The 67407-nt window shown below is 48.8% G+C and overlaps 1 protein-coding gene and 2 long non-coding RNA genes across 3 annotated transcripts in view; 2 read left to right on the forward strand and 1 right to left on the reverse strand.

Annotated features, from left to right (window-relative positions):
* The window catches only part of LOC135313476 (uncharacterized), a 6049-nt gene extending 1682 nt beyond the window's left edge, over positions 1-4367 (forward strand). The window contains exons 1-2 of the long non-coding RNA XR_010373109.1: positions 1-1202; positions 2228-4367. The exon at positions 1-1202 is cut by the window's left edge and continues 1682 nt beyond it. This is a non-coding gene — a long non-coding RNA (uncharacterized LOC135313476). The remainder of the gene's footprint in view (positions 1203-2227) is intronic.
* Positions 4368-32562: 28195 nt separating this feature from the next.
* On the reverse strand, positions 32563-51189 carry IGF2 (insulin like growth factor 2). The gene is made up of 4 exons (XM_064452517.1): positions 50716-51189; positions 42775-42937; positions 35628-35794; positions 32563-35176 (listed from the first exon to the last, which is right to left on the reverse strand). The coding sequence occupies exons 1-4, from the start codon at positions 50818-50820 to the stop codon at positions 34934-34936; spliced, it is 678 nt and encodes a 225-aa protein (XP_064308587.1). The 5' UTR covers positions 50821-51189; the 3' UTR covers positions 32563-34933.
* A 115-nt stretch (positions 51190-51304) lies between these two features.
* On the forward strand, positions 51305-53405 carry LOC135313477 (uncharacterized). The gene is made up of 3 exons (XR_010373110.1): positions 51305-51487; positions 51904-51996; positions 52515-53405. It is a non-coding gene; the product is annotated as an uncharacterized LOC135313477 (long non-coding RNA).
* The last annotated feature ends 14002 nt before the right edge of the window (positions 53406-67407 follow it).

A 67407-nucleotide genomic window follows, 5' to 3' on the forward strand; every position in this document is an offset into this window, starting at 1 on the left:
GCACTTTTGCGGGGTGGAAGCCTAGACCACCCAGTGTTGCAGTGGGATCCCTAACATGGTAGGGGGAGAAAACCTTTAATAGTGGGATGTCAGCATATTACAGCGAGCAGCCAAGGAGCTCATAGTGACGCAAGCACTTACACCAAGGACAGGTCCAGAAGTATGAACTCCTGCATGCCCCCCAGACACCATCCCTACAGTACAAACTCCCTAACTTCTAAATGCCAGGATGTCTATTTTGCTTTCTTTTGAAGTCCTGAGATGCTGGTAGAGCCAGTGGTGATTTGTGAGCTTGTGTCTCTGCAACCAGTCACCTGCTGAACCCTGGGGACACTGTGCATCCTTTGGGTACCAACAGTTGCATCCCTTCTGGCATGATGCAGTGCTGGCTCCCGTGCCAGGGAGCTGCAGCCACAGGGAAGCCACGACCGCTCAGATGAGCACCTTTGATAAATGTCCACCCTCCCACTTTCCTGCTGTATGGACCAGATAGCTGCAAGCCAAGGCCATTACTCAGCGTATCATCAGGTGTGTAAATGTGTCCTGTGCACTCCAAATTGGCAGGGAGATGACTATTTGAAGGAAGCTGAAGCCAAAAGGGCTGTGGCATCTGGCCAAATCTGCTGTCGATTTTAAAGCCGATTCCGCTGTTCCTCCTGTGGAGCAAAACAACCATATTTTTCATTTTGCAAAGGACAAAGCTCAACAGAGCTTTGATTTTTTTTCTTTTTTTTGGCTTTTTTTTTTTGGTTGTGTTTGCTAGGAATTTATTGAATGCTGTTACATTATTCTTCTTGCTGTCAGGAAACAGGCTGATTCCCCTCCCAAGTAGCAAAGTTTGGCTACTGAGCAACTAGGCTGCATGGGGCTTTTTGGCCACTGGTGAGGCTACTGTCTTAGGCGGTGGCCTATGAATGTCCTCCAAACACTTGGCATCAAAAAGCTTTGCCATCAGCCTCGGGAAGGTCCCCTATCAATGGGCGGTGAGTGGGTAGCACAGCTCTTGGGCCTGAAGAAAGCAAAATCCCACTGCCGTAAAAGCTGTAACACAACATCTGGTTTGCTTTATATTCTAAGTGCTGCATTTCGTCCCAGGAGAGTGGCCCCAAGCCATTTGGTGTGGTCCAGGTCTGTTGGGGAAGGTGCCCCACTCCCCAGCATCCACAGCTGGTCCTGCATGCTGAGGAATGCACAGTCCCATGGTAAGACATTTGTAAACCTGAATCCTCCTTCCCTGTTCCTTCAGTGGAAAGTACGGGAGGAAAAAGCCTGCAGTATTTTTTTGTTAAGGGGCTGAGCAGCAGGAATGGGTCAGGAGAAGACAGTAGCATGAACAGAATAGAATTGGCACTTTTCTTATGCCCCCCTCCTCCCAGTTATCCATTGTAATTATGCACCTGACCCGTCCACCTCCATCTACACAAAAAATCTGTTGTTTGACCACCTGCCAACCATCCTCTTTCTGTGCTGGAGCAGGTCTCGTTCAGGGGAAATTTCCCCAGCCGTGGAGAAACTGGAGCGAGAAGCATTTTCCATGGGTTCATTCCATTATTCATCGTTATCTTGCCCTCAGGCCACCCCAAACAATTTCCTTCCCCTCCATGTACACCCTTCAAATGGTTTTAGAATAAGACACTGAAAAATAAAGTTAAAGAAACTCAAAAACCAAAAGCATTGAAAACACTCAAATATACTGCTCGGCTCTTTCCTCCCTGCACCATTGTCTTAGGAGGGCTGGCGCGGGACCAGACTTCTTTCTTATTACCAATCTTAACTACTCCACTGGGCATCGAAAAATAAAGCCCTATAAAAGTCACTAATTAAATAAGTTCTCCCATCTGACCTAATACAAGCGACATGGGAGGTTGCATGATTTTTATTTTTTTTAGGGTGTGGAGTTTTTTCCCCCCTCTCTTTTGTAGAGCCCACGTTTCTGACAGGGATTAGTTGTTTTTCTGGTAAGGGAGAGGGATTTCAAGGTCATGGAATGAATAAATGATGATAATGCGCGGCCGCGGGGGAAAGCGAGCACAGTGAGCGCGCAGCAAGCAAGCACGGCATCAGCCAAGGTGCTTGCTGCCTCCTCAGTCCCCTCTGAGGGGGACAGGGCTTGGGTCGTCCCTCCCCGTGGTAGCTGTGTGGGTGCTTAGCCTCCCCACTATTGTTTGCCAGGGCAGCCGCTTCTTTTTTGTAATTATCATTATTATTTTCTTCTCTCACAACTCAGGAGCGTGTGGTTATCTCGTCTGCGCATCCCCTGCCCCGAGGCTCTACGGGGCTCTCTGGCTCCGGGCCTTGTGGGGTGCACGCCTGCCCCAAAGCAAGTGAGATGGAAAATTAGCGGCTGGATTTCCTGTTATTCTTGGGAATTTTGGATGGGTTTGTGCAGCTAGATATTCACCACACTCAGCCGCAGTGCTTGAGCACTGTGCAGCCACTCACTGTCTTCTCCCCGGCTCCTCGGACATGATCCGACAAGTGAGATGAGCTGGGCAGTTTCAGCCCCCTGCCCCACTGCTGGGGCTGTGCAGGGCAATGCTTTTTTCTCCTGACTCATTCACTAATAAGCTCGCTTCTTGTGAGAGCGTCCCAAGGTTTTCTAACAACAGGAAGCAGTGCGCTGCCTGCCCCGGGGTCCAGCCGCATGTGGGAAGAGGTGTGGCTGCCTCCAATTTCGAGGAACACCAGTGTTATGAGCAGCCCTGTTCTCAGCATGCTTTCTCCTCGGTCTCCTCCTCACTGGCTCCAGCTCGATTCCCCTTTTTTTCACTTCCTACCCTAATAACCAAGGGATTGCAACTGGGATTGGCCCTTCAGAGACAGGTGTGTCGGGAGAGGGTTGTAGCTCCTGAAAGGTAGCAGGTAGGGGGTAGGGATGCTGAGCCCAGGGAAATGTGCATGTCTGTTGTGGCTGCCCTGTTTTGGCTTGCTAGAGGTCCCAAAGTCAGTCCTGCAGTGAAGCAGATGCCAAAGGGTTTGAGCACACACCACCAGCAGATTTCCCAAATCTCTTTCTCTTTTTTGACACAGAACCTCTGGCAGTGAAGGGTCTTGCCCTTTAATGCAGAGATGGATGGGACCTGTCAAGCTAGACAAGCTTTTCAGTTGCTGCTCCTGCCTCTCTTCACGCCTGGAGAGCCAGGCAGTGCAGACCCCCCGGGGACGCCTCCCGGCGGCCCTGATTTAGCTTATTCTAGGCCATGCTGAGAATTATTAGCTGCAGGAGTCTGCCTCTCTTCCCTCCTCGTGGAGACTAGTTTTCTTATTTTAGCTTGGTGCTTTGCTTTCCCCCTACGCAGGCTATTTGTTCTATAGCTTTTACACTACAGCTAGGATAAATAAACAGCAGCTGAGAGGGGGCCACCATTATCAGGGAGGGCAAGGATGGGTGCAGGGGGCTGGGAGAGGGTGGTGGAAGCCTTGCCCAGAGCTGGGCACTTTCTTAATGCAACCTCCTGGAGTACAGTCCCTGGAGCCAGGGCCACGGGGAAGCTGTGCAGCATTTGCCTGGCTTTATTCCTGTGGCTGTCATGGTTGAGGACAGCTGTCAGTTTCAAGCGCAAGGTGCTTCCAGGCACTGCAATCTCTCTGCAAACCTGCACCATAGCAAAGCAAACTGGAGCAGCTGTGTGGAGCCATCAGTCTCATTGCTTAACCCATGGAAAGACTTCACATGATGTTTCTGTGACCAGTTGCTTCAAATCTTCCAGCAAATGCCCTCTGGCTATTAATGTTACACGAATATTCCTGCATACTCATTTATTAATGAGAGGCCCGTGGAAATGACAAACCCTAAACAAACACAGGATACTGTTTGTGGAACAATTACATTTGCTTTGCACCAGCTTGTGGCCTAGAAATAACATCCCTGAATTGGGCTCATGTCAATCTAGTCATGAGAGAAATATGTTGTGTGACTTGGCTTAAATGACAGGGCTCTCCACTGGCTTTCCAAGCAGTGGTGAGCACTTTTGGTTAGTGACCAGGACTCAGCAAGTTTCAATGCAGTCAATGCTTCACGCAAGTTGCATTATTTTTCTGTGCGCCATCTATAATCTCGAAAGGCTTCACGCCTCATGGGTCTTGTGCTGAATGCATGGTGGAAAGTATCAGATATGCCTGCACAGTCCTCTTAGGAGCTGATTTCCAGAAATGAAGACCAAATAAGATGCAGACCAAGAGGCGGGATGAGAAGGGCATGAGCACAGCCTTGATGGAGCAAGCTCATCTCCAAGCTTCATCAGACACCCTGACCAAGGCATTAGCAGGACCTAACTGGCTTCTTACCCTGCAACTCAAGGAGGAAACCCTTTAAATATCTATGTTCTTTGTATATTAAAAATATGAGACATATGCACTGTCACTGATTTACTGTCTGAGCAAATTTATTTAGGAGAGAGTCCAGGTCTTGAGTGAAGAGAGAAGCTGTCCTCCAGCAATAGAAATGATCGCTGAATATTTAATATGATGTTGAGCATCATAGTGCACCTCAAATGGGAAGATCTGGGGACTTGGCCCTCTCTCGGGTGACTTTGGACCGTTCAGGTCTTTTGTGGCCATCCTATGTTGCAAACATCCTTTGCGATGCCTACGATCCTGCAGGCTACCGAGTGGGAATGACTTTCATTTTTCCACAAGTAAAGGCTGACAGCAATTACAGGTGTTTGGGGGCTGCTCTGAGAATAGCAGGAGATGAGTCACATGCTTCTCTGACCAAGAAGGGCCATGGATAAAAGATCATAATTTAGTTTTCGGCAGGTGCTTTCATTAGGAGGCATTGCCTGGCTCCTGCAACCTCTTGTACTTTACAGTCAATGCAGTTCAAGCTAAAAGCATTTTTAGTGGGGAACCTGGCACTGGACAGGGTGGTCAGAATTAGCGTGCTGCAAGGCAGGAGAGGGCTGTGGGGCTTGGGGTAAGTAGATAAACTATTTGTTATTGAGCAGCAAGAAAATGTTACTTGCCACAAAGCTTTTTCTGCAGGAAATCGTTGGCTCATGATGGATGGCCAGGTTTAAGGCGGCAGGAAAACAAAATGGATCATAAACAGATTCTACCTTAGCCTCTAACAACAAACCTCCAGAAACAGCTTTTGGTTGGTTGGTGCTTAGGGACTTTAAAAGACAAAATAACTGAGATCTCCCCTACAGAAGGCACACGTATGGATCACAGAATAATACAGTCATATTTAAAGACATTCATATAGACTACAGAATATGGGGGGATTGCCTGGTATTCACGCATAGCTTAAATACATCAGTTCAGCTGTATATTTGCATCAGAATAAATCTATAACTGAAGGCTTGGTAAAAGGGGCTTATCTTCCTCTTTCTTCCTTTTTTTTTTTTTTTTTTATTTAATGCTTCAATGGAAATATCCCCCTGTTTCTAACTTCTTAGGACACAGTCAAGAAGGGAATAACCCATTACATACTTCATTATTTTCCAGATAGCAGAGGAAATCTCCTAGGAATATTTGAAATGTAAAGGGTATTATAATATCTAAAATCAAATGACATGAATTTTGATGATGTGTCAGGATTTGCAAGTGGTAATGCTAATGCTGATTTTTGGGGAGCCATTACTCAGTCTGCACCTGAATAGCAAATGAGATGAGGATTGCCTTACCAGCAGTTGTTCTGTTCATTTTCTTAGTACCACAAAATAAGGCATAGATAGAACCCTCTTTTTTACCTTTCTTTTGTTATTTGAAAACCAAAGCTTCAGAATTACCCCTGATATTTTGTAACACCAGCCTCTGAGACAGAGAAATGTTGAAGCAAAACCCTACATGTTCAGAAATGCAAGCAGTATGCAATGAGCTAAAATATTCTTTATGATAGTCTTAAAATCAGAATTACCCAGTCTAGTACATGCTGAAATTTACAGTGGTGCATTAAAGCTATGACAAACAACCTCTGACAGATAATTTGGTCATAACTCTTATTTCAGCACACATCATGGCAAAGCAGTGCAAGTGGAAAGGGATGCTGTTGGGCAGCAGCAGATGCTAGTTTTCAGTGCCAGACTCCAGCTTTCAATTTCAACAAGCAAAATTATCTTAACCTACTTTATCTTTTTTTCTCTTGAAAAAAAAAAAAAAAAAGCTATTGTTTTTCCAGAAACTCTCTTGATTTTATAAAATATTCGAAACTTGATAAGAGACTGGATATGCTTTGTCTCTGTGAGAGCTTCTTCTTCATCCTGATAGATTTAGTGGAGAATCTGTCCTCCATGAATCTTTCCCTAAGAAGCAGACGAATGTATTGTTTCCAAATACTAATTCTCTCAACTTCTTAAAATCCCTTGGCACTTATTATTTTCATTCCTCGCAAGCAGTAGTGAAAACAAATGTTCTTTGTGTAAACAGATTTTGACAGAATGTGGGAACTTAAATAAATATGGTTATAATATGGTATAAAAATCAACTACAAATCTGAAGTAAACTGAAAGTGCATGGGTAAAGAGTCTTGTGCCCCCCCCCCCAAAAAAAAACCCAAATGTATACTGTGATGTATTAAAACAGGTAAATATCAGCTCCGAGGCTCCTAACTGTATCGTATGTTTGAAGACACTAGAACTCTGTAAATATGCAATGTTAAGTAAAACAGTTGTTCCAAAACATCCTTTTGCATAAAAGATGTTCTTGTGTCTGTTATTCCGCTCCAAGAAAAATGAGCATCCCACTGGCGCTGTTTTCCTCAGCCATCCAGAGATGCGGGGCATAGCTCCTCTTTAGGGTAGGCAATGATGTCGTAGGACTGATGGAAACCAAGGATATTTTGAAACATTTACGTAGCTTATGTAAGCTAGGAGAAAAAAGCAAAGAAAAAGTACTTACTCCAGAAAGCACAACTGGCCACAAAGCCTTTCTATGAGACTGGATACCCTGGGTGGTTTTCTGAGGCATGAGGCCAAAGGCCAAAAGAGCAAAACCACCCAAAAAGTGTAATAATTACCCTTTGGGGCAATGGTTGCATGAAGTGGAACTTATGAATAAAGACAAGGAAAACCCATTAAGTAATATTATTGACATGCGTCTGACGTCGCCAATAGCCAACCAGAACTCGCCACTTGTGCTCCGGATTTCTGAAATCATTTCTTAACGGAATAAGGGGGGTTTAATTCACGTCTTTCTACAGATGCTAGAGGATGCAGGTTTGCCAGCCATTCACGTTTCCAGCCTGTGTGCTGTTAATAAATCCAAGGTTTAGTTGAAGCACAGTAGTAGTCCTCTGTTATATCAGCATTGCAAACAAGTTTCAGCTTCACGCAATAACATGAAATTGCCATATATCAGCATTTCTTAAGCACCTGTCCCTGACAGTGCCAAGCCACTCTGAGAATTACAGGGGGAAGAAATGAGAGAGACCATTTTCCATGCAAGATGTAGCGCCGTGGCAAAAAATATACCTTTTGATTACATAGTGCAAACAGACTTCAGTGCCAATTTCAGAGGCAAAATAAAGGAAAACAGGGTTCAGACGATGCTACAAGCCTGAAAAATGTGTCTGGACCACATAAGAAAGGCATAAATGGAAGACTTGTGACTCTTGAGGTTTTTAAGTTTTAAGGTCCAAATGGTTGCTTTACTTCCATGGCTTAATAGCAAAGCAGTTTTAAGGAGAAATTAAATCAGAGCTGAGAGAGGATCAGCTGAATAATGCAGTTGTAGGACCAAAGCTGGATGCCCACTTACCGGAGGGTGATATGGTGGTCATGAAGATGTCCTGAAGTCAGGCAATATCTCCCCTCCAAAACCCCATACCCCTTCTCCTCACCTGTGTCATGACATGGGCACAGTTTCTGTTGGGCTGGATATGAAGAAAACATTTTTCTAGAGGAAGGCATATCAGCAAGGTTCACTCCCACTGCCTGAGCTTAGGGGGAAAATGGACTGCTCTGTCTGTGTAGGTACAGTGAGGTGTGAAGATACTGAAGGCTCTAGAGAGTTGATCTTTTTACTGGATTTCTTTTTTATTTTAAAACATTACAGCTCTGCAACTTTAAAAATGTTTCTTGTCACCACTCAGGGCAAAATTGCATTTGAACAATTTAAGGAAGTCGACCCTGCTTTTGAGAAGCAACATACCATTTTGACAGGTGAAGAACAGGTCAATAGTAACTCCAAAATTCAAATATTAAGCACAGCTAAAAAAAGCCACTTTAGAAAGTGCATGGGTGTTAAACTTTCAGAGGTGTTTTGAATGTAGAAGTAATTGTACAGCTGCTGGGTGCGTTGTACTTGAGTACAACTGTATGTTGGGATGGACAGTCAGTCACAGATGCTACTTCTGAGACTTCAAGGGCCCCCAAATGTTTTTATTTAGCCTTCCTTGTACATACGCTATACCAGGATACATCTTCGCATGTGTCCTGGTGGTATTTCTGTGTCCCTTTGCTCACTGAACCAGGCTGCATGTTGCAATGATGCCTTATGCACCAAGAGCAGCCAAAGCACAACCTTTCTGTCTTACCTGTGCAGTTGTGGTTAGTCAAATGGCTGCAGATGGAGTCGGACAAGGTCTGGCATGCTTCGTGGGAGTTTCTGCTCTGTTCTGTACAAGCAAGATTAGCTTAGGTCTCCTCTCTGTAGTCAGGCATGCAAGGCACCTAGGAGGGGCACAGCACTGCAGATCAAAGCGGACAGGGATGTGAGGCCCCCCATTTCCTCCATGGGGATGCCCAAGCAGACACCAACCCCAGCTTTTCATGCCAAGACCCTTCTCTAGCCTGCAGGGACTGCGCAGTGAAGGGCAGCAGCTGCTTGCCCATCAGTATCCCAAAGACATGCTTCTCCGGGGTTTCATGGGTGGGAAGGGTCCACTGAGGGAGGAGGCTGGGACTGCCTGGCGAGGTGAGGAAAGCCAGCTCTTGGACCACCCCACGGTGGGAGGTGGACTTGTTTATCAGCACAGCTTCCCTGGTGCCACCCCTTTTCATTTTAGACTGAGAAAACCCTCCAGACAGCAATGAATGTGCTCTTGTAAACAAACACCATGGGTTGTTCTTTTTTTGTTGTTGCTGCTGCTGCTGCTGTTGGGTGTTTTTCTTTCTTTTCCAGCTAAAACTGCTTTGCCTTCAGAAAGCAAGGCAACATAACCTTTGCAGGCTCTTGAGCAACTTTTAAATGGTCCCTGTTGGGATGGAAGCCTTTGCTTTCCTGGTGAAAGAGTCATGACCACAGGCAGTAAACAGCTCCAGGACAGTGGAGAGGGCATGGTGCAGGCAGGAGGGCTGCCCAGGGCTGCACACCAGTCCTGCTGTCCCAAACCATGGCATTGCTGAGCCTAGTTCAGGGGTGCACCCAATGAGGGTTCTTACTGCAGCATTGTATGGTGTGTTGGCATTGACAGCTCTCAGAGGAAGGCAAAGGTTTCACCAAGGGCAGGAGCCCACCAGGGACATTGAAAATACAAAGAGAGGCTAAAAACTCTTCCTTGACCTCACCATCCTTGGTGGCATGTGGGAAGAGATGCAGCAGGGATGGCCAGTGAATTCCATAGTGGCTTGTCTGTTTCTTTAGGGTTTCTGCTCTCTTTTCCTCTTTGTTAAGTGATTTTTTAAAAAAAAATTCTGTTTTTTTCATGCTTGTATAGTCCTGGTCACACTGGTGGCTTCCCCTTGCCCTGGCTGAACATTACTGGTTGACAGCACAGCATGTCCCACCAGCTGGCATCTTGTTAGTCCTGGAACCTACCAATGGCTGTTGAGGGACGCAGTGCCCCCTTCTCTGCTACCAGAGGGGATAGGATGCCTCTGGCAGCAATGCTGATATAAGTCTTTGGTTGTCCCATTTTTCTCCTTTCCTGCCCCCTCTGTCAGGTCTGGTGGCCCAGGAAAAGCGGCTACCTGCTGGCTCATCCCCACCTGTTGCTCAGGTGCTGAATGCTGCTCTGCTCCACGTGGGGAGGAACTTGTCTCTCTTTCCCAAAAATACCTGCAAATGCCCTTTGTTTGCCTGGTCATAGCAGCAAATTCAAAGTGTTGAGGTCATCCCAGAAAAAAGAGGGGATTCTGCCTCTGCACATCGCAGTTTAGAGGTTGAATGTTATGAAACGGAAGATGACTAAACTGATCTCATTGGGATATTTCCTAAGGACACTGTCTTCCCTTGGGTGAACACACTCCAAAGGGTTTGTTTCATTCATGCATTAAGCTGAGTAACTTCAATGTTATTAACTGTAAAACAGCTTTTCTGTGCTTACTACAATAGCCCAGCTACAAACTGGAGTTTTGGTAAAGAAGATATTACACTTCACTTTAGGGTCAGCCAGCAAAGTTTCTTTGCTACCAGCTTCTCTCTCTTCTTTTTAGTTTTCCCCTTGAAGCCATTGGAGACCAGTAACTGCAGTTCACACAGTGCTTTTGACATCAGTGTACTATTTGCCATGCATTGAGCAAGCTTGCAGCAGCATGGCAGCTCTGCATCCCCACACACCCATGTGTGAAGACATAGGGACACCAAGAAAAGCAAGCTGTGTGTTTCTCCCTCTGGCCTGACCTCTCCTACCACTGCAAGATGTAGAAGTTGAAAGTTAAACTTTTCAGTTACCAGTAATTTCCACTTTGGTGCATTATTGGCTTTCCTGCAGCACTTTTATAAGCCTGTTTATAAGACAATAGACAATGGGAGAAGTTACTGAGGCTCCCAGTGGACACATGTTGACAATAAACCCCTGTAACAGAGGTCAAATCTGTGTTCCCAGAATAGCAGAGGGTAACTTACTGCCTGAGGAGTGTAACACTGCAAATGAACTGATACAGAAGGGATGTCTTATTGTCCATGCCACTGAGTCAGCTTGGCCCAAGACAACTAGTTTTCCAGAAGATCTGATCTCTTTACTTACTGCAAGGATATGACAACATGTCTATTCCATTGGTAATGCTTATGTCTATGCGAAGGTCCCTGTAGTAATAGATGTAAAGCTGCTTAAAATTATTCAATGTGTAAAGTGGCAACACCACCCTGAATGTCATGTTCTTGACCAGGTGCCCCCGTTGGTGGAAAGCCTTTCTCTCCAAGCGAGGCACAGGAGTGAGTCAGATGGCAGTTTCATGTGGGTGGGGTGGCTCTGCACAGCAATGGGGGGAGGGGAGGAATTATAAAACACTATGTCCTATTTTTAAGAAGTTGTAAGTTAGCTTTACTTTTCCCTCATATGAAGTTTCCTTGGGCAGGAAAGCATTTTTAGCACATGGTTTGCAAAAAGAAAAAAAAAAATACTGACCAAGTGGAGTTTTCTTCTTTTGCTGGTCACTTTTCAGCTTTTTGTGGGTGCAAAAAAGAATTACAGGTTCCTTTTTTTCATGTGTGGTTGCGGATACATTAATTGTGCTCTGATAGGCAGAGGATGACAGGATGAGTGACTGAATAGGACAACCCATGGTCGTTTCTGTCAAAGATTAATTGCTGGCAGACAGACTGCTCATGATGGGTTTAATGTTTGAAAGCCTGGCACAACAAGCTCTCCTTGGTGCTGCTGGAGCTGGGTTGACTGCAAGGTGGTATGGATAGCAATGTGAGCAGGTATGGGAGCACTTGGGTTGACAGGAAGGTTTGCACAGGCTCCAGAAGCATTTTGGCAAACAAAAACTCTCCCCTTGAAAAAGCATGTGTATCACTCCACAAAAAAAAAATATATCCCCCTACAAAGTGATCCAAGAAAGTCTGTGGGACAGCTGAAGTCTCCTCCATGCACCAGCTCCACAGCAGCAGGGAGGCAAGTTTGCCATCATGAAATGACAACAATTGTCTTATGTTTAATGCCTATTTTTACTCTTCTTGCCTCCATTTTCCTGGCACGCGAAGGCTGGAAGCAAAGTCACCGCACCCTGGAGTGGTAGGGGATATTACAGCTGGAGCACAGTGCCAAGGCTATGGTTAGATCCTAGGCTCCCCTTGATTGGCATTGCAACAATTTTATGACCGACTTTGTCTTACGAATACCCAAAGCTCTGGGCCAAGAGACAGGCTTTGGTTTTTTTATTTTTAATTTCAGAGCGCATTAGTGAGCAGCTAGCGGTAGAGACAGGAAGCAGCTGCTCTGCAAAGGTCAGGTTGGTGGGCTAAATACATTTTCTTTTGCAGAATACCATGCCACCAAACCCAGTGGAGTCATTTAAAGACCCCAAGACACGCAAACGGTGACTGCATGGCCAAGTTATCAGAGGACTCTCCACCCTGGCCAACCCACCATGCTGTTGCACAGCTGTGCCCCATCCAACTTGCAAACTGGGCCTCCCATTCAAATGGGTGTAGACTAGGGTGTGGAGGGTGACAGTGTTAATGGCACCTAGCAGAAAAACTGGATGTCTAATGTTTCCAACCAAACCAGAGACTTGAATATTTCCCAACCAAAATATTGATTCTTCTTGGTTACTGAACTTCTGCAGCCAAATTCACAGCTCACCCATCCAGCCCAGTTCATTGACGTCTTTGCAGTGACTGGCTCATTTTGAGCAAAGTTCCTTGAGGGTTTGTTTTTTATTATTTTCAACTGTCTGGCATAGAATACATAGGAGGTAAGATAATTAATGGGTATCCCTGGAAAGTTACATGTGTTCCTGGAAATCCTCTTCTACCTTCATGTATTCCATTGCTAGCAGTAAGTTTTACCTGAGGAAAGGAAGCTAGCAGTGACAATCATGACCTAAACACTGCTTTGCTAGTAACAAACAAATCTTTGCTTGTATAGTAACACCCTTGGAGGTCTTGCTCAAGGAACTATTTATTTTGCTTTCTTAAATTATGTGTAAGTTGGTTTGATGGGGACATTCACTTTCTTGAAGGCTTCACTGTCCAGCCGCATAAGCCCCTTCTCCACTTCTGCACAAACCATGGGAGAAGAAAAGTCTTATAATACCATGCAGTCTACTACTACTGGGTTATTGGTAAGTCTTCATATCCTTCCTAGTTTCTGTGTCAAAACCTTCATGGGTAAAATTCTAGGAGGAATGGGAAAAAATACTTGTTAGGAGCTCAAATGTATATGTATATGTATATGTATATGTATATGTATATGTATATGTATATGTATATGTATATGTATATGTATATGTATATGTATATGTATATGTATATGTATATGTATATGTATATGTATATGTATATGTATATGTATATGTATATGTATATGTATATGTATATGTATATGTATATGTATATGTATGTGTATGTGTATATGTATGTGTATATGTATGTGTACGTGTATATGTATGTGTACGTGTATATGTATGTGTACGTGTATGTAATATATGTGTAAAGTAAATACATCTGAAGGCCCAACTAAAACACTGTTGTCTATAGGGGATACCCAAATTCATACTGTCTGAGTTGGAAATGATTTTGGGATATTTATTCTCCATTTCCTGGTAAACAGGTAGCAATGAAAATGTTTGGTAGGTATCTAGACATTAATAACCCCAGGAGTTTGGAATTTCTTTGCAACCATCTTGGAAGGGAGAGGAGAATGAAGAAACAACTATCAGTACTGCACTCACAACTCTCTCTTCCCACTTCCAAAATGGACTCCAGAGATATTTTTATTTCAGAGACACTGCTAAGGGCAGCAGGTGTCCCATCAAAGCTACTGATTCAGTTGCCTCATTGGCTAAACTGTTCTGTAAATAAGAAAAGAAAAATCTTCTTCTACTGCACCAATGCTTTACAAAGTTGCTCAGGAAAATTTGTAATGAATAAGGCAGCAGCAGTCCTATACTAACTCAGAGTCCAGACATTATGCAACCTGAGGCTTTCCTAATGCTGTCCTCAACGATTCCTGCTTACACTCACATGTCCACACACTCTTACAAGTGTGTGCAAAATTCAGGGTGATTTAACCTTTACTTTATCAAAACAGCATGTTTGATTTGCAGTCAGCTAGGAAAAAATTAATAGTTCCTGACCTTAGCAAGGCAATTCCTTCAAACCCAGATCATGGGACTTTGACATTCAGCACTCGAAGAAGAGGCACAGGGTCCTGGTGTTGGTGGGTACCTTGCTGAAAGCCACCTTTGCCCACCACTGGACAAGAATCAAGATAAGGATGCCACTCAGCAGTGACCAGCAACCACACCTTCATCTGTCTATTTGAATTTTGCTGCTCAAGAAAACACAATCCTTGGCTTGCTCAGCTTGGATGCTCCCATTGCAAGTGCTGTAACTGTGTGAACTAAAATGGTTGTCTCCTGATTCAGTCTGGTGAAAATTACTTTATTTTTAATGTAGCTTAGCTGATTTGCACCCATCTATGGCATATTATTGTCCCAAAGACTCTGTGGCTGGTCCTGATAAGATGATGCCCCAACTGATTAGACCATGCTGTTCCTATTTCCTTTTCCTCTATTAATTGTATAGAAAGTGAGGAGGAGCATGGGTAAAGCTTTCTTGCACTGATCAAGCAAATATGAAGTACTATTTCTTAAGAATTTTTTACAGTTGCTTTGAGCCTCCTAAGTTCTGACCTAAGCTGGTTCTGCACTGCCTGTCATGTGAGTAGCTAAACCATGGTTTAAGCCGATTCTCCTTCCAGGAAACTGAGCTGGCAGCAGGGTTTCCACAGATGGAAACTGGAATGCTTCATGGTCCATGAGCTGTGAGATATTTGGGTGAACTGGTTCCTACTGGTTCTGCTGCTGCTGCCTCAAAATCTTCTAGTTGCCTGCTGTGTTACTCACCTTTTGGCTGAAGGCATCAGCCCCTCTATTCTGTCCTTACCTGCATCTCACCATCTCTGTTGGAAGTTATCTTTTTTGATATGCTGTCTGAACTGCCTGGGCGGTTGCTTTCTAAGCTTCTTTCAGTTCGTTGCCAACCAATCTGGAGGGGCAGCATCCTGCAGCAGGAGAGTGGTTGAAGATAGTAAGTTGTCCAGCTGGCTCAGTTGCTTTTGGAAGATGTGTGATCAAGCTGTAAATAGAACCATTTCCTGTGCTTTTCTTCCCAGGCTTTATCTTGTTTATTCATGTGAACAGTACCTGGGGAATAGCTGCGCCTGGCCTTGGTTTTAATTTGTCTGCATTTCAGCACTGTCATGTCATTACACTGGTGCAGTACCAGATTTGGAGGAAATTCATGTGGATGACCTGTTCTTGATAGGCCTTTAACTATGGCCAGATGGAGCTTGAGCCACTTGTGGCCACATTGAATGGTGAGGAGCACATGTCAGTGTGCACGGCCGGGAAGATGTCAGAGCTCTCATCGCAGCTTGCTTGAAAGATGGTTTTACTCTGTGAAGCATAAGCCAAAGCAACCAGCTAAAAAGGTGCAGGGTGTTTCTTGGAGGTCTGCAGTGCCCTGGACAGGTGAGGAACTGCTCTCTGCCTCCTTCCTTCCAAAGACTTTTTAAGGGGAGGGGGGCAGAACACCAAGAAGCCTTAGGTTAAGCAGATAAGGTGCAAGCCTGACGTTGTACAGCAGTGGGTGCATCGTGCCTGCATGTTCACTGGATTTCCACTCTACTGTCTTGTCCCCACTCATTGTGGCTTTGGAAAACTGCATTTTATTGTGCTGGTTGCCCACGCGTCACCCTTAACACTTGTAACATGAAGTAACTCTTAATAGCTAAGCCATCCGCTTTGTTAGCATCTTTCCTGCAAGGATCTCAAAACACAGGGAAATGTTTCTCTCAGTTTTTACCAAAGGGCTACCTAGAGCCAAAGAATAAAGTGATCTTCGCAGGAAAGCTTTCAAACCAAGCTTCCTGACTGCTTTTCCAGGAGCTGCTAAAGAAGAGTGCTTTCATCCATCAGCCCAGTCCAGTTCTGATTCTTGTGGCCACTAAGGTTTTTTTCAGCTTCCCTCTCAGTGCATCATTGAGGGCCCTCCACTTTAGGACTCAGGAGGACACTTAACTCGTTACTTCTTCCATAATTTAATCCCTTTGTATCACCATTAGCCTTAGGCTGAACAGGGAGAAAGTGGTCTGAGTCACTCAAAGGTGAGGGTGAAGTTTCACTGAATATTTAGCTGGGGCAATCCAAAGAGCTGAAGGACGGCCGCCACCTGCTTTGGGAGGCAGAAGTGGGGTAGTGAGATGCTCAGTGCTGCTGAAGGGTGCGCCAGTGTTGAGGCACACAGGGATGCCTTCACCCAAAGGTGGAGACTCAGGGTTGGAAGCAGACTGGTTGGTGTTCTTGTTAGGTACAAGGTAGCCTCTGGGCATTGTTTCCCATTTCATTACCATATGATATAAAATGTTTTTAAAGAAAATCTTGCTTTTTCACTGCCATTTAATAAAGCTGTAGAAAGGAAGAGCAAGTACTACCGTATGTTGGTGAGATGGGGTTTGCTGATTCTCAGTTACTACAGCAATGCACTTGGCTCAACACCCCTCACAGCTTTACATGATCTCCAGGGCCTAAAGGTCTCCTGCAGCTGGGCCTATCACAGCGATACATCCCAGGTGATTGTAGTGAAACAAAACTTCACTTTCTAGGATTAAACTCCAGGATTTCCTTGGTCTTGAGCAAGTTCCAGCTCTCTGGAGTCAACAGCAACTTGACCAGATCCTGCATTCAATTACATACAGATGTAAAATGAAGGGTAAAGTGGTGCTCTGCTATTCCCCCCTAGGCTGAGCTGCTCTGTTGGATGCTGTACCTTCCCCCACCCATTGGGAGGCCGGAGGGATCCCCCCAAAAGAGCACAGTGCCCCACTCCCCAGTGTTGCATTGGGACATCACGCCTCCATGCTGTCTGGCTCCTCCACAGCTTGGAAAGGGTTTGGATGCAATTCATTCATTGCAATCAAAACCCAACAAGTACTGGAAGAAAGTTCAAATGTATGTGAAATAACTTGTCCAAAACGCTGGCAAAGGCCGCTTATTTTTCCTGTCTTACAAGAAGTTATGCAATCAAGTGATTAATTACCCATGGCACGGTCTGAGGGGTGAAAGATTAATATTCCTGGAGACTGCTGCTGTTGACCTTGTGTTATACCCCGGATGGGAATAGCCCAAGCTTCCCAGCAGAATAAACCTTGCCCAATGGCGGCACTGTCTTCTCCATAGTTGAGTGAAGAGGTTAAAGTTGGGGTTTTTTTTCTTGATTCTGTCCCTCCAGCAGGAAATAGTACCATCAAAAGACTCCCACCCATCTCCCAGATAAAAAGGAAGGTCAAGTCTTTTATAATTCAAGGGCTCTGCCTCACCCAGCTTCAGCAGTCGAGTGGGAGCCCAGCCTTCGACATGGGCGCTGTTGGGAAATGGCTTAGCAGCATTGCATGCGTTAACCCGTGGGCATGAGCTGCGATCCAGCGCCCACTGCAGACAACACAGGAAACCGTTAGCTGCGGGAGGGGTGAACCTCAATTTCAATCGCAATTTTAAACAACGGTTCTTCCCTGCACTGAATGCTCATTAATGCACATTGTAATATTATTTCTTTCCTAGGGAAAGAACCATTTCCTGGGACGTGGCAGAAATTAATTCTGCATGCAGCTGCAGTACTCATTCATTCATGCTGCTCATCATGTGCAGCTGAAGGGTGCCATGTTTCTGTGGCGTAGGAGGACATGCCTTCTCAAGTGCATTGCTCACCCTACCTTTCTTTCTCTACACAAGTCCATGTGCAGCAATCCCTTTCTGCTGAAAATCCTGCACCAGCTTGCTGTCAGCAATGTTAGCTTAGACCAAAAGTTATCTGGTACTTTTGCTAAAAGGTTGCTTTTCAGTAGTTTTTAACTTTGCCAAACTAAGTGTTCACTTCAGGGTGAAGTTGTGCAGCAAACCTTCAGTCATTTTACTCATTGGATGTGCAAGGAATAACGTGTAGCTTTCCCTATATATAAAACCTTGCCCACGTTTTTATTAAGCCTTTACAACCCCATTCTTTGGAGTATATCTTAGCATATCCTACCTCTCATGGATGAATTTGCAGTGATAAATACTCTTTTAAGGAAACAAATACTCATTATTCAAACTTAAGCTATAATCAGTGTAGGAAGAGGAAGTAGAAGAAAGGGCTTGTACAATTTTTCAGTCTCAAGTAGTGGTATCCATCAAAGCAACTAGGCATCTGAAAGCTCCTAGTGAAGGAGAGAACCAAACATAAGAAAGAAACCAGGAAAAACAGGGCAGCTGGGCAGGGAACAGGGGGTTACTTCATATGCAATAAATAAAACCTCCCATAATCTTTGGTTTCATGAAACAGTCCATAGTACTGGTGCCAGATAACTCCTCACAGCAGGAAGACTGGACAGCAATGAGGCTGTCAGGGCCAGTGGGTGCCTCTCAGCTGAAATGAATGGAAAGGATGAGGCTGTCAAAATAGTGAGATGTTGAATGGGGCCTGAGTGGAGGGCTTGGAAGTGGATGGTGTTCATAGCTTTCAAAAATGCTGTAACAGACCTGGCTGCAAGCAAGGTGGAGCTCGCAGCAACTCACACAGTCAGTGATGGCATCGGCAGTATGACTCATGTCTCACCGCCAGTCTGGAAGAGCTTTGGTCCCTCATTTGCTCCGGGTTCTCTTGTTGCAGTCTTGGGTTCACAAGATCACAGAGTAGCTCAGTTTGGAATGCACCTCATGAGATCATATACTCTAACTCCCTAGCTCAGGCAGGATCAGATAGAGGGGGTCCAAAACCCTGACCATTTGGGGCTTGAGTATCTCCAAGAATGGAGACTCCACGACCTCTCTGGACAACCTGTGCCAGTGTACAACCATCCTCCCAGCTTAAAAATATTATGGTTTTATGTTTAAATGGAATTTCATTTCTTTCCTCTTGTGCCATGTCCTCTCATCCTGTCACTGGGGACCTCTGAGAAAAGCCTGGCTCCAGCTTTCCTCCCCACCATCAGGTATTTATACATAGTGATAAGACCCTCCCTGAGCCTCCTCTTCTCCAGGCTGAGCAGTCCCAGCTCTCTCAGCCCCTCCTCATATGACAGATGCTTTTCTAGACTCATTCTAGCACATCCATGTTTTGTACTAGGGCACCCAGAACTGGACCCAGCTCTCCGGTATTGGATCACCTCCCTCTTCCTACTTGCAATGCTCTTCCTAATGCAGCCCATTGGTGGCATCTTTGCCATGAGATGCTGGTTCATGGTCAGCTTGTTGTGCACCAGGACCTTGAGGTCCTTTTCTTCAGAGCTGCTTTCCAGGTAGCTGGTCAGCCCCTGGTTTGTATTGGTGTTTGAGTTTATTCCTCCTCACTTGCAGAACATCATATTTCCCTTTAAACATTATGACATTCCTGTTGACCCATACCTCCGGCCTTCTGAAGTCCCTCTGAATGACACCACAACCATCTGCTCTATCAATAATTCCTCCCGTTTTTGTATCACCTGCAGTTTTGTCAAGGGTGTCCTCAGTCCTATCATCCAAGTCATTAATGAAGCCATTAAAAACTGCCGGGGTGCAGCACTAGTGACTGGCCTCCAGATGGGCTTCATGCCACTGACCACAACCCTTTGATCCTAGCAGTTCAGCCAGCTTTCAAGCCACCTCACTGTCCATTTATGTCATCCATATTTCATCAGTTTGTCTGTAAGTATGTTATAGGAGACAGTGTCGAAAGCCTAGTTACAACTGGCATAAACAACAACCACTGTGCACTCCTCACCCACTGAGCCACTCATCTCCTTGTAGAAGGCTATCACGATGGCCAAGCATGATTTCAGCATATAAAATTCACCAGAGTGCGAGCTTTTGAGAAACTGGAGAAAGGGGACCGTACCTTGTCTCCCTCCAGCCTTGGTTTTCATAATAGTTGGAGGGAAATTGATGTGTTAGCTTTTGTTTTAACTAAGAATGCCTGTCTCCCTTCTGGGGAGTTATGTAGGAAAAGCAGAATTTACTGTAAAAGCTTAGTTACATGTGCTAGAATTTTAGTCTCTGCTTTGGCATGGACTTAGAAAAATAATAATCATTTAAAAATAAACCTAGCTATTGTATTTAACCTTGGCCCATGCAGCCAGTGATATTCTGTGAGACGTTCCAGCTATCCACAGATTCTTTTCACCGAAGCTTCCCTTCAGGAAACAAAATAAATTAATGATACAAACAGGAAGCAGCTGTCTTTTCCTAAATAATAATTAAAATGGGGTCCCTTTAGCAGAGGGGGGAATAAAGGGGAGGGGAAAGACCTGAAATATTGTCGGTTTAACTTTGACCAGCCTTCAGAGGACAGGCTTAGAATAGCGACACAAGCAGTGAGGACTTATTTTCTTATGAGCCATTTTTTGATTTAAAAAACAGAGAAAGGTCTGCACAAGGAGCAGATGAAAAAGACAGAGGAGTGCTGCTCTCTCAAGGCACACAAGCTTCCTTCAGTAGTATTCACATGGAAAGAAACATTAATCATCGTAATCATTGATGCTGTCCTTCAGCAGCTTTCATCTACTCTCAGCAATCACTAGGAATTTCCAGGTTCCTAATGGTTTTTTTGTTGGTTATTTTTTTGCCTTTGTCCCAGACTGTTGACTTGACACAGTTCCTTGAAATTCCACTTCAAGAAGGAAGGACAAGAGATCTGGAAAATCTTGGCTCCTTCCAGCCACTGGGAGGAGGAGGTGGTGGCAGTGTGTGTGTGGTACCATGCAGGGACTCCTGCTGTGGCCCCAGGGCTTGGTCTGCTCAGGGTTTCCAGAGCCGAGCCTGTGGGTCACCACAAAATCGTATTGGTCAAAGGCAAGGAAACCAGGAGAGATAACCACAGCCATCAAAAGCCACAAGCAGCACAAAAGCTAGGACTTTTTAACTTTTATTACAATTGGGTGAAGCAGTAGGTTGATAAGAGCATGGTAGTGCATTGGGGAAGGTACATTTCTTAACAGCATGAAATAACACTGTATTAAAAATGAGATTTGAGTTTGCTCCATCCCAGGAGATAATGTTAATATATAACCATATGACATGGCCCTGAGAGACGACTTGGGATATACCCTCAGATGGTGCTCTTCCATTTGCTTGAGTAGGCAGTACGGGATGACTGGTAGCACTGATCGTAACAGGAGTAGCTTAGCAGAAGTTTTTGACTGTAACCAGAGAACCAATGTAGAAAAACCTGTGCCATAAACCCAGTGAGTTAGCCACTGACACCTCCCGATATGTAGAGCAGGTAGTATAAATGTAAGATTTTGAGACTCTGCTTGGCAGGAAAAGAGCCTTCCGTCTACTCCCAGATATATCACTGAGTTTCTGACCTTGGCAGGGATTTACAGGTGAAAAAGAGGAAGGCAGAAGAATTGGTGACAAGCCTTATGACTCCTTCTGGTATCTGAAGGTATCATCAAACTACCACAGATACCAGTTTCTATATCCTTGGAGGTACGGAAACTCCAGAAGAACCTCATGTCATAGACTCTTGTCCATGAATCAGAGTTGGCACCAATTTTGACTTAATATTTTCTAGAACTGGTTGCTTTTGAGATGAGAAGGCAATAAGGTATCTGGACCTGAAGAAGATTCTGACATGATCCCCCTACTCTGCACTCAGTGACCCTATTATCTATACAACCTTTCTTCCATCCTTTTCTCATATCTTGTCCTAAAAGCTTGAGTTAGTATACCCTGAGTGAAGCAAGCAGTAATACCTGTTAGTTTTTAACTGGGCACAGTAGTCTCCTGCCAGTCCTTTATTGGTAATGCTAAAGGGACAGAGCTAATCTTGTGGTAAAACTGCAAATGGTTCTTTAGGCAGCACAGAGCTTAAAAGTGTAAGAGAGTTCAGTCAGGACTGTTTGAGATGCTTAGCACCCTTCACCAGGTCACACAGAAAACTCTTCCATTTAAAAGTTTATCCTGAGTTACCTTCAGATAAAGATGGTGTCTTCACAGTCACCATGGAAATACCCATCTGTGACCGCACTTTGAGAGGGAAGCTTCTTATGGGTCTCTGAAGGAAAGCTTAACATTTCAACATGAGGATTTTGCGATCCCCTACTGGAAGTACAGTTTTGTCCCTGGTTTCATTTGCCTGTTCTCACCCAGAATCTCTGCTGTAATATCCATTAATAGATTAGATGTAGAGTCTGCATCTTTCCTGCCATGAGGCACCCTGGAAGGGTAACATGAGCCAAGGGGTTCTCCTTCAGATGATCAGGAGGAAGTCTGAGCTGATGTATTCTGGGCAAGCACAGTTATTAAGATAGAAAACTTCAAGGACAGCAAAAGAAGGAGTTCATATCTCTCCAGTGGTACAGAAATGCCTCCATGGGGTCCCAAGAAGCCAAGCAGATGGCAGTATGGACATCACCTTTCGTTTTGTGTGCACTTGCATGCGATCAGTGGGGTTGCTTGCAGTGGTAAACTTTTAAAATTTTGGAGAAATTTTACAGCAAACACATTTTACTTGATGTTTAGACTCACCAAGCACACAAAGAAAAGAATTAAAAGGGAGACATCATGTCATTTGAGGCCTCTTGACTCCCAACAGTACATGTGCCCTCATTTTTAGTTCAAACTAAATTAATCTATTAAGGTACAGGAAACCTAATTTCACATCTGACTCTTCTCAGGCTGACGCTGGAATACCAAAAAAGGCAGCTAAGTCTTTATCACAATGTACAATTCAAGGGAAGTGAGAGGTATTATTCATGTGGGTGTGACCTGATGGCTGTGCTGATTCACTCTTCCACTCCAAAGCCCTCCCTGCCCTTCCTAAGCCTTGCAGCACTCAGGACCGCCTTTACAAGGGTCCTTATTTGGTGAAGAAGGCTACATATTTTGGACCACCCTCTTTCCTCCCTGCTACAAGTTATTGTTGTGGAAATAGCTCACAGAGGGGTGGGTTGGTTTGTTTTTTTTTTTAAAGATTAGGCTCCCCGATGCTAAGAATAGCTACTGCCATTACGGGAGCAGCAGCAAAAAGTAAAAAGAGTATCAACAATGTGAATGTCACCAGAGGCAAAAATGCCACTCCACCCATCGCGACAGCAGTCCACTTTTGGAGGTCTCCGGGTGGTACTTGGCTAATTTTGAAGCTTCCTCAGTGGGATCCACAGTTGGTGTGACAAAAGGGATAGTAAAGTTAGGGCAGTCATTCTGCATCAAGTAATCCCTGCAGTACTGCAAACATGCTGATAATCAGATATAATCAACCCCATCGAGTTTTGAACTGTGACAGAGCTAGGTGTTTTGTTTCCACAACAGATGGCTTGCGATGAAGTCCCCAAAATCTTGAACTGATATATTTATCTCAGAATATAGCTCTTGGTGTAGCCATGCATGCTTTGCCTGCTAACTGTTTGGGAGAGAGAACAGGATCAATGGGCTCCAGGCATACATCTTTTCTCCCTTTTTTCTGTCTTTTGCACACCATTTTTTCCTCATTCCCCTTCAGGGGTCACTGTCATCCTGATCACTTTTGCTTTACAGCAGTTTCTCAAAGTCATAGTGAGAGACTCAGGACAGGAGACCTCAAAGGAGCAGCTGGGAAGATGTGAAGGGAAGGCTAACAAGGCTGCTTGGTTGTTATTCAGAAACTGATCTTTCAAATACTATTTTCCAGGGAAAAGAGGGGTGAGAAAATCTCTGACTGTTATGGCTACAAATAAACCCTTTAAAACATAGCGCAAGTAGGATGAATAAACTCCCAAAGCGGTTCATCTGAGATATGTGCTGTCTCGGCAGCTTCAGCACTTTTTAACACAGATGCCAATAAGAATCCAATTTCCATAGCCAAACCCTGAACCAAGTGGGCAAACTGGTGAAGAGGGCAGAATTATAACTTACTGCAAACAGCTGGGTCCACAACAGTTTCAACACTGTTTGCTGAGGTGGGAACAAATGGGACAACAAGGAGGCGAGAGAGGCAGCAGTGTCTGGCAACAATATTATTGCCAAAAACGTGGTAACATCAAACCCTGAGAGTAATGGACTATGTGGGATGAAGTATAAGGCAGGCATCATAAACCTTAAGTTGTTCAACAAATTTGTCTACCAGCAGTCAGGATCCTAAGCTGCTCAGTCAACTACAGCCTGGAAAAAGGTGTGTGTGGTGCCTGAGCTGCAGTGAACACAGAGTGGGTGAAGATGCTTGAAGATGGTGGTGTTTGGGAAGTAACCATGCAAGAACAGGATAAAGCCATCCCTCGTGAATATGAAGGTACATAAGGACAAAAAAACAGCTCCACTGGGTCAGACCAAAAACATCCGGACCCCAACAAAGCCCATGAGTGGAAGCCTAAGGAGAAGTGAGAACAAGGGCAAACATATACAATACTTCCCCTCAGTGGTCTCGCAGCCTCCAACTATTTTCAGCTCAGGAACTTCCTGAGCCAGATACAGTTTCTATGTATTTAGTAACTCTCAGTGGATTTCTCTTCCGTGAACTCTCCTTGAATCCATGTAAACTTCTCACATCCACAACATCCTTTGGTAAGAAGATCCACAGATCTGCTACCTGTTGCATGAAGAGCCATCTCCTTCTGTTTGTTTTTCAGCCCAGCTCCTACTAATTTCATGTAATGCTGCCTGCCCTTGTATAGGAAGAGAGAGCAAAGCCTGCCCCGTCCCTGCTCCCATGCCACTAACAAGCTCAGAAACCTCTCTCAGATACCTCCCAGTCATTTATTTTCCAACCTGAAGACACCTGGTTCAGTTAGTGTGGAAACTAAGCCATAAGGTGGAACTTGGGCTATTTTTATGTACGGCCTCACTTGCCCTCAGTCTCCAAAGGGTCTTGTTTCATCTTGCAGTTGTGAATGAAAGCCTCTAGCTTGCTCAGAGCTTGAGTTCCAGTTCTAATGATGCAAGCGTCACACATTGGCAGAGCTATGGGGATATAAACAATAAATAACCTGCACTCAAATCCCAGGGAGGAACAGTTCCTAACCATGCCATACGGGTGCACAAGCCATTCCTGGAAGCCTCTTCATGATCCCATCCTCCCTTACACCTCCCCAACTTTGCCAGTAACCCATACTCCCAGTTTCACTTCCAGGGGTCTTGTGACGTTCTTCATGTCTACAAGCTGCACTTTGTAGGCAAACTCATGGAGTTTCTGGCAGTGACCAGCAGCTTAGCCTTTTCTCTCATTGTGCTGGCATGTAAATCCATTGTGAGTTCCCAGGGAAACGGAGAGCCTGCCACCTGCATAAATGTTGCTGAGTACCTACCCAAAGCATAGAATGCTCTGTGTGTTTGTGCGTGTGTGTGTGTGTGTCAGTGACCTCTGAGCACACCATCTAAAATAGCCTCATGCATGGAACCAGGAATAGAAAGAAAGGAAGGATGCATTTTATGTAAATGTAGTCAGAAAGTCTGCAAGACAAATTGCTTAAAGTGGTTCGAAAGATGAAGAAATATGACTCACTTCCAGAGATCTCTGGAACTCACTGTTTTAGCTGGGCTGGGCTGAGTGTAGTATTGTGTCATAGGCAAGTACATGGTTGCTAATAGGGCTTTACTGACATCTGCGTGGATGGGTTGGACAACCAGTAAACTGTATGAAGGGCATGCAGAGCAGGTGTACTTCATGAACACCGAGGTTGCTCTGCAAGCAGAGGATGCACCTGTTTAGCTGCAGTGCAGATTTACACATAGCTTTTGCAACCAGTATCACTAACATAAGGGTGCTTGCCATGCTCTCAACAGAAAAAAGTCTACAAGGCACCTTTGTCCAGACAAGTAGGAACCTCCCAAATGGTTCAGAGCAGTGGTGTATTAAATTAAACACTCAGCTTCCCTTGAAGCCAGTGGCAACACTGCAGAGGATGAGGTAAAAGTGCTCAGTGTGGGCAGCCATGCCCTAGCAAGCTGCCAGCAGAAGAGTCCTCTGCCCCACGGACTATCAGCACTCAGCTTCTATGAAGCACAAGGGTTTAGTGATGTTTATCAGCACTTCCCCTGTGAAATGCAGCTATGTGTATCCTTATCACAGAGATAGCATCCTTGTCCCAGTGTTTTTCTTTCACTAACTCCTTGCAGCAACAAGCAATTTCACTGAATTAATCTGGCTGTTGACGACATTGTGTATTTTACCTCAGACCATCTTTGCTCTCCATGGATCATTGCCTGCTAAAACCAGGGCCACTGTTGCATGTAGGAGAGCTGGGAGATGCTCTTCACATGCAGCTCCATGGCATGCCCCATCCCCATCATGCCAAGGAGACAGCAGTGGCAGGTCCATCCCCCTAACATAACCCTCCTAACAACATGTCACGGCCCAGGAGCATTTCTGAGCAGGACCCAGCTATTGTTCATCACAGGTTGCATTGCAGCAGTCCAGACTCTGAATTTTCCGAAGCCTTGCTCCCATCTGCATTCACTGAGGGCAGGAATGCAAGTTCACCCGGAAACCACCTTTCCCTTTTAAGTGAGCGCATTTCTGAGGGGGTTTGGTATTTCCCATCTCTAGATACCACATTTTTTCCACTGACTCTGCAGGCAGTGCCAGGAGTTTCAGCAAGAGCCTAAATCCATCAGCACACGAGGAAGTGCAGGAAGCCAAACACTGAAATTTCCCATCCTATTTTCAGTGGAGGGGTCAGATCTGTCTCTGCCCTGCGGCGCGACGACCAATTTACCAATCATCCTTTCACTGATGGGACAGGAAAGTGCTTGCAGACAGGCTCCATCCCTGGCACCCCCAGCCCTCAGAGGCAATCCTCGCTCCAGTGCCAGCACACCCACCAAGGTGCAAGCACTGCCTCTCTGTGGCCACGGGCTTTTCCATTCCACCTCTTCCTCCAAAGATGATGGGTGAGCCGGGCTCACTCACACATGCCGGGGCTGATGGCGGGGTGGCACAAAGCCTGCATTGTGTGCGCTCGCCGCCCTGAGAGGCGATCTAATTGTCTTCCCCAGCTTGAAGCAACAATTTGCTGGCAGCCAGGCTTGTGTCATTATATAACTGGAGATAGTCTGACTTGTAAACAGATCTCCAGAACATGTCTCTCTTCCCTTATTTTGGAGAAACAATAAGCTAGGGGCTGGCTGATACCTTGATGCTGTTTGCAAGGAGACGAACCAAGCCTTTGCAGGGAGGGATTCATCCAGGGCATTGCCTCCTCTTTGTGCGTGGCAATGGGAAGTCAGCAGGGGAATCCCAGGAAAGACAGGGGCTTTAACAACAAACCTGGGGACATGCAGGGCACCTTCAGCTGCACCTTGTGCTATGCAGCAGGCTTCCCTCAGGCTGGGAGAAGAGCTGTGCAGAAAAGGCTTTCCAGCAATAGGCCTGGAAGGCCCTAGAAGGCTAGAGAGAAGGAATTTGGTTTTCATGCTCACTTTCCCTTCTCCTCCTGCTCAGCCCTATACTATGCTAGCCAGCTGGTGAGGGAAAGGCAAAAGCCTTCCTCCTCTACTTCCATCCCTGAGGGAGCGCATCTCTATGCATGACTTCCAGGCTGGTAAGGGATGCCCAAAGGCATCTTCTCCCAACCCTTGTCAGACTTGAAAGTGAAGGCACCATGTTGGCAAGGTCATCTGTGTTCCTCAGGCTCCTTGGACTTTCCTCCCCATGGAGGATGCTCTGCAGGCGGGCTTGCATCCTCCTTGGGAAAGAAAATACTGCCCCTTTCTGAGTTTCATCTTTCTATGCTTCTGCACATGGTAACATCAATGGAAAAAATTTCTCTCGAAAACTGTTTCTCATTGACTGCAAGGGAAAACTTAATCTTCACTTTAACTTCAGTGCTGGGCTTCCCAGACAGCCTTTTTGCTGCTTGAGACTAGAACAGGGAGTGAGTATGGGCATCGAAAAGAGAAATTATTTCTTGGGCTGGAATTTCCCTCTGATTTTAATATGTAAAGACCAAAGAGGTTGAAAGGAAAGGGCTGCTAGAACCTGGTCAGAGCCTGCCTGAAGGCAAGTGTCTGCAGTGCTACCCTTGCTGCATAAGGACTGAACCTGAACATCCCAGCACCAGAAACTGGCTATTTACCTTGTTTAGGTCCTCCCCTTACCTTGCCCTTCCTTTGCTCTCAGTGCTAAGCCTGCCTTTTCCGTTTCTTGCTTCCATCTCACTTTCCCTGGGCCTCCAAAGGTCTGGGCACTGCATGCCTCCCCCAGAAAGACGGTAGGAAAATACTGGGAGGTTGCTGCTCTATTACAACTTGGCAGCTGCTAGCTCTGTGCGTCCATCTTCCTCCGCTCCTCTCTCCCCCACTGTTAGATTCAATTTCATAAATAAATACCCTGCTTATTGACGTCAGTGTAGGCCTTGAGAAATAATACTCCTGCCGCTTTCTTTGCTAAGCATGGGGAATGGAGGGGAGAGGGAGGAGGAACAGAAGCAACATCATCTTGGAAGATGAAGTCTTAATATTCTCTTAATTGCCTCCCTCCCTTTGCAGCTATGCCCCAGCTGTGACGAAAACAAAGATTACCATTATCAGTGTGCCCTTCTGGTTTCAGACATGAAAATCTAGTATCCAAAATTCCTGTTCCTGGTAATTTTTTTTTAGTGAGGGGGGATGATAGGGAGACACTCTGTCCTAGAAGTTGGAGGGTTACTGTCAGAGGTCCCTGTGCTCCTCACATGGAGCTTAAGAAAATTGTATCCAAAATGGTGGCAGACCTTGGATTAGCAACTTGGTGAAATGAAGGAGTTGGTTCCTCCATCCAGGGAGAGAAGGCAGAAGGCAGGGCTGTCATTAGAACAGATGTCATCATGGGTGGCTTCATCTGGTCATTAGGAGATCGTTTCTAGTCACCAGAAGTGATAAGACACCATTGGCCTGCCACTAGAGGCAATAAGACAAGAAACCTGGGTGCTTAGGGGGAAGGTCTTTATTAATAAATGATTTAAATTTTTAGTAATGTTTCTTTGCAATAAGAAGCTTTGTAACAAGACCCCTAGGTCCTGACTGCCTTCTGAACCAGTTCATTTTGAGTTTGACACAGCTGAAGGATGTAGTCTTGTAGAGAAGAAGCATGGCTTTCATCTAAACAAACTGGTGGGAGGACAGGGAGGCAAAGACATTGTCCCAGCAGTTCTCCCATGGAAGAGCATGCAAATACCTTGCTTTACATTATAATTGTTGGTATTATTTCATCTCATTGTCCTAAAATTGTGAGCTATGCTCTTTCTAAAGCTGGCCAACAAAGAGGCACAAATGTGTCCATGAAATAGATGAGGGAGCTTTTAAAAGTCAGTACAAGGTGAATTTATCTCTAGTAATTTTGAGAAGTGAAGGAGGTATTTCAGTGCTGGTGACTGGATGCGAGTTCTGCACTTGTCTCTGCTACTGCTACCTGTGAATTACTCAGATATTTGGATAGTGTCTTTTTTCCATCCAACACTGTGCTATGCTTAATGCTTTCCAGCCAATGCTGCTTGCCATGTTGCTCTTTGGAGAACACACACAGAGATGAATTCTCTACTGTGGTGCTTACCTCTGACCACTGCTGCATGCTGTGCCTGCCCTGGAAACCCAAACCCAGAGCTGCGAGCAGCCAGCTTAAGACCAGAAGAGCACATTTTGAGTGTCAAATTTGACCTCCCACACTGTCCAAGCCAAAAAATGCCCTAGTCCAGAAATTTCCTGCCTCCAGGCTATTGCTGGTTGCTGAGCCAGAGCCTGGCAGGTTGGAAGCCTCCGCTTTCAGTCCACTCTTGGCAGATACAAGGAGTAGGCAGGGAAGAGGCTCTAGCAGGGCTCTCTGCAAACACTGACATGATTTTAATGAGCAAGGGCATTCTTTGGGATGTGCGCAGCAGTGAAGCGGGCCAAGATTCCTGCAAGGACCTGTGCCTTTCTGGTTGAAGGTCGAAGCCATGTCTGCCGCAGCATGCTACCCACTGACAGCCAGAGCATCCTTCAAGCCCTGGGGGAGTGAGAGTCACCCCCAGCCCCTCAGTGGCAATGACAGACCCTTCCTAGGACATGGGGTCTGTTTGTCTTTGCAAACTGGGGTTCGCCCTTCACCTGCACTGGGAGCTATGGAATTGCTGTGCTACCCCAGCCTTGGGGTGTTTTACGGCTCACCTGCTCTTTAAAAAATAAAGCTGGGGGGGAAAATACAGCAGATGCCAGGAGGTTGTTATAACTGCTTTGCTGTATTGATTCTGCATTACAAATGAGAAGTGCAATGGGTGCAGAAACTGTCTGAGTCTTGCCTACTGCTGAGTGCATTCAAGTGAAATAATCCATGATACACCAACACCTTTCCCAGGCCTTCCCACAGCCATGTAAAACATAAGTAGACAATAATACATGCAAAAAGGAAATCAGGTATATTTTTAAAAACAACAAACACGGTTCTTCCCTTCTTTAAGTGCAGCTAGGTGCATCACTGAAAGACCGAGCATTTGAGAGCAGGCAGAATGAAAGAGATGAAGCTGGTATGAGATACAGAGGCAGAGGAACCAGTCTGGAGGCTCAGTCCATCCCGATGGCACTAGTATGACTCCCTGAAAGCTAGGAAAATAGCTCAGCTACTTTCTGGATTAGAAAAAAAAACCTAAGAAACAATGTAGAAGGGGGGGAAAAGGGAAAAGTATGTGTTGGTTAGTGGGGTTTTTTTCCCCTGTATCTCCCCCTATCCAGACAAAGCCAGAGACGTGGATTTATATACCTTGCAAAGATGGTGGCCACTTCTATACAGCAAGTTGCACCTTCCCTCTTTCCCAGTGTCCCTGTGCGTGTCACACTGGGAAAATGCCCTCTGAAGAGATGCTTTATGCAAAAACCATTTGCCCTTTGCTTCCTGCAGAGCTACATGATAATGCTGAGCCCCAATGGCCAGAGCTGGGGATGGACTAGGACAGGGGTGTGACTTTATGATCCTTCCTGGGGCACTAGACAGCATTTCAGACTTTTCTGAAATGATCCTTTGCCTCCCCACCCTCTTCCATGTCAGCAGAGCAGCATTTGGAGGATCCTAGACAGCTGGGCTGGATGTGGAGGTGCATTGGGTGCCCAGACCTGCCAGTTGTCCCCCACCAGGGTCACTGCTGGTTGCTGCTGCAGCTTCCCATGCTTCTGAGATCCAGCAGCTAAACAATTGGAGCTGTGTCTGCGTGTAGAGGCATCATAACAAAAACCAGAATCAATTCTGCCCATCCATCTGAGCAAACATGGCACCTTGGGTTTGTTCTCAAACCTGCAGTCTGGGATTTCCAAGCAAAGCCTGTGATTTATCTGCTGACCTGCAAAGAGGCTTTGCAGGCAACAGAAGAAACTTGAGCCAGAGCAAAGGTCCAGTTTCACTCAGTCCCCCACCCACTGGCCAGGGCCAGGTTTAGAGGTCCCTGTGGCTGCTTGGGTCTCTCCTTGCAAATGAAGACAGTCCTTGTCAAGCCAAAAGGCAGGATGGCACATTTTGAACAGTCTCCTGGTATCCAAAAAAATGAGCTGCTGTGGTCTGGCCCCATGGCAACCCATGACACAATAAGGCAGAAAGGAGGATTAAAGATGAGCTGTGCTTGGAAATAGCATCATCACCCATACGGTGCCCAGCATCACTGCTTTGCTCCCTGAGGGATGAAGGCAAGAGATTTAGCTGAAGTTTTGCTTGGTTTTTAATCATCTCTAAATATCCCCCCATGATAGTGGTTTACACAGCAAAAGCAGAAAGGGACCAAAGCTCCCAAAGCCAAAATTTCCAGCAGTGGCCACCAGAAGCCATGACAAAGTCAGTCCTTACTCTTTATAGGAACACCTTATAGTGCAAAGAAAACCAGAGGTCTGCAGTGGGTGGCAGGACGGGGACAGGAAGGCAGACACATCCTTTCTCCACCTGCAATGAAGTACACGTCCAAAGGAAGCAGCCAGCCCTGCATCTGTACAAAAACCCTCCTGACTAACCACAGAAATCCCAAAAGGAAAAACTGATAAAATATTACTGTCTTTTTTTTTTTTTTGCTTACTGCAATATTGAAAAAGAAACTGGTTTAAACCATGTATTTTTGAGTGCCTGAATTTGCAACTCCTCTTTTGAGGTGGAAAAATCTTTCCAGCCCAAGTCATTTGGGGCAGGAGGTTGTGCTCAGAGAGGTCCTTACTCAAGTCCCTTACCCCACAGCGAAGCAAAGGTCTCTGTCATGCCTGTAGGACTATGCAGACAACGCGGTATCTGGCTGATTTGGGGGATTAGGGATGCCTGGTCACTGTTTTGCCCAGCAGTTGCTCTACTACCAAACTGGAACCGCAGTATTTTACCTCCCATTTGCACTGGAGCACAATGGTTATACATGATGAAAGCAGCTCATTGTGATCCCTAAAAACTTAAGAGAGGGTGTATCTACCCCAAGAAACCAGAGAAGCACCGTCTACCAGGAAACCTAGCCTAGATACAACATTTTTTTTTATTCCTTTTTGCCTTTGGCACATCCTCAGCTCCCACCCAGCTTTCAGGTCTCTGGGAATAGCCCAAACCAGTAAAAGCTAAGCAAATCCCAACAGCTGCTGGGAAACACTCCCAAATCTCACCAAGAATCTTTGGGCATGTATTTACCTTGGCAAGTTTGGGGGACATCCAGCACAGGATTGAAGTTTAGGGTTGTGTTTAAGGGCACCTCACCCTCTCTTGCAGGTTTCATCCCCAAAAAGAGAAGCAGCAACGCACTCTGTTCCTCCACAAAGAGTGGTGCTTGGCATAGCCTCTTCCCACCCAACTCTCATCCCAGGAGCAAAAATAAATGCAAAGTAAAAGAAAAAGTCAGGCTTCATTTTCTGGATGGATATTTATTTGCTTAACAGATTTTCTTCTTTTTTTTTTTCATTTTTTCTTTTTTGGTACAAAGCATCCAGGAAAGCTTTTACTTCTCTTTTTAAAAAATAAAAACTAGGTTTCTTTTAAAAAAAAACACATGAAAAGGAAAAAAAAAAAGACAATTATCTGCAATTGCTCTGTTTTTAGTCTGCCTTCCCCAGCCCACCCACTTCCCTTCCCCCCTCTTAATTTGGACCAATTTTCATTCTTTTCCATATATATTTAATAAAATAAATAAAGGATTTTCTTTGTCGTGTATTGCAGTGCCGTTTTTTTTTTAAACAAAGGCTTCATGGCTCAACATTGCAAGGTAATAACAAACAAAAGGATATACATTAAAATCCTCCCCCTCTCAAGATTCCCCCTAGCCCTCCCCTCCAAACCACGAAATAGAATACAATTCAAGTAGTCTTTTTTTTTTTTATGTTTTAAATGTATGGATATATAAGACAAAGCAAGTACAGAACTGGTTAACAGAGTGTCCCCATTTTATTAGCAAGTGAGAGTATATCATAGGGAGATGTAATTGATTCCCCCCTTTTTACGGTTTCTAGACAGATAACATATATTATTTCAAAACCAACCTATTTTACAGCCCTCTGTCCACCTCTCAAACCCATCAGCTCACCAAGTCCTGAGCCTCAAGCCAGAGACTTGCCTTTTCCCCCCGCCGTCCTGTGCAGCGGTCCCAACCCTGCAGCCACCCGGGTGCAGCTCTCCTCCTCCACAGCCCTGGCGGGGGCAAGGGGAGGGCAGGGAATGTGGGGCAGGGGTGGGGGGGGTCCACCAAGAAGGATGCAAAGGGCAAGAGAAGGAAAAGGAGATGGTGGGGCACAGAGCTGGTGCTTCTACAGGGGCTCAGCAGCGAGGGCCACCCACCCGCTCGCCAGGGGATCGGCGTGCAAGCAAGCCATCAAGGTGGTGAGGAAACGGTAGGTCCCCCATGGCTTGGGCAGCCAAGCTCTGCTGGGAGTCCATGCAGAAGCAGGGCCTTGAGCTGTAACTGGCAACACCTTCACCATTCAAAATAGTTTGTCTCTAGAACAGTTCCCTTTTGGTCTAAATTGTGGTGGGGTTTTTTTGTTTTTGTTTGTTTTTTTTTTTTTAAAAAAAGGATGCATGTCAAAGTATTTCTGTGTGTGCGTGCATCTGTGTACATGAGTAACAGCCAACTAGCTCATATGGTCATGACCAAGCTATATTTCAGAAGAGAAAAGAAACACATTTATCACACTTTTCCTAAAACGAAAAGCTAAAATTTCAAGTTCAGTATTCGCTATCTTGTCCTTCCCTCCCCACCCTCCCTTGCTATTTCTGGGTTTTTTCCCTTCCAACTTACTTTAGCACCATAACACATTTTAAACATTACAATCCCTCTTCAGATACTACACAAAATGTCCCATAAAAATAGTGCTTTTTTTGCCAAAAAAGTTATATAATATATTATATATATAAATCAACTAAATCCGTGGCAAATGTGCAATGCAGACGCCTCCTCCATTTAAAGTGAGCATCAGCTCACTTTTTTTTTTCTTCTTTCCCCTTTCCTCTTTCTTCTCTCTTTCTCGCTTTCTCTCTCCTCTACCTCTCTTTCTCACATCATCGATGATTTCAAAAAGGTGCAAGTCGATTTGGAATCTTGTAATGAAGCACACACACAAAAATGCAGATGGGGGCTCCTCAGAACTTCTTCTCAGGTATGTTTTTCTTTTAAAGGTGCAAAAGAAAGTTATAAAAATAAGAAAACCAAAAGAAAAAAAAAGAAGAAAAAAGTGGGGTGGGAATGAGGCAAAAAAATTATATCCCTCAATATTTCTCCCCATTTTATTTTTTTTTTTTCACTTTAATGTCAAGAAAGACACGGAATGGACTCTTCTTCTCAAGGAAAAAAAGATTTTAAAAAATTTTAACTTCTTATCCTTTTTTCCTCTTGCTCTTTCTTTTGTCTTCTGGCGTTGGCACCAGGGATGTCACGCAGCGCCCGGCAGCAAAAAGTTCAAGTGCCAAACTGTCCCTTTGCAAGTACAGGCTTGGAAATACTGGGGGTGCAGGGGAACGAAACAGGCCTGGGAAATGAAACAACCCTCCCCCCCACCCCGAAAGGACGGTGCCGCAGGAGCGGCGCTGCTCGCTGCCGCCGCCGCTGCCGCCATCCCCTCCTTGCTGTGTCAGTTGTTTGGTTGGGGCCGGAGCGGCGTGAGGTTGCCCCGCCGCCCCGCTCCTCGGCTCGGTGGCCCCGGGGACAGAGGGGCTTGGGGGTCGGGTCTCACCAGTCCTCCCGCCCTTCCCCGGGAGATCAAAAATCGAGACGACTGTTCAGGGTTCATTTCTGGGGGCCTGCCGTTTCGGGGGAGGCTCGTGCCACTGGGGGCCTCTGGCTGGGCAGGGAGATGAGAGGACGGTGCAGCGCTTTGGCTTCCTCAGCCGCTTGCAGCCCCTCCGCCTGCCACCGGTACTGGCGAGCCCGCAGGATGCCAGGCACCTCTCGCTGCAGCCGCTGGGAGCTCTTCTTCTGCCACACGTCATACTTGGAGTACTTGGCATGCGAGGGCTTCTGGAAGCTCTCCTGCAAGGGGATGGGATAGCAATGTCAGCCTTGCCACAAGCCTGCCCACCCTACAGATGGAGGTGCCTCTTTCTGAGCTCTATCCACCCCACAGAAACATTGCCTCATCCCTGGAAACAGTCAAGGTCAGACTGGACAGGGCTCTGAGCAACCTGCTCTAGTTAAAAATGCCCCTGCTTTTTGCAGGGGGTTTGGACTAGATGACCTTTAAATGTCCCTTCCAACCTAAACTATTTTATGATTCTGTGATCCAGCCCACCTCTGGTCCTTCACCTTATTAAAAGCTGACTTTCTCCAGGGTATTTGGCATGAGTCGCCAACACTTGCCAGCTCTTGAAGGCTCTGCAGAAGCAGCAGTCCTTGCAGCTGGTTGTCCTCTCCTGCCCATGGCTTTCCCATCTTTTCTCGTGCTATTTATTTCAGAGAAGAGCCGCCATCCCAGCCCTCCTACCTTGTTGAGTGCTGGCAGGCCCACCAGGGAGGTGGCAGAGAGGTCACGCTCAGACTTAACAGACTTGGCACAGTAGGTTTCCAGCAGAGCCAGGTCGCAGCTCCGAAAGCAGCACTCCTCCACAATCCCCCGGTTGATCCGCCGGTTATTTCGTCCCACTGGTCTACCTGCAACAGCAGAGACCCCAGCATTAGCCACCAACCTGGACTGGACCCTCTTCCCGCCACCACAGCACCCATCCCCTTGCAGGCATCCCTCCAGCAGCCACTGGAGACTGGTGGGTCCCACACACTTCCAAAATAGCAGCACTTCTCCCAGACCAGCCAACACGTGCCCACAAACCAGCTGAGTATCATGTTAAGGCTTTCCCAGACAAATGCTGTTGACGCCAAAAGGGCTCCCCTCATGTGGGGCACTAATTAAAGGCACTTTATATGGCAGTAATTTATTCCCCTCCTATACCTCTGGCACAGGCGGCCTTTTTGGGTGCAGCTAAAGCAAGGAAGCTCGAGCCCAGCTCAGCCGCCAGCACTGCACCGATTACTGTGACCGTCTCTGATGTTGATCCTGGCAAGCAAGTTTTATTACAAAGAAGCAGCACAGCATTGCGGCTGCCAACCTCCCTCCGTCGGGTCGACGCTCAGGCAGGTGAAATGAACCAAGGCAGCTAAATTCTACCAGATGGGACAGCTCTGAGACAGCTGCAGAAAGAATACAGGCTCCCACACCCGCCAAGAATAGCTATTAAACTTAATCTTTTAATAAGGGTTCCTTTCCCATTTCTGCTTGCAGGACGCAAAAGCCTGTGTCCGGTGCAGCAACAATCGAGTGCATTTCATGTCACTGCTTAATGATGGCCAAAACTCTCCAGAGGAAAAGCTTACATCAGTTTTACTGGTTTTCCTCCCCCTCTTGAAATAAAAGAGATAGGGAAATTTGAATTTCTGATGCAAAACAAATTTGCTTGGGAATTGCAACTTCCAAAATGTAAACCGCCCAAAATGAAAGGATCCTCTCCAAGCCTTCACACGTGGTGTGTTACATGGTTGTGCTGTTGTGGGGCTTGCAGCAGGGGCTCTGCACACTGCCATGAGCACATCTTCCCAGTGCAAGGTGCTCTGAGGAAGGGAAGCAGAAGCTGACCCCAGCAGGGCTTGCAAACAGGATCAGGTACTGCCACCCAGCTGGGAGAATTTGGGCATGGGAAAAAACTGAGAGTGAGCAGTGCAGGTGTGAAGCTTAATTCTGCTCACCATGTCACGCTTGGCCAAGCCCCCACCTCACAGCAGGTCTGAGTGTACACACAAAGTGGTCCACATTGGCCCTGTACACGACCCACGATCCCCCCACAAGCTCAGGATGAAGTAGGCGCTCAAGTATTTGGCCTTGGTGAAGACTGAAGGACCTTTGCGTGCAAGGTGCTGACCGATTTCCCCAGGGGTACCCCATCTGGGTGCCCACCCAAAGTGACTCAGGACAAAATGCAAAGCACAGGAGTTTTCTGTGCATGAAGTGCCACCTCACATGTGAAAAGCAGCCCCATATGTGCAATGCAAACATGCATGTGCAATGCAGCCCTGGATGTTCAACCCAGCCCTGTATGCACAGTGCAGCCCCACATGTGCAATGCTGGCGTGCAAAACCCCACAACCGTACCTCGCTGCAGGCTCTGCAATAGCGAAGCCCCTGGCAGCAGGGCACCCATTTTCTGTTAAAATCAGCCATGTCCCCATCAGCGGGGAGCACTCTGCTCCATGCCGGTACATTGCCGCCACGCTCAGAGGTCGCGAGAGCAAACATGGCATCAGGGCACAGGGTGATGGGGCAGCTGACCCATACCATGCAGCCCACCTTTGGGAACCATTTCAAGGGCTCTGTTTTCCACATTTGTCCCCCCATGCCACCACCCTCCTTTCCTTTTTCTTCTTCTCTGGAAAAATTTCTGGCACGACCTTTAGCCAACCCTGCAGGAAGGTGAGAAGGACGGTTCCCTCTTGCTTAGTAAAGGGAGCACTGTTAGGAATTTAATGTTCCCTCTATAATAGCTTGTGGCCAACAAGCACACTGGACTGGATCTTCTCTTTAAAGGCAAGGCAGGTGTGTTGGGTGCCTGCAGCCATACAAACAATGCCAGTGCAGGCAAGCCAGGTGGCAATGCCCAAGGGCGACAGGAGAGAGAAGGCAGCTTGGGGCCAGGTGTGTGTATTCTTCTATATGCATGCAACACCCTGTGAGGTCCATGGGAGACATGTGCTCCCACCAACATCCTGCACTGTATATGGACTCCGCTCAGCACCTATCGACACCAGTGCCCAAATCTGTGTGTGCATCAGGTTGCTGAGGCACTAGGCTGCTCCAGAAAGGCACCCTGAGCACAGGCAGAAGGAGAGTTTGGAAGAAAAAGAGAAAAAATTCAAAGTCACCCCCTCTTGCTAGCACATCCCCAGAGGGCTGCATTCACACTCCCGCTGAACAGAAGGTTGCACAAGTGATGACACGCATGGTTTGGGGAGAAGTTGAGGTTTTGAAAGGTTACATGTCTCCTCTCAAAAACAGAAGTTGCCCACTTGCAGCTATGTGTTTAGAAAGAAGGAGGGGGGAACAACAAGCAAAGCGGGACCATTTTCACCGCCTTGCCATCAAGGGCACTTTCTGGCTGGGAGCACACGGGAAGATCACAGCAAAACGTATTTGCAAACGCCCAGGTGTGGCACCGGCAGGGTGAGTTCCCAGCAGGGATCACCCTGCAGCACAGCCCCTTCCTCCCCGCTCGCTGCCCCTCCCCAGCCAGAGGTGACACGTGTGGCCTGCAGCCCTGATGCGCTGCCACTTCTCTCTTGCATAAAGCCGCTGCGTGCTGTTCCCTTTGCTGGTGCTGCTGCCAGCTCCTCTGCAACAGTCCGATAGGGCACATTTCCCATTACATAATTGTCTCTACAGATCTCACCAAATGCCAATACAATCCTCTGTGGGAGAGTTACTTTAGGAAAAAAAAATAGGCAAACATAATAAACAGTGATTTAGTCCCAGAAAACACCTGGCGACAACAACCAAGGGAAGAGACGCCAGGACCTTGCTGGTTAACAGCAATATCACTGCTGACCTGGATGGGGAAAAACATTTGTTCCACAACACAGTTTACACACAATCTAAAGGTTGAATTTCCTGGCTTTTGCCCATGGGGGGCATCTCGCTTTATCGCCAAACCCAGGGAGGGTTTTGCTGCTCTGTCCCTTGCCCACAGGGGAGAGCTGTGCGGGCAGCGGGCTGTGGCACCGCTGGTGCACGCGAGCCACTTCCCATTGCAGCGATGACTGCCTTCTCCCAAGGAAACATGCTTCCCCTCAGCCTTCAATGAATCGTTATGCTCCATTTTTCCCCAGGTTGTGCTCCACCAAAACCTCGCATAGCACTGCTGAGGGGCTGAGCCCCACGATGCAAAGCCCAGTGATGCAAAGCCTGGGGGTGCAAAGCCCTCTGGCTGCCTGGGGTTATTCTCATCCAGCAGTGGGCTATCCTGACAGGGAGAGCTGGGCATCCCAGCAGCAGTGCAAAGCCAAACCTGCTCCCAGGAGAACCCAGAGGCCATGTACCTGCAGCTCAGCTATGCCTCTGTGCCAGAGGCAGGGGCACCACCATGGATGTGGGGGGCAGGAGGGTCTCTCCCCCAGCATGGCTACCCCACCGCTCTGGGCTCCCCACCCTCACCAGGGCCGGACAGATGCCACAGGGAAGGGTGCGCGGTGTGGGTGCCACCCTGGCCGGGTCCCCTCTCCTCTGGTTAATCAGACGGCAAGCCAAGTGGAAGGGGACTTTGGGTGTAAACACTCCCTGCGCCCCTGTCGCAGGAATGTCGGGAGCAACAAGGGGGCCTTTGTGCAGCACCGGGCCCCGTCCCAGTGCCCCCGGCCTGGCCCTCCCCCACCCCGGCACCGCACTTTCCCCCCTGCTTTTTCCTAGTATTATTCAGAGGAGCGGCGGGCGCGCAAGAATGTGCCCCGTCAGCACAAGCGGCTGCAAAGAGCTAAATTCTTATCAGCTGTTGGAAAGGAGGAAACAGGAGCTGTTGTTTACAGAGAAGTCGGACGCCTCTCCCCCTGCAGCCCCTTCTCCCCTCCCTGCCAGCATTGCATGACAGCAGCTTCAGGGCCGGGGCTTCCTCTCGACCTGCCCCGCTTTTTTCACTCAGGGCTGTGCTCAGGCATCCCTCCACAGGCCATACCACCATCCCCAGGGTGGGTGCCGGGGAGCACGGAGAAGGGGTCCCAACCCTGCCGCAGAGCCGTGGTCGGATGCCACCACCTTGTCAGCACCTGTGGGCAAGCCCCAAAAGCCTTAAAATTCACAGAGGGGAGGAATCACAGCAGAAAGCAAGCCATGCACAGCTCCAGCTGCAGGTTGCCCAGGCACCTTTGGGATGCGGTGCAGGGCTGGCATAGTGCACGTTGCCATGCCCACCCTGCATCCCACGGCCAGGCAACCCCGGCACTGTGGGCAGAATTGCAGCCCCAGCTCTCCGAGGCAGCTTCAACATTCTCAGCCCCAAGCACCTGTCAGCCACAATGCCTCCAAGGGCACCTGGGGGCTGGGACCCATTCCCCACTTATTCTGGGGTGCACCCTCCTCAGTCTAGGTTGCATATTTCCCCATTGCTAGATGCCAGGGGAATGAAACACCATTGGTACGTTCCATCCCCTTGCAAGGATGCAGAGTGTGCTGTATTTCAGAGCTAGCTTTGCTAGCCAAGTGCTCCCTTATAAGAATGCAGAGCACCGTTTAAGTACTTAAATAACCGCTGCAGCAGAAAACCGATAATGGATTTTCATACCATTTTTGTTTTTTCGAAGACTACCAGCGGATGCTTGCTACAAGCCCCATCCAACAAGCAGGGCCCACCTGTACCCAAAGAACAAGACTGCCCAAGTCATTTACCTCTGTGTGAACGACTGTGTTAGCGCAGGCTGTTCATCAGGTGGCATGTCCCATGTTGAGATGGACCCATGCTCATGACAAACGCAGGTCCAGTTTTAAGATGTAAACCCACGACATGGGTTGTGTGAAACAACCACGCCCTATCAAGCCTATATGGTGACAATAGTGTAGCCATGAGAGTTTAGGACTGAAGATGAATATGGTCAGGAGAATTAATCACTTCATGAGGTCAACTGATGGAGGTAGAGGGAAAAAATGAGGTGAGCTGGGGGTGTCCAAACCCTTCAGCAAGTAGAGCCATCACCCAAATGTCTTCAGCCCTGCATGGGACAGGCTGGTCAGATGGTGAAGGGGTTAAAGTATGGGACTGGGGCGGGGGCTTTGCTTCATCCCCTGGCACCTGGGCTCTCCAGAAAATTTCAAAAAGAAGGGGGGACAGGAGAGGACAGAAAAAAAAAAAAGCAAGAATCCCCCTGCAAGCACCAGACTGGCCACTTGGCACCAAGCAACTTGTCTGCCTTCAAAAGTGTTTTTATTTTGGCCTGGGCGGCTGGGTTATTTGAGGTGAAAGGAGGTCAGTTTGTCTGTAAAACAAAAGCCCCATTCCCTTTCATCCCCAGAGAAGGGGAGGAGGGAAGAGAAACCATGGGTAGGAGACAGATGCTTCTTTAGAGAAAGAGAGAGGAAGAGGTGTGAGAGTTGGAGAGGAGCTTGCCTCCTTGCTGCGCCAGTAAGGCAAGCCCTGGACCCACCACCTCAGTGGAGCTCCAGCATGGGGCTTGTTGGCAGAAGAGAGGTGGAAGGGGCAGATGAGAGGCAACTGATGTGCAAAACCTCAAGCTTGGCAAGAGGAAGGAAGCATGCCCAGGGTATCACCAAAAGCGTCGACTGACCGCAACACCCGGGGGGGGGGCCGTGAAAATATCCCACTGCTCAGCTGGGACAGAGCAGGGCAATCACCCTCTGATAGCTGCAAAGCCACCTGCAGCCCAGCCACCTGCTCAGAATTACACAGCCTGAACCCTGGCTGCTGCTGGATGCAAAACCCCTGTGTCTCTCCCTGCCCAACCTCAGCAGGCAGCATCAGCTAAGTCTGGCTGAGCATCCAGGATGGGAAGGGACAACCAGGATCGTCTTTTAACTTTGCAGCACCCCATTCCCTGCACAGACAGACTGGGAGGAGAGGGAGGCTGGCTCTCAACTCCACTACTCCAAACACCACCGTTACTTGAAAGCAACCTTTTAATTCATTTTCCCAAGGCAGGGGCAAAACTACCAAATGCACGGCACCATGTGCAGCTGGTATATCCATCCTTTTTCCCCCCATTTGGCCCTGCATCTTTCCCTCAGGCAGTCACTCTGCGGTTCAGTCCTCAGTTGGCAGCAAGACACAGAGTCTTCCCTCTCCCAAGCAGAGAGGGACAAACACCAGAACAAGGTGTCACACTTGAGGCACCTCCACCCATAGACTGCTGAGCATCCATCACTAGTGGTCTACTCCTCCTCCTTACCCCTTTTACTTTTAGCTAAGCCGTTGTACTGTTAATGCCAACAGTCCAAATCCCCAAAGCATCCTGGTGAAAGCCCGCTCCAGCCAACTGTTCTGAAGCCACCTGCACTCTGCAGACAACAGCAATGATGCATTTTTTGTGCTGCAAAAGGATAAGACATCGCTCTTCAGCAACAGGTTCACCAGCAGGTAGCCAGGAGGCCACAAAATGCATTTTGGGAGCAGCCTAGAAGTTGCTGCTATACCCAAGGAAAGCCTGCCCAGAAATGGGAAGCGCTCAGCTCCTCCCCGTCTGCTCTCAGGATGCAGCAATTAGGCAGCAAGGTTTAAAAGTAAGCCAGGGTCCAAGCTCGGCAGATACCTGGCTGCAGACATCCTCGTTATTTTAATTACTTGCCTTCATTGCCGGTGAGCCAACCACCTATGGCTCCCCAGCGATATCCAACTTTCCCAAGCATCAAATGCAGGACCCAGTTTCCCCATGAGACTAGACAGTCCCTTGCAAAATGGTGTTAGGTAGGTGCATGTCACCTTGAGCATGTCACTTTTATCGCTCCTCTCCTGGCCTGCTGCCATGTACAAGCCAATCACAAAAAGCACCGGGCTGGGAAAAACCCTCCTTTCCCTCCCAGCCCAGCTCCACCAAAGCAAGGCGCAGGGTGGGGGCAGCATCCTGCCCGCTGCCAGTGGCTGCCTGGCACTTACTGAAGTAGAAGCCCCTGTCCCCACAGACGAACTGCAGCGTGTCCACCAGCTCCCCACCACAGAGGGTCTCCGCTGTGCCGTACGCCGCAGCTGAATCCAGCGCGTAGGCCAGGAAAGCCAGCAGCAGCAGCAGCATCCGTCTCGCCGCACACATCCTCTGCACCTGGGGACAGAGGCACAGCATTAACACACCGCAAGAGACCCCTCTCTACCACCTCCCCTGGGCAATGCTCCCCCACCCACAGCACACCTGGAGTTTGATGCCCAGACATGTCAGGATGCTGCAGGGAAGGACCCGCAGTGCCGAGCCAACCGCTAGCATGAGGCTGGCTTCCTGTGCTCGCCCCACCGGTCAGTCACTCCGGCCAGACAAGGTTTGCATTGAAGCAGTTTTTCCATTGGAAAATCCCTCTTCAGCCTATTTCTGAAAGGCTTTTATTCCCCCTGCTCTTTCAACAGTGTGATTTTTTTTTCCCCTCCCTTTTACACGGGAAATCATTCAAATAATTATTGGGAGGGTTGGTTTTTTTTTTCCCAGTTCTGATGACAGGTTTTCATGTGCTACCTGAACACATGTTCCCCCAAAAGCAAAAACAAATGAAATTTCAACCTATCCTAGAGCTGCTTTTGAGGAAAGCTGGGTTTTGCCAGGAGCAGCGGCCTTCGCCCCAGGCGTGTGAGACCCGCATGGCCGAGGCTCAGGCAATCGAGGGGCTGATTGCACAAGCTGTATTTGCTGACGAGAGCCAGGCCTGAGAAGACATCCCTCAGGAGCAGAGCGGTCCCACGGGAAGTGCACCAAGTCACCAAGGAGGGCCAAGGGGGTTTCAGCAGGCACGGAGCGTTAAAAAAGAAACTCCCTGGCTATTTGCTAACTAACACAAAGATTTCCCCTGACTCCCATATCAGCTTCTGCAGGTGTAAAGTGAGGGTGCTATTGCCTCACATGATGAGGCAAGACCCATGGATGGTTCCAGGCATTACAGTCCCTCAGTGATGAGCATCACTGTATATATACAGCCAAATAACAATGGTGGCCAGACAGGTCAGCTGAAAATGAAGATGGGAAGTGTGATAAAACAGCAGCCAGCATGGGGCAATGCTAAATCTCAAGCGGATCATCCCCATTCCCTGCTAACGCTCAGTCAAGAAGCTGTGTTTTACATCCAGCCTTCACCACCATAGCATCTGAGCAACTCGAGAATAATATCAGTTAATGAATATTACCTCACCCCCCCGGGATGCTCAGAGATGGAGCCAAAGCCCAGGATAGATTAAATGACTCGCCCAAGGTCACGGGGGAAGTCTGCAGCGCAGCCAGGAAATTAGCCCAGCTCCCCTGGGGCCCCGCTACAGTCCTGCCAGCAATAAAGCCACCCTTGCTACCAATTTTTTACAAGTTGTAGCTCAAATTGTTGCTGCTAGAAATGCGCCATGCTTACAAGTCGCAAGCTCTTCTGAGCAGTGGGAAGGCAGGGATCAGCAGCAAGAAAAGCCAAAACAGAGGCTGCAAGGTCTGAGTGGGCTGAGTCGGGCAACCCCCGGCACTGGAGTTTCAATGCCCATCATGTTGCTCAGCCTGCGCTGGCAGAGATGAGCATGGCTCACAAAACCACTCCAGAGCTCTGGACAAGAGACAGCAGCCCTGGGAAGAAACTGGGCTCAAACCAGCAAGTGATGGGACCAGGACCAGCTTTTCCAGTAGCACCAGTCCCTTCGGCCCACCTGGGGGACTTTGGTCTACATTACATTAGGAGCAGAGGGATGGCACTGGGCTGTGACCGAACCACGTTGCCAAGCTGCAGTGTTTTGCCACCAACCCCTTTTCACCTTGATATTTTTTATCAAGTGGATGATGGGTGTTTACTTGGCCTCCCCAGCACGACAGCAGCATCACCTGTGCTGCTTGAGTCATGCCCCTGGTGCAGCAGCATCAGCAGCTGATCTCCAACTGACAAGACAGCAACAATCCTGCTCCCTTTCAGGTTTTACTTTTTTCCGTTTTTTGTTTTTTTTTTACATGCAGCTCCTGAATGCTGGTGTCCCCAGGGTGCAGGTAGTGCCAGCAGCTCATTGCTGGGGCAGAAGATGCGTGCTAGCCAGTGCCACTGTCAAAGCTGCTGATGTGGGACTTCAGGACACCCAAATAATCACCCACCCCCAATTAGGCTCATGCTAGCTGCAAGCACTGAGGCAAGCGAACAGGCTGTGTGCCAGCCTCCCGCAAGCCAGACCTGGCCTCAAAGGGTCTTGCTTGGTGGCACAGGTGACAAACGCAGTTTTTCTTCCACATTCAACCCAAAGACAGGGGTGAGATGCTCTGAAGCAAGGGGAGAGAGGGGTTTTGTCAGCGGGGTGGTATCTGATGCTGGGGAGACCTGATACCTTCTGCAGAAAAAAAACTTGTGCTCCTTGGAAAATACCCACTCCTGAGCAACCCGCACCACAAGTACAAGGTGCCCCCTGGCAGCTTCCCTGCTTCCATTGCAAGCTCTTTTAGGGTGCCCATACACTCCATAACTCCAGCCAGGAAGCCCCCCTGAAGCCGCGAGGACAGGAGTGGCCCAACACTGTCATCCAGAACCAGGCTAATGTGGAGGTGTGTGATGTGAAGTCCTCCTTTGTCTATGCATCAACCCCCAGCCCTTTCCACCGCTGTCACCTTGGCATCACCCTGCTCCCTCCAGCAACTGTGTAATGAGAAACTGGGCAGCAAAGCAAAAGGCATCTTTATTTACTATCTAGTGCTGCAGTTTTTCTCCAGCTTGGAGCCGCAACCCAACCCAACGCTGTAAGCCTCTCCCTCTAATTTTGGCCCCACCGGCCCTGCGGAGGAAAAGCCCCCAGGCTTCACTCAAAGGCTAGACAGGCTCCCAGGGTGCTGTCACCAGCTCAGCACATCCCAATGACCTTTCAATCGATGCTTCTCCCTCCTGCTCCTTCTTAGCAAGGATGAGCAGCACCCATGCAGAAGAGCTGGCACCTGCCCTGCTGCAGCTGCCAGAGCAGGTGCTGCTCCCCAAAACAGGGCGGCAAGGCACGGCTGGGTACCTGCAACCCATGACCCAGCGCAAGCACCATGCCAGCTGCATAGGTTGCATGTGGCTTCAGTTGTCTTGGCCAAATCCTGCTCAGCATCGTGAGTCAAAGCCCTTTCAACCCCTCTGAGCCTCCATTCTCCACTGGAAACATGGGACAGGACTGCTTTTAGTTTCTAGTCTAAGTATTAGGACAGGGACAGCCCCCTCAGCTGTGGCACAGGAGTAAATTCACACTAATATCTGGAAAAAACATTCAGTTCTTATTAGAAAGCCCCTTCTCGCAAGATGTAACAGGAAGAGGCAGCAAGAGGTAAGCAGGGCACTTTCCTAAAGTGCAATGTCCTGTCTCTGGTAGGAGAGAGGCTACACCCACCAAAGTTTCATTCTTGCCAAAGCAGGTTGAATCAGCTGTGCTGGCTGCCATTCCCCCTCATGTGCCCACAGAGCTCCAGCACTTCAGGATCCAGTTATAACCAGAGGCAGTGGGAACAGCAGTGCAAGACATGGCAGGTGCCCAACAACCTGAGCACTGAATTCCTCCTAATGAGGGCCTGGACCCTATGCAGCATGCAAGAGGGTGATGCAAGAATAATTTCTTGGTTGCACAGCTGCCCCATACCATTCTGGGAACTGCACCTGAGAGCGGCCTTCTGAGCATGGGAGAGACTCAGACGAGCCATCGGAGCACAATGCGCCATGGCCTCTCCTTGCCCGGAGAGGGTCTGCTTTGCTCTCCATCCTTCCTGTCCCTCTCCTGCCTTCCCCCACATCCCCAGCTCCCCATGTGAAGCCAGGCTGCTGCTGGAGCCAGCTTGGCCATGAGCTGCTGCGCACAGGATGCTCCCAGCTGCCTTGGGACTCCTGCGTATTCCCCCCTTCGCAGCACAGCCTGCTGCACCCATAGCCAGGGACCCCCGAAAACCTTTTGGCAGCCCCCAGCCAGTGGGGACACACCAACAGAGAGGGTCCTCTCAAAGCAGCTGTGGTGTGCCGGGAGCAAGCCCAAGGGCAGGTCTGCAGCAAAGCCACCCTCCCGCCCAAGGCCGTTAAAGGATTTTTTCAGGATTTTCTGCAGAAACAGTTGGATCGACAATTTCTGTCCAGCTGCTGGGGAGTCGGGGGCCAAGAGGCCACAATGTGCTACAAGGCCCCGTTGCCAAATCTCAGAGGACAGCTCAGGCATCCCTTACATTGTGCTGAGCCAACCAAACCACAGTGCCTCTCTTGGGCACCAAACATCTCCCCAAAAACGGAGACTAAACCTCCTGTCTGACCTAATTCCTTCTTCAGTCTGGCCTTCATTACAATTTAATATGAACAGAACAACGTAGGAGGGAATTGACAGATGGCCCAGTCTGCAAAATTTGGATTTGGACAGCAAAAATAAAAAGAAAAATCTTGCTTCTTTGTGGAGCAGTGCAGCATTTAAAAGGGAGCACAGCAGAAAGTCATAGGCCCAAACCCAGTGGCGTGCAGGAGGAGAAAACCCCAGTTTGCACATCCCAGCCCCCATCACCCTCCACCCCTCCAAAAAAAAGTAGGGAGACTGAGGTTCCGCTACTCCAACAATTGCCTGTGAGAGATGCTGACCTTCTCTCTGCATTACCCCTCTTGGAGGGCAGCCCCAGGAGAGCGGGAAGCTGACCCGGTTTTGAGCGCGGCTCTCCCAAAGGGGCAGGATGCAGGCGCATGCCAGCCTCACACATGCCAAGCGAGTGCCGCCCCTGCCTACGGGTAACCTCGTGCAGGGCGCCGGGCCACGACGCCCCGAGGTGCCAAGTAGCAAAGTGTTAGCAGAGGCCGGCAGGGAGAGGCAGGTGCCTTGGCAGCCGAAAACCTCCCTGGGGCTGCATCTTGGGCAGAGGCAGCAGGATGAGGCACCTAGTGGTACCCAAAGGGAGAGGAGTCGCTGCGTGCTGTGCTGCAGAAAAACCTTCTTTTTCATCTACAAGAGAAAGGATGAGATTTCCAACCCACAGCTTGGAAGAAGCAAGCTTCAAAACACAAAACTTTTGACCATTGAGCTGTCAGGCAAATAGAACTCACCCAGGACCAGGGATTTTGCTGTTTAGCTCAGGCTTGAAAAAAATTTTTTAAATCCTGATTCTTGGCACCTAGCTCGCATGACATTTATATGGCTGAGGTTGGCAATGCTGCTGCTATTTTTAGCCCTCACTTTTTTGTCTTCGCTGCTTGTCCCCATCAGCAGCCCACTCCGCCCCATGCTGTGGGTCACCTTTCTGCCTCCCACCCTGCAAGTGTGGAGAGACGCCTGCCTCCTCTGCCTGTGGGACAGGGGCCGGGGCAGGCAGGGGAGCACTGCCTGCACCCCATGTCTATTGGTGCTGCAGCAAGGACTACCGTAGCTGTGGAAAAATCAAGCTGAAAAAGGTGAATGGGGTATTCAGTACCATTTACTCACCCCACTGGGGAGTAAGAACGTATTGCACAAATTTTGGTATGTAGCCCAGAAACATTTGATTTATTGCATAAAAAAAAGGAAATGCAATCTTGCTTAACTCTTCTAAAGACAGCTGGCAGGACCCAGGGAAGGGATTTAAGTCCATTTTAGTAGCCTCACTTAACTCCTTTCTTTATTGTTCCTCTCCTTTCTGCATTCCCGTCCAAAACCTGGAGTATATCAGGGAAAGTTAACAGCAAGTTAAGCTGTTAAATCAGAAATTGTGGTGACTGGAGTCTACTGGCAAGTGATATTCCCACAACACGTTGAACTTGCTTTATGTCTTGGCAGAACAGCTTTAACCCTTTCAGAGCTGGGCTGCAACGCCAAGGCAGATTTCTTCCACCAGTGCCCCCCACCTCTCCTCACCCCTTACGCAAATGTGTCAAGCGAGGCCGGTATCTCTTTGCCCCATTAAGATACACAGCAGCCTTTAAAAGCAAAGACAACCCACAGAAGGATTGGAGAGGTCAGTCCCAGGACACAAGTGGGGAGAGGGTGGGCCACTTACAGTGCTCGTATGCACTGCTGGAAAGACACCAACTCCTCGGTCCCTCTAAAAATAAGACCTCACCTGCTGTGTTTGCTTTATTTAAAAAAAGAAAAGTACAAAAATGCTTTTCTCTGGTGCTCCACAAGGCAAGCTGGGCTTGCTCTGAAGCCTACAGGGATCAATGGGAAGACATGCACTGACACCTCTGGGTTGCCTGGTCAAAGCAGCAGCCCTCCAGCCGGCCTGCAAAAATGATCACCTGTCAGAAAAAGCACTGGGACACACAGGCAGACACATTTTGGCTCTCAAATTTCATGTGGCAGTGGGAGGGGACCCGCAGTGTCAAATCTTTTATCCCTTAATGAATTTTCACAGGAGCCAGGATAGCCCCTTTGAAAGGCTGAGTGAACTTGTGTGGGTGTCGACATCATGGAGCAAGATTTACAGCTCTGACCCATTCACCCCCACCAAAATTGTCAAGCTGGGTCCAAAACAGCTCAGTGAAGCTCAAATCAGAAGTGTCAGTCAGTTTTATTCCTCCAGATGTCCTTAGCACAAAGTCACCCTCACAAAACCCCATGACCCAGGCTCCTCAACTCCACTCTAAATCAAAGCAAAAGGAAGAATAAAAAATCCAACACGCTGAACCCTGCGAAGTAAAAGGAAAACGCGCACGCGCGTGCGTAACCTGACAACAAATAACCCCAAAGAAAACCAGGCCTTGGCCTCCCAAGCACATCCCAGCATTTGGAAGAAAACTACAGACTTTGTATATAATTGACTCAAGGGTTGAAAGCAGCGGTTCTCCCGAGGTGTCTATTTAAAACCACCCACATAAACCTTGTTTTTACACTTGACTGCTCCACGCTGCCTGAGCAAGACCTGGCGTATCAGAAACCCCACTGAAGTACCACTGGCTCGAGGCAAGGCAGCCACATCTGCTGGTACAGTTATGCTAAATCCATGTTTCCTCATATGCCCCAATTCCCTACTGCTCAACAGAGCGCTAAAACTTTTCCAAGTCGCGCTCTTAAAACAATTACTGTAGGGAAAAGCAATTGCAAAGGAAGACGACGAGCAAAAAAAAAAAAAAAAAAAAAAAAATCACACAAAGTCGAAGGCTGCATGCCAACCATTAACTCTCACTCCATTTTGGCTTCACTTTCTTGTTTTTCCTCTCTGTATTTTTATCCCTCCGAGACCGAACGCGCCGCAGTGTTTTGCAGAAGAGAGTTTAATAATCTCCCCGGTCTCCAAAGCCGGAGAACTGTCTGTCCCTTCCCCGCGCCGCGCCGCTGCGAGCGTCTTCCCGCTCCCAAAACGACCCCAGGAGCGCAGGGAGCGCCGCGGGAAGCCGGGGGCCGCGCAGCCCTGCGTGACCTCGCATAGCCCCGGCCCCGCCGCCGGCCCGGCCCGGCCCCCGCACGGCCGCGGCTGCCCGCACTCTGCCGCCAGCCGGCCCCCCACGCCCCTCCGCGGCTCCCCACGCGGGACCGCCCCGCGCCGCGCCGCGCCGGCTATGCGCCGCCGCTGGGGCGCGCAAAGGGCGCGCAAACCGCGCGCAAGCCGCCCCGCTGCCAGCATCCCACCCCCACCCCCCCCGCAAGGTGCGTGGGAGAGCAGGCAGCCGGCGGGATGCCCCCCCCCCCCCCACCCCCGCCGCTGGGACGCGGGGCGTCCCCCGGGGATACCCCGCGCACCCCACGGCTGCGGGCCGCCCCGCCAGCCCCAGCCGCGGCTTGGGCCGGCTCTCGGGGTCCCTCTAGTGACACGCGTGGGGACGGCGGGCAGCGGGGCCGGCGCGGCTCGGCATGGCACGGCGCGGCATGGCACGGCTCTGCCCGGCGTGGCGTGGCACGGCACGGGGGAGCCCTGCTGCCTCTGCCCGCGGAGGGGCGGCGCGGAGCGGCGCGGAGCGGCGCGGCGCAGCGCGGAGCGGCGCTTACCTTGGCGCTGCCGCTGCTACTCTCAACTTCTTGCGGCGGCGGCGGGCCGGGGAGGAAGGCAGGCTGCCGGCAGCGCTCATCCGTGTGTGCCCCGGCGCTTGACATGCTGCTCTCCTGCCCAGCAGCGATCGCGGCTTTGCTCGCCTTCCCCGCGCCCTGGCTCGCTTTCCTCGCCTTGCCTTTTTGGTGTGTCAAGTCCCTGCTTGATTTTGTCTGAAGGATGTTATTTTGTCACAATCAGGTATTTTGTTATTCTAGAGAGCGAGCGAGCGCTTTCCTTTTTTTTCTGGTTTTCTCCCCCCCTTTTCTTTCCCCCCTTCTCTTTCTCTCCTCCTGCTTTGGCTGCCCCTTGGGTGGCTCTCACTTTTGTGTTTACTGACTGCGTCCCCTGGCCGGGGCGGAGGGGCCGGCTGCCTGACTGCCCGCTGCTCCCGGCTGCTGCCCCACGAGCGAGGAGACAGGCAGGGCGCTCCGGCTGCCCCCCTTTTATACCCCCCCAATGGGCATGCTCTGACTTCCCCAGCGAGCACCAGCCCGGCCACGCAGCCAATAATGTTGCAGAGCGGTCTAACCCCCTCTCTTCCCTCCCTCCCTCCTTTCTTCCCTCCTTCTCCCTCGTAACCCTCCGGAGTCCAGCTCGGGGAGGAAAGAGGGGACAGAAAGTTTCTGCCGCACGGTTTCTTCGCGGGCTGCTCCCGAGTGGGAGCATTGACCCACCCTGGCCGGCCCCGGAGGGGCGGGGGACTGCGCGCATCCCCCGCCGCCCCCGCAGGTGAGGGGAGGAGATGGGGGTCCGCCTCCCGAGCCCCTGCCCAGAGTGCTGGGGGCACCCCCTGAGTGCCTTTCGCTGCCGGATGGCGAGCCCGAAGCCCCGGGGGTAACGGGGGCAGCGGGAGGTTGCCTTGCGCGTCCCGCTTTCGGGGCTCCCTCTAGGTGCGCGCAGGGCACAGGTGGCCGGGCCGTCAGCCTTCCCCCGGCCCGGCCCCCAAAGTGCTCCGAGGGGCTCCCTGGCAAATGCACGGGCATTCAGGGGTGCCGGCCGCACGGGGCCCCCGGGCTCGCACGCCTGCCCCGGAGCCCTGCGCCGTGATACGCGCCCCAGTGCAGACAGGCAAGCCCCCACCTCGGCAGCCCCCGCGGCCACCCGTGCGCATCCGTGTGGACAACATGGACGCTCTCCCTCCACAGGGCAGCAGCACTCGGATTGTGCACCCTGCAGAGCACCTTCCTGGAGCGGTTCCTGCTCACTGGGTCGCCTCTGCTTCCTGCGGGCTTCTGCAAGCGAGTACGGCTGCCTTGAAGCCAAAGGAACTTTTCCCAGGCTTCGCCGTGAGCGTACAGCAGCGTGCGGGCTGAACGCGCTCCCGCTGCTCTGCCGATGCTGCATGGCAGTCGCATTGTGCTGCATTAAGCAAAACTCACCTCCTCCCAAAGACCTGCCCGCCAAGTCCACACCGCCAGGGAAGCGGCTGCCCCAGGAGAAGGGAGCCCGCTTGCTTTCCACCAGTGGCAAATGGAGCTCGGGCCAGCCCCCAGGTGTCTACAGCCTCACCGCTGCCCAGGTGGGTGCCCCCTCACAGGGGCACACAGTCCAGGTTGTGCCATAGGCACGCACCCTCCTTGGAGTGGAGAGGAGCAGAGCTGCCTGAGGTCGGGCAGCAGGTCGGTCCATCTCAGGCAGCGCTTGCCACAGGTAGCTGTGTGAAAAGGCAAGGATGCAGCAGCCCCCACCCCAACAGGCAATAAAGAAAACCTCTTTTTTCTCTTTTTTTTTCAAGTTTGCACTTTTTTGTTTCAAGGACAGATGGCTTGGTGCAGCTCTGAACAGTTGGAATTGCCCTCAACACACCCAAGACCATACGAGCAGGACTGGTCCTTTCTCACTAGGCTTTGGACATCCTTCAATCCCCAGCATCCTTCTGTTCTCTGGGTTGTCCTCTGGACTGTGGTTCTGTAGGCTGTGTCCCTGTGTATCCCACCCAGCAGACCTGGTATCAGGGCCGTGGGCTTCAACTGAAACATCGGCACACCTGGGAGAGAGATGTGATGCTGAGAAAGCGGTTCTGTGCACACCAGCCTCAAACACAGGCACCAAATCTCAGCACCTACATCGATATTTAAGCTGTCAAAGAGACTGAGCATATGCTGGTACGTGTCAGGGCTCCAGACTTCTCCCAAAAACAGGCATCTCCATCGATGCTTACCTTTGGCTTTAGGAGTTTCTACTAGATGCCCAGACTTAGTAAATCCCAACTGTGGGTCCTTGCAAACCACTCAGCAGAGGTGGTCTCTTTAACAAAGAGCAACCACCTTTCCTCGCTGCAAAAGCAAAACCCCATCAAAGGAAAGGACCCAACCTTGGCAGGGGGGCAAGCAGGGCTGTAAGCTACTGTTAATAGCTGAAGGAGCCCAGCTCCCTTCCCTTCCCCCAGCTCACCACAAGGACCTCCTGAGAGTAGACAAAAGAAAGCTAGGAAGGTTAATCTCCCTGAGAAAAACAAGTGATTTTCCAGTAAACAACTGCAATAGCAAACAATGGGGGTGAAAAACAACGATCATAAAAAAGCCTGGTCGGAGGAAGAGGCGACCCAGCAAGAGAGGTGTCTCTGGCTGGGGGAAAAACAAGGCAGCAGTTTGGTGAAGCAGCAGCAGTAGCAGCAGCAAAATAAACCCCACAAGTTGCCACTGGATCTACTTGTGTTTGTGCCTTTTGATCTTTTAATTGCTTCTTAGTTATCCTTCAGTGCAAATAAATAGTGCATTGTGTCAAGAAAGAGGAGGGGGGCGGGGAAGGGAAGAAAGAGACACAAAAGAAAGATCTGTCGCCCAGAAGAGAAAAGGAACAGGTTCTTTCCCCCCACCTTTAAAGGAGTGAATATATCTGTGTTTGGCAGGGGGAGAAGGGGGAGAAGGGGATAGGATTAGAAATCAAAGCGAAATTGGAGAGAAGCACATTAAGCCTCGGGCATCCTTACAGTAGGAAGAAAAGAGGGAAAAACCCTCTGGGAGTTTATTCGGTGAGTTATGAGAAGATCCACGAGTGTAATATTGTTAAAGGTCAGCCTAAACCTAATTTAAACTAGGGATGTGTGACCTCCGCCCTTCATTTAATACAGTCATAAGGAACATTAACACTACAGATAGCTGGAACAATAGGTGCCTCCACCCCAAACTCCAGCCCCTGGCATTGCCTGCAAGGAGGGCCTGGGAAGGAGAGCAGGAGAACCAGTAAAACCAAGGACGCTGCTAACCTGAGAACGGGGAGGCAAAAAGAGAGGGAGAGGAGGGCCTCTGGACCACTCTGCTAAGGGGCTTGCAAAAACACAGCATCCCAGGAAGCATTTTGGTTTGAAAGTGGATGGGGCTGCAGCAAAGCGTCAACTGAAAACATTGGAAATGCAATAAAAACAGCCCTCTGCATCTTGCATTTGTCTGACCTCCATGGTCACTGGCGTGGTTCGGGAGAGAAATTGTGGTTATGGGCTCTCGTTAAATTTGCAAGGAGCGAGGACAGTGTTTGCAAATCAGTCAGCCAGAGCGAGCTGAAACTAAATGAATCTAAAGCAGGAGCTGGAATAAAAGTGACATCTGAAAGGTGCCCTGAAACGACCAGGGGATGCCCAGGATTTGGAGAGAAAACCTCTGCTTGCTGCAGCAGCTGTGGAAGTGTCTGGGCAGGCTGCAAAGCCCCCTGACGGTGCTGCCCATCTGAGCTGATCAAAGCGTCTCGTGGGTGGCCACCAACATGTGGCAACGGGCTGGAAAGCTTTCCAGGGAAAGGGGGAAGAACATGAAAGCTTGGGCCAGCCTGGACATTGCAGGCAGGGATGTGAGCTTCAGCAAAGGCAGAGGAATGTAAATAGCTGCAGAAATGCAGCGGTTGCGAGCCAGGATGGATGTTAGTGATGCTGCCGGTGAGCTGAGCCAAGCAGATACTTTGAGGGAAGAGGACATTTACATGACTTTTCCCTTCCTCTACACCTAGAATCCAAAGAGGGGAGAGGTCACTTAATCCCAGCCCAACTGAGACACCCTGTGATACTCGTTTCGTTTATTTCACAATTATACGACAAATGACAAGGTGAGCAGTATGGGGATCTGAGGTGCACGGTTCAGGTGCTGTGCCTACAGCATTACAAAGGTGCCCCCACTTGTAAAGCACCTTATATTCTCATGTGTCAAAAGTGAGGACAACTGGGAGCAATCAGACTACTTTACTGACATGCTCAACAGATCTGGGCACCACAGGTTGAGGTGACCAAGATGAGACTAAAGGAGGGGGAGGGTGGGCCATGGGTTTGGGTCTCCTGTCATTGAAGACTAGGACAAAAAGTCATCCCTAGTGAGAAAAGAGACTGATTAGCCAGAGTCCTATACACAGCTGTTTAACGACAGACGAATAATTGTACTTGGCCCAGAGTGTTTTCTGTGGCTTTAAGAAAGCGATACCTTTTGTTTTGTACAACCCAGGAACTGACAATAACACCATGTCCTTGCATGCTGCTAAAATATATTGATCCTGGGGCACACTAAACTGTTGGAACAGGAGAGATTCATTAGTGAAAGGGGATGTGATATATGGAAGGTCCCTGCATGAAACTGAAGTCAAAGAACTGAGAGTGGGAGAAATAATTCACCTGGGATTCTGGTCAACGAGGAGCAAGCAAGAGCAGAGGCTGGGCAGGTCTGCTCAGGGCTCCTGGCACTCCCGGGTGGGGAGAGCATTTTGGGACTGTGCTCTGAGCCCAGAGTGTTTCTACTGCAAGATTATTTTATGGGCAGGGATAAAATGGGATGCCCTTAAGCATCAGCAGAGGACTTTTTTTTTGCATGTTCAGAGTGAAAGAGGGACTCTTGTAGCAACTCCTGCCCACATCTACTGATGCCTTGGAGCACTCATTGGACTTAGGCGTTCAGGAGGGGTGTTGGCAGATGCATCCTGAGGATTTGGAGGGTGCTGAACATAGCAAAAATTAAGTTATTCCAAGGTAAGTTATTGCACTGTGCCAGAGGAATTTGTGACACTGGTAAAAGGCACAAGTGTTTTCACCCCTGTTTATATGGAGGACAAACTATGCATTTTTGTGGGCTGGAGAGACTTGGTATTCCTGTGGCGTCTTTTTAAGTTCAACATCGCCAGTGATTAGAGAAAACCTTCAGCCTGAGCAGCCTCTCTTGGCTCAAGAAGCTGCAGGCAAGAGGATGCTGGGTAGGGAGGTGTCACAGTGGCAAGTACAAGATAGGAATTGAAAAAGCATGAATGACATTCAGCAGGTGAGACTCGGTGGGTCTGCTTGTTGGTATGGCATCTGTAGCATGGCCGAAAAGGAGGAGACAAAAGGGTCCCAGAGTCAGATGAGCCCAGAAAGGGAGAGAGGTACCTCCTTACTCCCCATCACCTGTGGAACAGCAAGCATCTCTTGGTCATCCCTGGTTGCCAAAGCGGACTCTGGCTCAGCTAACGGCTTCCCAAAAGGGATTTCCGAGGAGGGTGGAATAGGGTAGATAAGGAGAAATGCCCGCCTTCTCCCCAGCTTCTTTTCATTGCAGAGGGAGCCTGGAAGGCTGCAAGTTTTGTCTGATTATTTGGGTCAAAAACGTGCAACAAATACAGTAGCAGAGGAAGAAGATGGGTCTGTGCCTATATTAACAGCTAAGCATATCAACATTTCCTGTTTTCCTTATTTATTTTTTTTTTAAAGCATTTCCATGAAAATACTCACTGGAATGTAATGGGGAAGAAGAGGTCCAAGCACATTTAAGGACCAGCAGGTACAATTAGTTCTTCCAAGCACCAGGGGATGAAGTTGGCTCTTCATTGCATTGTGCAAATATGGGTCTGTCTACAGAGCAAGCTCTGAATCAAAACAGATTGTGAATGAAATGGGTTGCGGGAGGTGGTGGGAAATCCTTCAGACTAGGAGGTCTTTAGGGCGAAGGCTGTGCCTCATAGCTGTGTCCCTGCAGGGACGGCCTGATGAGGATGCTCTGGGAAGGCAGAGCTAGTAGCAGGCATGTTTGTGTCTTCTGGAGAGGAGCTGAGCAACGGGAAAGTGGGCTGCAGGGATGCCACCCACCTCAAGCAGGAGCACGCTGTGCCCTCTAAGGGTGTTGTGTGTCTCACCTCCCAGCACACCACCCTCACACACACCGCTTCACTGCCCTCACTTGGAAGACTCGGGGTTTACCCTTAAAGATGTTTTATCCTGCTCCCAGGAGCATCAGTATGAACTGGTTGGTCTGGCTGCGTGTTGCAGGCAAGCTCTTAATAAGTTCTCATTCCTCAAAAAAAGAGACAAAGCAATTGTTGCTGAGGTCTTCTCCAGCAGCTTCAACAGAGCAGCCATAGCTGAGTGGCTGGTGGCAATGCCTGCAATGGACCATGCTGGAGGTGGATGCAGTCTTTGCAGTAATTTTTCCTTGGTGCAGCTTTTTGGAGAGCTTCCCCTTGGCCTCATCGAGCAGTCAGCTTGCTCAGCAAAGCTGCCCAGGTGAGTGGGGTGGTATTTCCAACCCTCTGCCACATCCTCCAGGATTTGCTGCTGATGCAGCTCATGTATTTCAGATACACCCTTTGGAGGCACATGCTTTGAGCACCCGTTCAATACTCTGCAGAAAATCAGACACAAGAGCCAGCTGGAAATATCACCCTGCCACGGGTCATTTTTCCAAGTGCCCGAGAGAGGCGATGGCACTGAATGCAGAGAGTGATGGATTTTTGGGAATATACGCAGGGCCCTTATTTGCCCGGGAGAGGTGGAGTGGTGCAGATATGTCTCTGTTGTGTAATTAATGGCTTTGAAAAAAAAACCCCTGCGCCTGTTGGCTAAGCCAGAATACCTCTGAGGGGTTCAGGAATCCCAGCTATGTATCTTTCAGGCATTTCTTCCTCTGTTTTTTTTGGTTTTTTTTTTTTTTCTTTTTGCATTGCTGCTGTGCTTCAGTGCTGGTCTTTGTTTGCATCTCTCATTGTCTTCGGGCAGAGGGCCAGTGTTTTACCCCTTATCAGGGACCCCCATCTCCACCTCTGATTGTCAGCCCTGGCGGGAGCACCACATCACTCCTTCTGGCCAGGGGCTTCTTGGGCAGGATAAATGGACCCAAGCCACTGGTGCCTTCAGTCTGAGCTGAGCAGTGAAGACCCCAAAGGAAGACGTGGGGCTGGGGTCCCATGGGCTGGTGGCTGTGGACATGAGGAGAACACGCAATGTGGGGCTCACACAGGACTCACTGCACCCTGAGTGCAGCCTTCCTCCACCACTGCATCTGCATGCCACCTTGGGCAAGTCACTTAATTTCCCTCTGGTTTGCATCGTTAGCCCTCAGCTCAGGGCAGCAATGAGTCTGTCCCCCATTGCCTCGTTCCCTTAGGGGCTGGGACTTTTGATACCTACGGCTGGCAGCAGGCATACAGGAGTTTGCAATAAGGTCTCCACTGCTCACCCCCACCCCCTTGTTTCCATTACTGAAGCAGGTGAGAGAGGGACACCCTGTGCCCACCTGTGCTGCCAGCATCCCCTCCAGACCACGCTGCCCTTGCCATGGGTGATGGACGCCCACGGGGAGGTAGGAGGTGTGGGCAATTTGTTTTCTCACTTAAACAAAACACTCTCTCATAATCATAACGAAGGAGGGGAGGCAACAGCACTTGGCAAAGCAACTTACACTAAGTGCTTTTCACCAGAAATGTTTATACTCCACTGCTGAAAAATACACCAAGTGAGGCGATAGTGTGGCATGGTGCTGGCAAAGCAGAGGCAGGCGAGGTGGGGATTGTGCCCTGAGCCAGGTCCCAGCCAGGGTGGGCTTGGGGATGTCACCAGCTCATCCTGGCAGGAGGCTCCCAGGGTCTCTTACATGGGGACAGTGGGTGGAGGGATGGGGGAAAGTGCATAGGGACAGCTTTGGGCTCCCTGCGCATAGCTCCACCGGGGACCACACACCCTCAAAATCCTACTTTCTACTGTCTCCTTTTGGCCATCCTATTTAACCTTCAAGGGCAGGTGTATAGATGGGGTTCGCATCTCCAAGTAGTGTTGTAGGGCAAATAGGTATAATGCAATCCTGCATGTTGGGGGGGAGAAGCTTTTTTATGGTGCCAGTTGTGTTCCAGAAACGCTTTGGTGGGAAAAGCAAGGGTTTTGTAGAGATGCCAGTGCTTCTTGAGCAGGAGACCTCACAGACTAGGACCATTGGGACTGCTAAGCTAATTACTAATTACTAAGTAGGTAACCCCCTCCAAAAAAAAATACATGTAGCATTTCAAAACAGCAGGTGGTATGCTTGCATGGCACGTGCAGGCGTGCGTGTGTGTGCACACAAGTATTTTTGTGCTGAGGGGGAAGTGAGTGCTTGGCTAAGTAGGTAGAGCCAAATGGCAGGTGATTCAGATGCTACCCTCTATTTCTGGCACAACTTTGGCAGTGCCAGTTGAGTCCCTGTCTCTTTATCAGCCAAAGATAAAAGTTTCAAAAAAGGCCCTCCATGAAGCCCTGGTACAAGCCCTGAAGTCAACAGACAAAGGGTTAACCGAATTCCCAAGGCAGGTGGGAGCGCGAGTCAGACTGGGTGATATCGCAGACATGTTATTTGAAAAGCTAAGAAATTGTGGAATTCCTCACCTAATCCAACTTCCCCACAGTTTAAAGAAAACTGCAACGCAAGATATCGCTGTGGCCAAGGGAGACCCCCCACGAACCTTTCCCTGAATAATCCGTAAGTGGATATTCACACCATCAGCCACCTCCCATGGCGCTGGGCTTCTAACCTTCGGTAGGTTTGCTCCTGGTGAAGCTCATGGGATGCAGCTCCTACAATCAACCCCCTAATGACCCATACAAGCTGAAGGTGTCTCCTCCATCCCTGTGACATTGCTTGTGTGCAGTGCGTGGCCTTCCCTCACCCTGCAGTGGTCCCTCTGCCTTTATCTGAGCTGAGTGCAAGGACAAGCTGCTCACGCCACGGTAGCCAGAGCGTAGTTAAAACACCTGCATGAACAAATGTTCACTGAGACAACACAAAAATTAGTGGAAATAATGCTCTCGACTTCAGCAGTCCCCAGTTTAGGGCATCCCCAGTTATGAAAGGTTGCTGCAGTGAGCCTCTGTAGCTACGCAGATACCTGGGCATGATTAATGATTAGCAAGTGTAATTACAGCAATGGAAATTGCATCCCTGGTTCAAATCTGCCTGTTATTCCTCCCTTTATTTTTCCAGGTGGGTTTCTTGCTGAGCCATCTCAGTCTACCAGGTAGATATTAATGCAGAAGTTGCAGGGGTTTTTTTGTGTGGGTTTTTTTTTTTTTTGCCTGTAAGTAAGTTGCATAGATTTTTGTTTAGATTTTTTTGCATTAAAGGCAACCATTTCAAATATGTACAGATCACAAGGGTGTTTTTTAGTCAAAACAAGCACAGTAACCACAAGAGGTGCCAGACTGGAACAACCTCTTCTCCACTAACCTAATCCAAAGGGGAAAAAAAAGAAAAATATGTTTTACAGAGATAGAATTAATTCCTTTGTCTCTGTGTGTGATATAAGGAGAGAGAAAAATCCAGCAATGGATAGCAGGCACCTCCTTAAAGGGACTTTTGGATGAAAGTTGCTTTCCCCCAAAAAACCTGGGAAATTATTTCAGGCTAGACCTGCTGGGTCCCATGCCAGGGCTCTTGTCATTGGAGGCGATGAGTGCCTGCAGCTGCTGTTTCTTAGAAGCTGCTTTGGTATCCCTTTCTGGGTGTACCCCACTGTTTCCAGTGAGTCAGCCCAGGGGCTTCAGGCTCATTTGGGCAGGCTGAGTATTGCCCTCACTCAGTAATTAACTTACATGCGCATCTGATCCCAATCCCATGTTTAGGCTCCACTCACACAGGGCAGCAGGTCTCGACCTCCATCTTGGGGAGGGTAATATTTCTGGGGATGCCTCACTGGTCCACCCACACGCAGCAATAAAAGTGGGGCACAAAAACCCTCTAGTGGCCGATGCCTATTGCACAGCTGCTTTCCCCCACCTACCACTGCCCTCACCGTTCCCGGAGACCCACATGAAAGCAGTAATAGCACTGTTGGGGTATACAAAGTAAAAGATGACTCACTGCAAAGCCTTTTCTCCCACCTTCGGGAGGCAACCAGATAGGGAGCGGTCTCCTGGGGAAGGGGAGTGGAATTCAAGTCAGACGGATTTTTTTTCTGAAAACCTTTCATTTAGTCTAAACAACCGGCTTGGGATGTGGGCACTTAGGTTTTAAATTAAGTGTGCTTTTCTGGGCATGATTCTTCCAGGATAGCAACAGCCAGAGCCACATTCTGGTCTTGGGAGTGAAAACAGCCCCAGGACCCCAGAATAAAATGGGAAACTAGCCCTTGAGCTTCAGTAGTTGTTTTGGAGGGTCTGCTCTGGCTGATGGGTAATTCACAGGGAGGTGAGATCCAGGGAACAGCGCTAGTTTGCAAACAGGCTGCATGATTTGCACAAGACCACCACAGAAGGCTGGGGCAGAAGAAGTAGTTTCTGCCATGCTTGGAGGGTTTCAGCTGGTGGTTCCCACCTTCTGGGCTGCTCTTCTCACTGGCATCAGCACGTGGCCTCCAGTTGTCAAAGGTGCCAGCCCCTGCAATCTACCTCTCTCTCTGCTTACCAGTTTCCAGCACCAGGACTGATCCTGTGATGCTTTTAAGACACTGTCTGCTAGGGGCAAGAGCATTGTGAACTCTAAAGTGGAGGGAGGATGGAGCTCCCTTGCAGGCAGCAGCACTCCTGCATCCCAAACATGGCTGCCCTGGGCATGTGGTCTCCCACAGCTGTGGGGCGGGAGGTGGAGGATGCCCGCGCAAGGCTGCAAGAGCCACTCAGACCAGGCACAATGGGCCATGGGGTGTGAGTGCTTCACTCGGTTTAACCTGGCCATGCTCCAGCTGGCTTCAGTGTTCGGTGCCTGGCTGGAAAGGCATCGCTGCCACACATTTACCCAAACAGTGGCTACTTACTCACCTGCCTCTCCTCTAGCTTTGCCATGGCGCAGGCTATGGGGAGCCAGCCTCCCAACCACAGCATTTTTTTTTATCATATGAACTGCTCTGGGGCTCTCCGACAGACAACCACGTTCCCCCCCAAGGGCTTCCTCCCAGGGTCTGTTCCCAGGCTCTGCAGCCAACCTGCTGCAGTTTGCAACTTTGTCAGGGAGGGAAAGTAAAGTGTGCAAGCTGGAATCCCAGACAGAGTGAGGAAGGAGGACAGCTCTGCGATGAAGTCGGGGGACCTGCAGCCCTGGCACTGTGGCTGTCACAAGAGGTTTCCTGCAGGATCTTCACTGGTGTATTAAACCTCGCTGTGCCCCAGCGAATGCCCAAGAAGGGCGTGTGTGCTGGTGCCCATGTCTCTGCTGCAAAGTCCGGAGGATACACGCTTTGGCAACCAGAAATAGTCAGATGAATTGGTTTGCAGTGCAGGTTTTATTATATAGGCACGGTGTGGTAGCCATGGGGAAAGGCATTGCCTCAGAGCTCCCACCACCCTGGGAGATGAAGTCTTCTCTTGCCTCTACATCAGGCATCGGGTATTGTCAAAAAGGGAATTTGTATTAGTATGTGTGGACAGTATTATAGACTAAGACTGATGGAAATTTTAGAGGGCTGCTCATATCTAAAATGGATTTACTGACAGCTTGGCTGTGCTTGCTAATTTGGAGCTAACCATAACAAAAGTCCAAACAAATCACTGCTTGAGCCATTTTGCACTGATTTTTTTTCCCCCTATTCCTTCACTGAAGCCATCACAGCTTTTGCCACCCCACCTTTCTGAAGGCCTGCCAGTCCTGGTTTGTGGTGAGCGAGACAGGCTCAAAATTTGAAGGAGTCACCCACATCACAAGGAAGTGCTGTCACTCCTCTCAGATTTTATTTTCAGTAGCTATAAACTGGAAATACCAGGCTGTCTTAGGTCAAGGCATTGCCACCTAAAAGTTAGGACCAGCTAACAGCACACAACATAGTCAGCGAGGCAGAGAGTGTCTTCTGCTGCAAAGCTGCATGAGTTTTCTCCTGACCTGGGAGGAAGATTAATTGGAGAGCAAGTGCAGGGAGGAGGGAACAAGGTCTTGTCTTTTCCTTCCTGGCAATTTATTCTCCTCATTTGATCCTGGCTTTGGGAAGGGAACAGTAACATTGGCAGGCACTGCCACATCTTGGCTGTGAGGGGGTATGGGCTGCAAAACAGAGTTGTTTTCGGGCAGAGATCTTCACTGTCCGTGGCTGTACCCTCATCCATGTACTGCTTTACCCTGCAGAGGAGCCCCTCACAGCAATAGCATCACTCCCTGGTGGCTCCCTCACCTCCTTTTTGTAGGGTTTAAATACTTACTGCTACCCCCACCTTCTTCTCAGGGGACAAAGCAGAAAGAGGGGAAATGGGTCTGAGGCAGGAGCAAGAGTATCAGGTGTATGGGAAGCCTCAAACATAAGCTTTGAGTAGAGAAAGGGGGATTTTTTTATGTGCCATGTCCAGAGAATTGTACCCAGCTGCTCCCAGAGCAAGCACCTGATGTTGGGGTGAGCAACTAGGTCCCACTGAACAAGCTTCATCCTCCATTGATTAAAGTGGTGCAAATCCTTTGTGTCAACAGCTGAACTGTCCCACTGCGTAGTTGCCGCTTGCCCTCCAAACACCACTCCAGTCCAGATAGGCTTAACTTCACCTTCCAGACATTAAATCTTGTAAGGCATTTGGCAGCTGTTCACCATGAGGACTCTGCTTACACCCACTGTCTCGGTTGCAACTAAGTGTCTCTCAACCTTTTTTTTGGGTAAGTACAACGAGCTTCCTTTCTCTCTGGTAGAAAGGCAGGTTTCAGGCAGGTCAGGTCGTTCCTGATGCTCTTTTCTGCTTCTTTCCCCAGCTCCCTTTCATCCCTGATGTATTTAGGGGTGAAAATGTGGCCCATTGTCTTTTATCAGGCTTGCAAGGGGTGTTAATCAGCCTGTGGTTGTGCTCACCATACACATCTTCCTAACACTCACCACTCTGCTTTCCCTACATAACTTCACTCTGCAAGTGATTTAATGACATATTTATCTCATCCACATCAGGATCCCCTTGTGGGCTTGTCCTAACAGTCCTAGAGACACCTGACTTAGTTACATTACTCTCTCTAGTTACTGATCTGCATAGACAAGTTGCAAAATTTCCCATTGGTGCTTGAAAAGCCTTCATTTAAAAACCATGGGGATTTGCACAGTTAGGAGTGGATCAGGTACGAGTCTTTGACAATGTGCATTTGGGTAACTAATTATATTTCTATTATTGTATAATAGTGGAGAGGTCCCACCACCACTCAGGCATTTCACAGAGAATAATTTAGACCCTTTTCCTAAGATAAGTCTGCTATAAATACTGCCAGATGTTAAGTAAGTCTTTAATTCACTAAAGTAATACAAATTATCTCAGTGTTGCTCTGTTTGGCCTAAATTCAAATGAGGCTTTGCCTAAAACACCCGAGCTTCCCACAGCTCCCAGCCTGCTGAGTCCCACTTGGCTCCAGCACCCACGTGGGCACAAGGACTAAGCTGGTGCTGGGATGAAAGTACAAATTACTTTGGAAATAAAATGTATAGGAATGATTCCTTAATAATTGAGTTGCAGCAATGACTTGAGTTGGAAAGCAATTTTAAGAGCCCAATCCTAGAACTAAATTAATTGGAGAATTTCATGTGATGGCTTGGAGCAGGCACTGCAAAATGACCAAAGTCTAAGGCTCAAGCACGTCTCTCCCTGAGGATCCTCATCTCTGGCTCACTCGGTACCCGAGGTCTCCAGGGGAGTTCGTGGCAGATCCATTCCCCCGTCCTTTCACAGCTCAGCATCACCAGGCTGGTGGCTGAGCCAGGGCAAACCTTTGTTTCAGCGCCCTATTGCTCCGGCCAGGGTTTAATACATTTTTGCGGCGATTCCCAAGCCGTCCCAGTGTGTGACTGAAGCTCTGAGCACTCCCTCTGCTGGCTACAACATCATTTCATAACCCCTCGATAGGGTCTTGTCCCTGCCGGGAAGAGACGCCAGCTGGGGTAATTGCTATCCCCAACAGCAGAATAGCTGATCAAAGCTGTGTCACGGCCAAGGAGGAGGACCATGATGCCATGAAATACCTTGTGTTCGGGCGGGAGCGAGGATTTGAGCACCAGCCCAGTGGTAATGCTGGGTGGGAAGATGTCCCAGCTTTGTTTGAAACATTAATATTTATACTCAGGATATATATCTATGCTTTGGCAGTCCTTCAGTGCCAGGGCAAGCCAGAAGAGCCCAGGGTTTTGTTGCACAGTAGAGGCTTTTTGGGGCAGGAAGTTATTGCAGACCTCAACCTGGATCTGCTCAGAAGAAGATTTCTGGCTCAAAAGAACATGCCCATCTGACCCAAAAGACTCCATAGGTATGTGCTGCATCTGAGGAAATACTGGGCAGGTAAAGCTTCCCTAGGGCGTACAGCAGAGAGGTGCACTGCAGGGTGGCAAGTGAACCAGCAATGAGGGTGCTCCAGGGTGTGAGAGCCGGGCTGGTGGTCCTAGCTTCAAGACCCTGGAGGTTCGGAAACACAACCAAAACCCTCCTTGGAGAAATACCACCTTTAAATAAAGACTAGAGCACAAGCAGCAGCAACCCAACTCATCATCACACCAGATCATCAGCCATACTGGTGAGGTCTGGCATCACCATTGGGAATCAGCCTGTGGGTGACTGGAAGTTTGCTTGGAGTGATCCAGCCATCTCCTTGCTGCTCTGTTGGTCCCATGGCCTTTGTTCAAAGACTTACTCCAGCACCACAACTCCAGCGAGTTTTCCTCCGACACTTTGCATGGTCTGTATTTGTTAATCTTTCCACCCTGTTTTGGGGGGTCTCTGGTGCCCATGCCACCTTGCCCTGTCCTAGACAAGGCTGCCAGGCAGCTGCAGGCAGGGCTGCCAGATCCAGCTGTGGGCTGCCCTGCGCTCCATCCCCTGGCAGCAGCTGGGACTGCAGGAGAAGAGAAAGCTGTCGCAGGAATCTGGCTTTAACAGATTCCCAGCATTTTTGTGGTGCCCTATTTCGGTGACAGAGCCACAGATAATTGCTTTGCTCTGAACAGATATGTGAAACCTCAGGATCTTTTCCAGGTTGTGAGGACTGTGAAGCCCAACAGGAGAGAAGGAATTCTTCAGGAAAGGTTCCAGAAACAAAAGCTGCACGCAGGCTAAAGGAAGAAATTGGGATGTAAAAAGCCTTTTTGGAGATGAAGAAGACACAGTGATGCGAGGTTAGGAAGGGCCAAGGCAAATGGCTTAGAAGCCATTTCCAGTCCTACGTTCTTAAATGCAAGGCACAACAAAACAGGGCAGTCAAAGCAATGGCTCTGCAGGGTGAAGATTAAGGGAAAGCATCTTGAGAATGGCATCAGGGCTCTGTAGTCAAAACCATAAAGGAAGAATGGGCATGACGTCAGTGCTTGGTGCCGCTCAGTGTCCCCAGGGTGAAGCCAGTGATCTTGCAGCAGCAAAGGAGCTGCTGGAGGAGCACTTTCTGAGGGGGGTTTCAGCCTTTGGTGGTCCTCCCACCTCCTTGGCATAAGCCAGGCTGAGTCAGACGCCCCTTACCCACCATGGCTGCATGAGCTGGAAGGTGTCCCCTCTCTGCCACCACTTCCTCATCGCAGAGAAGCAGCTGCGCTTCGGTTGGCCAAAATGCACATGGGTGCACAGGGAGGCACTTTGTACACCTGCCTTGTAACACCTGTACTGGGACTAGGTCTGAAAAATAACTTGTCTACATTTTATCAGAATTTTGTGGGATCAATTTTTTCCTTGTTTGAGGTTGGAATTAATTATTTCAGGACGAGGTGTCAGCATTTGGAAAAATGTGGCCAGGTTTAGCTTGCAGACATTTAAAAAGTGTCTGAAAAAGTAATTTCAGAGGCAGGAGAGGAGCACACTGCAGTTTGCACCCTGGGTGTGCATTTACTAGGAGTGGGTCAGGTCTCAAGCTGTTTCACTGTGATTTCTCTCTCACCACTGATAGCCACAGAAGCCCAGGGGCCAAGACAGCATTTATTAGGAATAAGTTTTAAAAATCACCCCAAACTTTTCCGTACTAGGTGGGAAAAGCTGAAAACTTGGGTGTGCAAGATCTACCTGCACGTACATCTGCAGAGCCAGGACCCTGCTGGGTCCCAGCTTCCAAAGTGGAGGAGGTGTCTGATAAGTGGAGAAAAGGGTAGAAATTTTTTCCTTTGAAACTTCCACAGAATGGTTTATTGTCAGAGTAGGGTGGGGGGTGTCATTTACATTTGATTTTCTGTTTTCTGATTAGAAAAGAGGAAGCTGTGTTATTTTCCAACAAAAAGTTACACTTCAGAAGTTGGCAGTTCCGTAAAACACCCCCACACCCCAAATCCAGGATTACAAAGCCCAAACGACAACAGCCTGGAAATCAAAAGCCAAATTTATTTCCATTATCCATTTTCTTCCAAAATCTAAAAACATTTTGTTGGAAATTTCAGTGTAAGCAACTGCATGCATCCTGGAAATCCTGGCATTTACCAGGCAGAAAAAATAAAACCCCATATCTTGGCTGTCTCTTTCAGTAACAGACAGGATCTTGGAGGTGCCCACATGCTTCGTCCACCTCCCACCACCAGTTCTGAAGCCGGCTGGGGATGGAGGGAAAGGATTA

Source organism: Phalacrocorax carbo, chromosome 5 (assembly GCF_963921805.1).
Source record: "Phalacrocorax carbo chromosome 5, bPhaCar2.1, whole genome shotgun sequence".
Classification (NCBI taxonomy): Eukaryota; Metazoa; Chordata; class Aves; order Suliformes; family Phalacrocoracidae; genus Phalacrocorax; species Phalacrocorax carbo.

Excerpts from the sequence above, each read along its gene's own strand:
- IGF2 (XM_064452517.1), bottom strand. The coding sequence starts at position 50,820 with ATGTCAAGCGCCGGGGCACACACGGATGAGCGCTGCCGGCAGCCTGCC. Across the intron at positions 42,938-50,715 it reads GTAGCAGCGGCAGCGCCAAG|GTGCAGAGGATGTGTGCGGC; the intron begins GTAAGCGCCGCT and ends CTCTGTCCCCAG. Across the intron at positions 35,795-42,774 it reads GGACAGGGGCTTCTACTTCA|GTAGACCAGTGGGACGAAAT; the intron begins GTAAGTGCCAGG and ends CTGCTGTTGCAG.